Below are 72089 nucleotides of genomic sequence, written 5' to 3' on the forward strand. Positions count from 1 at the left end.
AAAGTCCACTGCTTGCATCATGCTTGTCAAGGTTGAAGATTTACGCAAATATTGGCTTTCCATGATTTTTGAAGATGAGGTTAAAATTTATAATCTTTTTGTAGAATATTGGTATTGGTAAAGTTGTGTTAGCAAGCCTGATTAAGTGTGACTTGATTTACATGCTGTACTGTTATATGTGTGAAGTAGACACTCTGGTTCAGGTATTATTTTTTGTCCTTTGAATTTGATGTAAACATTTACTGTGGCTATATTGTTGAAATATGTACTACTGAATTCCTGAAATGCAAAAAAATGTTGTGGGAAAGTATAAAGATAAGAGATCTTAAACTACATCTGTTTCATGTGTATGTCAAATTATTGAAAATTGTCTGAAGTGTCGTGACTGTTCATATTAATACAACTGACCGAGTCAGTCACAGGCTGAGATAACAATATATAATTCTCCTTTGTGAAGTGTGGTGCATTTTATGTCCATAGTGTACGAGTCAGGGTGCAGGTGTGTGTACATGTCAGGGTGCAGGTGTGTGTACATATCAGGGTGCAGGTGTGTGTACATGTCAGGGTGCAGGTGTGTGTACATGTCAGGGTGCAGGTGTGTGTACATGTCAGGGTGCAGGCGCGTGTACATGTCAGGGTGCAGGCATGTGTACATGTCAGGGTGCAGGCATTGTACATGCCAGGGTGCAGGCATGTGTACATGCCAGGGTGCAGGGCGTGTGTACATGTCAGGGTGCAGGTGTGTGTACATGTCAGGGTGCAGGTGTTTGTACATGTCAGGGTGCAGGTGTGTGTACATGTCAGGGTGCAGGAATGTGTATGTCAGAGTGCAGGTGTGTGTACAGGTCAGGGTGCAGGCATGTGTACATGTCAGGGTGCAGGTGTGTGTACATGTCAGGGTGCAGGCAAATGTACATGTCAGGGTGCAGGCATGTGTACATGTCAGGGTGCAGGTTTGTGTACATGTTAGTGTGAAATCATCTGTACGTGTCAGGTTGCAGACATGTGTACATGTAGGTGTGCCGGTATGTGTGTATGCATGCGTATATTGATGAGTGCAGGCATCAGGTATTTAGGCTGTATAGTTTGCCATGGATTCTAGGTCTATATACGTCATGTGTTTTATACTGTAAGTACGACTGACTGTTCATATGGTATAGATATGAGCTGATATCAGTGTGCACATAGGTGACTTATTAATGCCTGAGCTTGTATGTAATTTCCTTCCTGGTAGCACCTGATAATGCTGACTACAAAGCCAAGCCCAGTCTCAAATATAAAGGTGTTACTGACTCCTTACTTTTATGATACAGCCTGGCAAACCTGGGTGCCCCACCTTCACATAGATGGCTAAGTTTGATTTGTTTCAAGAATCATGATAAAAAAAAAACAAAGGTTTGTCAGCATCAATGGTGTGCAAATGTAACACTATTATAAAGAAAACACATTTGCACTTTGACAGTAAAGTTGCTACATCATTGTATTTATGTTGTGAGGTACATTGTCACATAATTGAGTAATTGTATTCTCAGTCAGGATTTGTCTGAAATGCTCAGGCGGCAGTGAACCAAACTTCTGGGCTTCCTGTACACATGTACCCTCTAGGAGCGATAAAACAGCTGTAGTATTACCCAGCAGTATTACCATGTTTTGTACAAATAACACATAAGAGACATGTACATGTAGTCACAGTAGGTCCTATAGAGACCTGTACATGTAGTCAAAGTAGGTCATGTAGAGACATGTACATGTAGTCACAGGAGGTCCTATAGAAACATGCACATGCAGTCACAGTAGGTCCTATAGAGACCTGTACATGCAGTCACAGTAGGTCTTGTAGAGACATGTACATGTAATCACAGGAGGTCCTATAGCGACCTGTATATGTAGTCACAGTAGGTCCTATAGAGACATACACATGCAGTCACAGTAGGTCCTATAGAGAGGTGTAGATGCAGTCACAGTAGGTCCTATAGAGAGGTGTAGATGCAGTCACAGTAGGTCCTATAGAGAGGTGTAGATGTAGTCACAGTAGGTCCTATAGAGACATGTACATGTAGTCACAGTAGGTCCTGTAGAGACATGTACATGTAGTCACAGTAGGTCCTATAGAGAGGTGTAGATGTAGTCACAGTAGGTCCTATAGACATGCACATGCCCTCACTGTAGGTCCTATAGAGTCCTGTACATGCAGTAACAGTAGGTCCTATAGAGAGGTGTAGATGCAGTCACAGTAGGTCCTATGGAGAGGTGTAGATGTAGTCACAGTAGGTCCTATAGAGACATGTACATGTAGTCACAGTAGGTCCTGTAGAGACATGTACATGTAGTCACAGGAGGCCCTATAGAGAGGTGTAGATGTAGTCACAGTAGGTCCTATAGAGAGGTGTAGATGCAGCCACAGTAGGTCCTATAGAGAGGTGTAGATGCAGTCACAGTAGGTCCTATAGAGAGGTGTAGATGCAGTCACAGTAGGTCCTATAGAGAGGTGTAGATGTAATCACAGTAGGTCCTATTAGAAATCCGTTACCTAGAAGTATTCAACTTCCCTATAGTCTCCACGACACAGTACACGTCATCTGTAGAAACACGCGCCACTTGGTGGAGAAACATGCCAACCTCTTCGGTGGAAATTGTGAACTGAATCATGGGAAATCTAACTGTAAACGGCTGCTACAAGAACTGGACACATCTTGAAACTGAAACTAGTATTTAAAAACTATGATTTCGATAATCATTGTTGGTATGCAGTTATAAACCCATTGAATATTTTTGTATTTCAAATCAACTTTAAAATGATTACTATCAAAGACATTGTTGTCCTTTTACAAAACTCTCCATTGTCGTAATTTTGTTAAGTCTGTTTCAACACAACCACATTTGGATCCCACCATCCATCATTCATTTCTGAAACATAACTGCACAAAAGAGAGAGAAAAAAATACATGGCTGCTCAGATAAGTCACATAAGATGGAAGTGAAGTGCCAACGAGACTAGTTATAGGGAAGTTGCATAATTCTAGGTAGTGAACTCCTGGCGCAAAAGATTCATGTAGGCTTATAAACTAGGATTATAAAAGAATAGCGCAGGCGCCTCTCACCAATGTGATCCTGTGAGTGTAAGTTCAGCTTGATCACAATGACTTCTTATCGAGCCATACATGGGGTACTGCGCTGTTTCCTGCCACCATATTGTTGGACACCATCATATATTAAAGTGAAATACACGTGAGTATGACATAAAACAACAATCAAATAAAAAATAAATAAATAACAGAACAGTGTGAATTCTTGCATCAATAGCTGCTAGTGTGAAGAGTATATGGCCAGTTTGTTGTGTAGAATGATGTGGTAAACAAATTAAAACACATACATCTAGGTCCTGGGCCAAAGTCAAAAATTGAAACACATCTGCAGTTAAAATGTTTTACTATGGAATGTTCAAAATTTGTACTCTTTACTGCAGAACAATGTATTAACCCACAATTTGAGTGCTTTCCTATTCTGAGTGTGATGGTTTTTTCAAGGGATACAGAATCTGATTGGCTGACCGTGGAGATAGGGTTTCCTGGGTTAAACGCAACTGCCTTTGTCACGCTTGGTTAAATGTATCATACCCAAAATTCTACTTAGGCTAGGCATGGCCTGGGCTTGCCTATCTCTCACACCAGCCAATCAGAATCAATTCTGTATCCCTTAAAAGAAATAAAACTTTAAAGGAAATAAAAAGTGTTACATGTATCCTTTGAACACTTGCAATTTATGACCTAAGTTTTAATAAGTTACTTGATATTCATACGGGCCCTGGCCGTTAATATTAAGGTCTGGTATTGTTGAATGATAAATGGGATGTATTTCAAATGATTTGCTGCACAGTAGATGTTGGCCTGTGAATTAACTCTGGTTGTGGAACGAAGTTGCACTTGAGTAAATGATGAAATGCTTTGTTACAGCTTTCAAGCCCCCTATAAGCAAACAAATGTGCCAGTGAAAAGCCAAAACCTAACATGTTTATACTTGACTGTGCAATCAAACTGCAATGGAATTATTTTCATGTTGGTTTGTCAGCTGAGAATTTCACATACTTGTATTAATACAAGTATTGATCATAATGGTTTTTGTACCAGGGTTAGATGTCTACCACCTCACAACATCTGTGAAACAGACAGAAGTGTAAAATAAGCTGTAAATGAGCTATGTATTTATTTTGAAATGTGAAATTCTTACTGTGTTCAAAACAGGATGAGTGTTTCACATTACATTTATATGTAGATTAAGGGGAGACAACTTTGAACTTGGAGCGCAATGTACACGCATGTAAACACCAGGTGTGATATTGTATGCAGGAGGTACAGTATACATTTACATAGTACACTGTAAAGTTTTAAAGTTTTCATGGGAACCAGATGAAGGGGTTACTTAAAATATTTGGGTCGGTAAAATATCCTTGCTTGCCTGTAACTAGTGAAGTTGTAGAAATTTTACCAGAAGAGACCAGACAGTTTACAGTGTTTTTTTTTTTTTTTTTTTAAAGAGGCCTGTAGGCCCATATGGGGGATTCTGTGGATATGCATGTCTGCTTCGGGAAGCATTGCATGAACTCTGTGGCCATGCAGCTTAAAAACAAATAGGCACTGCTGGATTTGGCAGAATCTCATTATGATGTAGATGTAATCGATCTGCTGGGATTTGGGGTTGAAGGAGGGACTTTTTCCATGTGCCTACGTACAGGTTAACTGGCTGGCTACCACAGCCATCATCTCATTAAAAGAAAAATAAGAGATCCACAATTTCCATGAGATTTTGTTTCAGTTGTTATAAGCATAAAAAAACAGGGGATTAGCCTTTTTACGTAGATTCTCAACCAGGTGCAATTTGGACGATTTCAGGAAAGCTTTCCTTGTAATCTTTTAAATAAAAACACTTGACTTATATTCCAGGATGCAGGCCTTGTTTGAGTGACACATTCTAGTGATTGCTCTAGAATGAAGCTGTGTTATTAGTTTAGTTTTGCAATTATAAATGGTACATGATTGGTCATTATTATGCTCATTATAGTCAGTACTACCTATGCTACAGTATTAAAGCCCTGTTCACATTCACATGTACATAGCTAAAGTATCAAATGGCATACATTTAAACGCATATCATACTGATTGTATGTGTATATCCTGTAAGTGTAAAATACACGCATGTTTACCATAAGATGCTGACAATTGTAATATGACCAACAGTGGGTAACATGGAATAAAACTGATTTCCTAAAATATTACAACATTTGCCTGATGATTTTTATTGATTTACATTGGGGGGGGGGGGGGAGGGCGGCACTGAATGCTGTATTCATGTATACATGACTGATATAAGAGCACTTGGAGGGAACCACAAATTTTTGGCAAGTTTATATGCTGACAAACTTTTCCACATGCGATGTACGTAAGAGGTCTCCATGGCCTAGAGGTTAGCATGGCAGACTAGCACAATGACCCAGGTGTTTCTCACCTGTGCTCGCTGGCTTCCTCTCCGGTCTTACGTGGGAACGTCTGTTGACAACCTGCGGTTGGTCATGGGTCCCCTCGGTTCCCCCGGTCATAATGATAAGTGAATTATTCTCTGATATGGCGTAAACATTAACCACCAAATATGGAACAGGGATTGAAATTTACAAGCACGGTGAGCATTGTATAAACACGGCCATCACAGTGTGATACTGTGACTTACTGGTAATGTTCTCCAAATCAGATCGTATCTGGTCCATCAGAATTGATGAAAAAAATTGCTACTAACTTCATTTGTATACGTAGAAATTGAGCTTGTATTTCCCCACTTCTGGTTTATTCAACTGAAACATACAATGCTGTCTTCTCCCTTACTTACATTTTGATTTATACATCTGTATATATTAGCATCACCGTTAAATCTATTACATTATATTTACTTATTACAAGAATGCAGTGTACCATACAATGCAAATGTCTGCCACCATCATTCTTAAAGTCTATTCTCTAATAGACTTGGGCCATTCTCAAACAGAGGTATACCTACTGCCTCCGTTGAGATTATTGGTATCGTAGGATCGCGTAGAAAGGCGAGTGATCTCGAATGTCATTACTGTAGACTTTTTTCACTTTCAATCCAGTATGAATATATATGTTGACGTAAAATGGGTAAGTTTTTTTGGTATAAAACAGTACATGACTGATGGCAAGAAAATGTAAAACCAGGGACCATTACAATGTTTAAAGCAGAATGAAGTCTTCTTAAAGCTGGCAGTACCTGAAAAAAATAACCCATATGTAAATTCATATCTTATGAAGTGGAAAATTATCTTTCACTCTTTTAGCATTTTGGGTTTTCCTCCATTCGATGAAATATATATATACATATACATATATATAGGCCTACATAAATACCTGTGCCACAGACACCTTTTAAAAACAAGAAGATCATACTACAATTATTTAAGTACATGTGAATTCCTGACAGTATTTATTTAATTGACTGGTGTTTTAAGCCGTACTCCAGACGGTATTCACGTCTATTAAAACTTTTTACAACATATGCTTTTTCACAATCACAGAATTAAAACACAGCATTACATAAGATCTACACTCAACACCCTGAGTCAATCAACAGTGATGAGTGCTCGTGTAAAAATCAATGTGAAATATACAAACGGCCACAAATCTATCTAACAACTTCACCCCACAGAAAATTGATTTCTAGAGCTTAAGTGATAAATGTAGCTTTTGTACATTGATTATGAGCACAATTTACATATCATGTAAATCCACCTACTAGTACATGTATATAAAAAAAAAGGTATTATAAAGAGGCCCCACTGTTAATTTTATAAACTAAAATTGGAAACCAAAAATTTGCAACACTGAGGTGCAATTTTAAATGTTTATTGATTTTATTGTTGTTTAATGATACTCTCAAACTTTTAATAAATACCTGGAAATTTTGATGTCGTCCATCTTATTTAACATTTGCAACAAAATTAAGCTTCAAATGGACCACAGCTGTTTCACTGTATAATTATTCCCTTTTGTGGAGAAAGACAAAAAACATACTCAAAGACCTTTTTTATCTTTGCAAATATATCATGAGAATTTAACCTTTTTACTATAAAGAAATAATATATTATAAAACACACTGTATTTTTATTCTAGACTACACCATAATAAATGTCAAAAATAAGAGTTAAGGGACTGCATGTATCACATTTCTTTTGAAAAGCTCTTTTACTGAATCTTATGTGTTGAGATATGCCTGTATTTTCAGTACCTGGGGTTGATTCCACTTTTTTTTCTTTTTTTTTTTTCGATTTTGAAAATTTATTTAAATTCTCAATTTCAGACTAAACGAGTTGAAACTGGGAACACTTAGTAATTGTTATGATAAGGCAAATTTATCACAGTTTCAAACCTCATAAACTATGCATACTATCCAAGTTCTTAAATTTTGACCTAAAGTAAACCTAAAAGTTTGCCTCCTGAAGTCTAGATGTATATACGGAGGCAAATAAATGTCGTAATGATTTTAATAAATTTTTCATGTAGGATATCATCATATCTTCCAAACTAACCTCAAAAAACCTTCTCAAATTCAATAAAGAAGTATCAGAATCAGGCAAAATGAGCAACTGATTTCATCAACCCCTGGTCCTTACTAGGCTGCCCATAGCTAACATCTCCAGTTTAACAAACACACATTCGTAGAACACTTTTATACTTTTTCATTTCAGGTACTCTAATTCTTCTAAAATTTGGGACGGATATTAGTAGTGTTGAAAGCAGAATACTACATTTCTTTACCAGCCTCTTGAAAAAGATTATGAGTATGTTGTTCATTAGATGGTCTAACTATGTGAGAAGAAAGAAACTCAATATTCTTGCTACAATTACATGTATTGGCTAAAATGAGCAGACCAGGTGTCCCAAATTTTAGAAGAAATAGGGTAATGTTCCACTAGCCTTCATTACGTGTAATTCTGAATCAGGAGTACCTATTGTCATTTGTGCATATGACCAATAGTTAATTTCCTTTACTGATCTAGTCTCAGGAAACCTCATACTGTCTCGCATTACCTAGAATCCATCACGCTGCCCTGTATAAATGTCTGACAACAACAACATGTGAACACTGTAGCACTCTGTAGATTGACATGCAGGCAGGCAATTTCCTGTGTGGTAGTTCAGACACTTGACCCAATTATCACACATGGACATGTGCATGCAGGTCTACAGGTTAATTAGTCACAGTTAATTAGCCTCTGACAGGTTAAAGGCACGCTACATCTGTCTGTCCGACTTTTAACAATGCACTCACACATGAATTGTCACTCCAAAGAATGAAGAGGACGTATGTCACATTACTTCCGTTGATTTTAGTTTACAAAACATCCGCAAATTTGTTAGCTCGTACATGTTTCAGAAAGATCTCTTCAAACAGCCACACACACACACACACACATTAATACAATATACTTTCCTACAATCACAATGCACAAACATACAGCACATCTTGTTATTGCACGTAACAACGATGTACAACAGCAGGCAGTATATTTACACACCATCTCAGCATAAAACACACACAAATCCTCTTCAATTTTTTCTCGTTCCTGGTGCCTGATGTCATAGAAAACGCCATCAAGGGAGTAACCTGAGGATCTGTCTGTCGTGTTTGAACAGTCTGTTGTGTCAGTGTACAGCCCGACAAGAGTAGCTCACATGAACCTGTCTTTTGTCTGAAATCTCATGAGGAAAAAGTCTTTTTACCTGAACAACGTCAATTATCAGCCAACCAAACTTCTGGCTGTGACACTTTGAAAAGACTTTAACATAAGAAGGCAATGAGCAATAATAATATAACCGCGGGAACATGGCCTTTTGCGTACTCCACTCTTCTTGCTTCCAGAAATCTTGTGCGAGTGCTGTGAGGTGGTCTCTTTTAATAGTTCTGCGTTAGGAACTGCACTGCAAGTGACAAACTGGTACTCTGACTATCAGTTGAGAATTAACTGTAATAACCCCTAACTCCAAACAATTAGCCCTTACCAATGTCAATGAATGCTGATAATACTGCTATCTGTCACCATTATTGAATGATGATAAGCCATCACCAGTGAATGCTGATAGAACCAATGTCAGTAAATGCTGACAACTTCTCTATGAGAAAATGACGAAAATTCCAGCATCTGTAAATGCTGACAACTTCTCTATGAGAAACTGACGAAAATTCCAGCATCTGTAAATGTTGAGAACTTCTCTATGAGAAAATGACAATTCCAGCATCTGTAAATGCTGACAACTTTTCCACGGGAAAATGACGACAAATGATAAAACGATAAATGTTGACAATTCCAGCATCAGTAAATGTTGACAATTCCAGCATCAGTAAATGCTGACAATTCCAGCATCTGTAAATGTTGACACTGTAAGTAGAGACTGACAACCTCACTACGCATCGTTCACAGCTGTCAAATGCTGACAATTTCTCTATCAGTATAAATAATGGCAATTGCACCATCCGCATATAATGACAAAATTATCACCACTACCAAAATGGTGTCATTGCCATCAACAGGTATCACTGATGGCTTCCCCTGTCAATCAGCGTTGACTTCCACACTTGTGGTGTCTTGAAGATCGTTGAAATCACCACTCTGGCATCTTGGTTACCAATCTTGGTGAAGCAATGTCAATTTTTCCTAACAAGGTGAAAGCTAAGACTATGTGGGACATTTGTCAACAGGTAAGTATTGTGTGAACCACTTACAGCCTTCCTCTTTCCAGGTCTACACACAAAGGCTGGAGAACGTCATGGGACAGTTAAATGTAATTTCGTCATTAAATAAAGAACGCCACTGTCAGAATTCCTGGTTTTGATGCACCCAGTAGTCTCTGGAATTACACTCTAGGCTGTCTTCGATGTGCTAGCTCTGAAAAACATAAAAGAAATACATGTAAACTGAGATTGTACAATAGCTGATAGAATTTTGGGGAGGGGTGGGGGGAGGGGCTTGTTTATTTATTTATTTGACTGGAGTTTTACGCCATACTCAATAATATTTTACTTATATGACAGCAGCCAACATTTTGTTGGAGGAAACCGGGCTTGGAGAAACCCACGACCATCCACAGGTTGTTGGCAGCCCTTCCCACACATAGGAAGGCATTTCAATGTCAATCCATGAATGTTTCAGATGGACGAGCCATCCACGAACAGCTGAAAAAGGAAGACAATGTCATGTCACATAAATCTTCAAATTTAATGACAGCCATACACACAGTGCAGCATTCTGGCATATTTTATATGTTCTATGAAATTCATATGTGCCTAAAATAAACATATGAACAAAAGATTTGACATGTAGTCTTCAAAATCGTACGAATTGTGTTTTCATATCGGATACATAAACTTTACTGGTCAAATTTGTTGAAGATTTAAGATAGATACTTACAAATTACAACAAATTTCACTTTAAGTTTGATGTGCAAAAAAGCAATTTCAAAAGAACAAAAAGGAATTAAAATAATGCCATGCATGCCAACACTTGGGTGTTTATGATAAAAAATTACTCAAGCTCCAAACAAAAAGAACTTCAGTGGCCCTCTTAGGTGGATGAACCAATCAGAATTAAGCAAAATGTTTGCTTGAATAATGCTAAATTTTAGTTAAAATAGTCATTAAATTGTGAAACTTTGCCATTTACTCCACCATCCTGCAAAAGAAACATCTTAGTAATCAGTGTCGTAAGTTGTTGACTTTCCATTATTCACTCATTTCACTTTCTCAGTGTGATGGTGTTTCATACTGTTCATTAAATATCTTTAATGAAAATCATTGCAAGGCGAGATGGGCCCACTTTCACGAAACTTTGTAAATCGATTTTCTCGTAAATGACATCGCCTTATGGCATTATAACGTAGACAACATCTTTCATGAAAAAAAAAAGATACGAGAAATTATGACTTACAACGTTTTGTGAATGTGGCCTCTGGATCCTACATGACGTTTACATGTAAATAGAGCATAATTTAATCATTTCTTTCAAAAATTTTTAACCCATAGTCCCCAAGAATATAGCTCATGCTCAAAATGAATAACTCGTGCAAATAAAGGTTTCTACAAACATCCGCTCTGGCAAACCAGAAAAGCACCATGAATTCATTCGTTACAATTTGTGTCACTGACTTCTACAAACTTTCGGGTTGTCTGACAAATGAGACACCCGAACTACTAAGTAAGGAGTTACATTATTCACATAGCATTCTCTTACTTTCCCTTTCAAAGACTTTTATAGCGACTGTGCTAAACATTATCACCCAAGCAATAAAAAGTCATGCCCCATTTTACCATAAGATGTGCAAATAAATATAAGGCATCAGAATGTATATTACATATTGCAAACATTCCAGACAGCATCCCCATTTTTAATGGCTTTCCAAAATAAAATGAAAAAATTTCAAAATCAAAAACGGAAAAATAAATAAAATTTGAACACTTCATTGTTATACGGTAAATCAACATTACCAACTCACAAGGAGGGATCCAGCCAGTCAAAACACAGGTTTGGTTATCTCCCCTTAAAACATGAATGTTTCTTAACTTTATCTGCTTGCATTTAGTTGAAATCATCACCCTCAGAAGTGGCCGAACAATGTATGTTCAGAAGAAAATTCCGATTATAATGTGACCATTTACATTTTTACAAAGGGCTCCATGTCCACACATATAATAGGTTATAAACTTTTTTTTATTTCACTCTATAAAATCGAAAATTAAGTTACAAAAGTTACAAAACAGCTTCTGATCTTATCCTCATTGTATACCATAGCATATTTAAAGAGGCTATAACAGAGATTTGGGGAAATAAATCCTTATTGGCCAAACAATTAAATTTTCTGTCTTCACCAAGAACAGCTTAAATTATTAAATTTCACTAAATACTAAACTAATACCTGTACTATTTGCAACATTAAAATTATTCTAAGGTTTGAAAAAGTTATGATGTGGGACATGTGTAAATTCTAGGAGCTTTATTACCATATTTTATAACAGAAACAAATGCATGAATAAGGCTAATATTCTGTGAAAAATAATTATTTCGCCTATTCTAAAATAACAGCAAAAATTTGACTGGAGTTGCACTGATTGATGTTTTGCCAAAATTCTCCAGTATACATGTAGCCTATGTAACTTGATAACAAAATAAAGAGTTTAACCACTCTGCCATCATAATACATGTATACAGTGTTACTTTTTATGTACATCTGAAAGCTTACAAAATACATGTATTTTTTTTTTTTTTTTTTTTTTTGATTGGTGTTTTACACCGTACTCAAGAATATTTCACTTATACGACGGCGGCCAGCATTATGGTGGGTGGAAACCGGGCAGAGCCCGGGGGAAACCCACGACCATCCGCAGGTTGCTGGCAAACCTTCCCACGTACGGCCGGAGAGGAAGGCAGCATGAGCTGGTCTTGAACTCACAGCGACCGCATTGGTGAGAGGCTTCTGGGTCATTACGCTGCGCTAGCGCGCTAACCGACTGAGCCAAAATACATGTAAGTGTAGAATACTACAATATTCCTCAAACCATACATTTGGGAGCCTGTTAGTCTGCATACTCACATTTAGTATCCCTATTGAAAAAAAACAGCTTTCCCTCCACTCAGGGGAAGGCAAAGAGATTAATATGTTAAGATATATATGTATGTTTAATCACATTCCAGTTATTAATAAAGTTACCCATTCCAAGCAAAACATTGAATGACCAAAATTATTACCATGGTCCTTTTCCAGTTGCTAGATTAAAATGAACAAAAGATTTACAGTTTTCATCAGAGTGTGTGTATTTTTTCAGTTTCAAACAGAGATTTTATTTTATTTACTCAAGAATTCTTGACTTCATGTATGATGAACATCAGTTTATGAGCGGAGTTCCCTGATAACCCATGACCCTTCACCCAATGTACCTGACAAACGTCCTGGCTTGAAACCACAGGCCCTCGTGCCTGTCCTACATTTCTGGTCATACTACTACAATATATGTGTACTGTATATAAAGAAGAACAAGGTTGGAAACAATGTTTTGCCGATTACAGAAATAAAGTATTTCTCCGAGTTTAACACTCATCTCTACCTTGTGGTTTGTTTTACATCGCCAACAGTTTGTCCACATTATCCACAATATGGACAAAATACATCAAAATTTAACCGCCTGGCATTCTGGGACAGAGTCGACAGAACAAAATGGCGCAGCATCCAGATAAAGCACTAATCTATTTTTGATGGATCTGATGGATTCTGTCCAGGTGGTGGATATTTCCAACAAATTACAGGCTGCTTGAGGCTCACAGGACACCATGATGTACAGATGAGTGTAAAATGCTTTATTTCTAAAATCGGTAAAACTTTGTTTCCGACCATGTCATTCTTTATATATTCAGTACACTTACAGTAGTATGACTGGGCCTATAGGATTGATACAACGGCCTGTGCTGTAAACCTAAAGCCCCAGCAAGAAACTGCATGAATGCCTGCAAGCTTAATGATCAGGATGGGATCAGTTGTGGTGGGAAAGCTTTGACCGCAAAACCAGAGAGTTATGTGATGCTGTAAACAGGATCATTTCATTTAATACTGGTGTCAAGAAATTTGTTCAGACACAAGAAACCTAACACACTCTTTAGACAACAAGGAAGTTCTCTCATCACAATTCTTTTAAAAGGACCAAGTGTTTAAGATCACATATTCCTCCCATGAAGGCTTCATGTTGTCTAAGCCAAATTGTAAAAACATTATTTTCTGATTAAAAATATTGTCAAATTGTCATAATCCTTACTTGGAATATTGACAGACACCTCAAAAACAACAAAAAAAAAAATAACCTGTTTCAGCAAAACAAACACTCGTGTGTCACACAAGGCTTGTGTCTTGATCAGACAAGTCCAGCTTGAACTGTTAATGTGTGAGTTTGATTGTTTGTAGATAGTTAACAGCACCGTCTCCCCATCTACTGATTCATGTGGTTTTGAAGCTACAATGTACCAAAGCATCGTCTTATCCATTTGTGGCACAAAATCACCACTTTAAAATTCAATATGGATGGTTATATACTAGAATGGTAGTTATCCAAAATCAGATATAGAAACCATCTGAATTATGACTCTCAAGTGGCACAGGATGTTATTAACTGCAAAAATAACAACACAGGCATTAGATTTTTCTTAAATACACAAATTCTCATTGTGTCCCGAAAGAAGGTATCTCTCCCAAGATGGGTAAAAATCAGGCAGTATCAAGTGAAATTTTGCCATCTGTGACAAACTGTATCAGTTTTGCATCTTGACATTGATTTCATTTACATTTAAATTCTACACTTTTCCGTACTTGAAATTAATCTAATGCTACTCTACAAACAGTTCCGAAGGTAGCCCTGGTATACCTGCAACGCAGGTGAGCAGCACTACTATACCCCAAAATGGCCACTTCACAGCACAGACAGAAATAACCGTGTTGTGATAACCTCAAAACATCAAAACCTGCATTTTTTTTAGCAGAAATGTAACCTGTTACACATAGAGGATGTAGATCTCTGCACAAAGAATTACCATGGTGATGTCAGGCCTAAAGTACTGCTCAGCCACCATGGTGGTTTTCTGAACATCAGGGTCTGAGCATCTCATACAACAGACAAACAGCTCTCGCAAAGGTGAAATCAATTTACTTCACTCTAGTGTTCTACACCTTGCTTTAACAGGCTATCCTTGAAAACACTTCTTGACTCTTCTTTGTTGGGTGTAAACCAACCCTACCAGAACAAATAGGTTAGGATGGATGGCAATTCTATTTTTTTTTGTCTTCTGGCTAATGAAGAAGTTTTTAAAGAAATTACCAGAGGGAGAAGAACAAACCACCAACCAAAATAAGAAAAATAACTTTTATTCAAAAAATCTTTAGAATGGGCTGTTTTTGAAGGGTCAGTCAGGTAATACCCTGTGAAAATATTTTAATGACGGCCTTACAATTATATCACGTAATGATCTTCATTCCGGAAACAGAAAGGGAAGGTGGGAACCTGGGAAGAACAGTTCTACTATACTTTTATAAAACAAAGACTCAGAGATTAACACACAGCCTAAACTACGATAGTTCAACTTGGTTGATTTTCTAAAAAGCTTGCCCTTTTCAGGTTTAGGTTTAGGTTTCAACCCTCAACTGTCATCAAAAGATCAGTTTTATGTACTAGTTTTTGTTCAGCCATCCATTAGAAACTCCTCTGAAACACATCTAACTCCAGTCCAAACTGTCCAACTGACAAACACTTAGAAATACAAAACTTAATAAGGCTTTTGAAATCACCAAAAGAGTTTTCAATGACATTTCACGGAAAATGCATGACACTTCTGCAAAGGAGTCACCTTGAACACTCTCTGTAAAAATGTCATTCGATAGGTTACCGAAAAAATAAGAATGCTCAATGCTTCTACACCTATCTTTTGTAAATGTAGCTGTTTTCACCTACCTTTTTCACTTCCTCTTCATTTATTTCCACATAGACCCAGGTGTACAAAGGCCTCAGCTCAACTTTATTCACTTTGTATTTTAAACTATTTAAACCATCAGAGGCGAAGCGCTTTCGGCCCTGATATAAAAGACCCATCCTGAAAAGACAATCCACACCGTATCATGCCACATGTAGATCTGACATGACAAGAGTGCCACTATTCAAATCATGAGATGTGGGAGAGTAGATAGAATATATATTATACAGCTGAAGGAATTTGCTCAACATCAAAATAAACAGTACAGTGTCAAACATATTGTAAAACTTCCACCTTTTCAACCACTAAAGCACTTTTTTTCAGATGAATTTATGCATACAATTATCATAAAAATGATGCTATTAAAACACGATTTGTTTGTGTCATTAAAGATGCAAGCTTCAGTCGATGTTGCGAGTTCAAATCCAGCTCACGTTGGCTTCAGTATATATCAGGAGGTTTCTCCGAAGGCACATTTTACTTCTCCGAAGGCACATTTTACTTCATAAAATTCTGCAAATTGTTCCTCTACACCCTATTGTTCTTTCCGCATGTTTCAAAATATTGGTTGCAGAAGTTGTTGAAAAAGTTGAAGAATTAGGATAAATTGTGCAATGTCAAAGCCTTCAAGAACTGGACTTGAACAGCGCATCTCACTCAACGAGATGATACACTGATGTAGAATATTTCACCAGTCTAGAATATTTCACCTGTCTAGAATATTTCACCAGTCTAGAATATTTCACCTGTCTAGAATATTTCACCAGTCTAGAATATTTCACCTGTCTAGAATATTTCACCAGTCTAGAATATTTCACCTGTCTAGAATATTTCACTTCTACAATACTTCAGGCTTCACAGGTCAAGGAACCCAGTGCCTTTACATAGCTGGTGAAAAACGGCTGCACTTTTCACCCTTCACATACCTGACAAACCTGGACACACCTACTGGCATGACTTCTGAGAAACCTCCTGATATATACTGAAGCCAATGTGAGCTGGATTTGAACTCTCAACATCGACTGTCTCGTGCTGGTTATCTGAACTCGGGCAACGTGGACTGCTCGACCACGGAGGACACGGTTATGATAATGTTAACAGGACTTAACCTGAAGGTATACTATAAACTTTTTTTTATAAATTTCCCTTTTTTTCTTTCTAGAAGTGTTTAAAAAAGTGGCAGTTGTAACATCATTCTCTAAAATGCTAACAATCAACAAAACAGTTAAAACTGTCTTTTTTCAACTGTTTTGACGTTTTTAAACAGATTAGTTTTTGGTAAAAACAAAACATGAGTGTCACATACACAAAAACTTTCAATCTTCATTGTAAATTAATCAGTGACAAGTTAATCTGCCTTTAAACATTTTCACTGTGTTTATTTATTTATTTCATTGGTGTTTTACACCATACTCAAGAATATTTCACTTATAAGAAAGCGACCAACATTATGGTGGGTGGCAAACATGCAGAACCTGGGGAAAACCCACAGCCATCCGCGATTTGCTGGTAGACCTTCCCACATACAGCTGGAGAGACTTTTAGTGAAATCACTTAGCAGTTATTATATACATGTATAAGTATATAGTACCTTAATCAGAATTTACCGTTCTTGAAAGACGTCTTACCTTTCAGGATTGGCTTTATCTTTTTTGTGTGACAGCATTTTGTATCTAGCCACTTTTATTGGATAACGTATAATTTTATAGCCCTTTGCTACAATCCTGAAAGAAAATATCAGAAAAGGGAAATAGAAGATGTGGTGAATGGTTGGAGATTTGTGGGGTTTAAACCTCAGGGTAACATTATCCAATTATCATTTTGTATTAAAAGCAATATAACAACAAATCTACACTTTATTTATGTATCGGTTAGTTGTTTAATGCCAAACTCATCAATTTATCATTAATATAATGGCTGTCAGTTTTATGGGTGGAGGAAAATGAAGTGCCTGGGATAAACCACCGACTTTTGTCAAGTAACTGACAAATTTACCAATGTGTGACATTCACATATGCACGCTGTACCGATGGAAATAAGTGAACAGTTAAGATTGTTCAAACGGCCCAAAGAGCACTGTCAACCGTTTATGGGGTCACTTAAGACCCCATCATGAATACATGTAATAAAAGCATGGGAATCAACGAATTCCCTGTCCAATTCCAGACTTGAACCCGTATCTCGTGTGTCCTTGTAATTGAAAGACTGTGGAACAAACTTCTCAGGGTGACATGTTTGGGTGTAGATCATTTTCTTAAACCAATGTATTTCAATGTATCTCATTTTCAACAGCCATCTTTGATGAAACCTAAACTGCTGAAATGCAATCCACTACAAAAGAACAATAATTCATGTACGTCTACAAGTATATGGGGAGATTTTCCGGGTGATTCAAGCAGCCTTGAAGAGACAAATCAGCATAGTGTTCCTTTGATTTTAAAACTTTATCACTGAAAAACTACAGTGTATGCAGATGTTGCATTTAACTGGTCAAGCAAGTGGATTTTAACAGTTACACACTTACCTATTGTGCATATCATCATCTTCTCCACCCCAGCCAAAAAACTTGTTTGAAAAACCATTTACGTTTTTCATTTGATCTTTGGTCAATGCACTAACCCCTCCAAATATAGCCTCATAAGGTAGCCTGCAAACAGCAATGGTAGACATAAAGACTTTCTAAATCAAAAGTAGATTCAAACTTGGATAGTCATAGGAGGCCAAGCCAATTTACATCAAAGAACTGTACATGTACGTGAAAAACGCACGGTGTTAATCCAAAGGATTAAATCATTATGTGTGGAAGGTCAGTAATTCAGCCATTGTATGCTATCAACAGGTGTATTAAACAGATAGCAGATAACACATACCTATGTGACACTTTCTTCTGGGAAAATAGCCATGTGAGTGTTGAAGTATAAAAAAAAAAAAAAAAATCCTAAAAAGTGTTTGCATGTGAACGTTGGCAGAATCAAAGAAACATCTCTGGTGTTAAGCTTTCTTGACTTTACCAGGTTCACCGTGTTATTACGAATTCAAAAATACACAAAACATTGTTGATATGGTTTTTACCGTTCGTTTATGACATGACCTTCTGATGTCAATAATAACAGGGTGGAATGATTTCATTCCTTGAATTACTGTAATTCTTCAACCTTTTAGCATGTTTGCAAGGTGATTATTTGAGGATACTCGATGGCATTATTCTGATGTAATCTGATAAAATTTTACTTTTCTTTCCAACCAATCCGAAGTTTTTGTCTCCAAAATAAAAACAAACATGTGCATAAATAGCACTGAAAGTTGCTCTTTCATGTGTAAAAAGGTTGAGCAACAAAAGTAACACTATTTTGTGTTTTTTTTTTGTGAATGTTCATAGCGGAACACCCTGACTAGGAACAGCAGTTTATTACCTGTAGCCCATGGTGTCTACGGCAGCAGACATGTGCCTGGGCTGTTCAGGGCATGAATATATATTCCTCTCATCTTCTGGTATCAAATCCACATCGTGGAAAACAAAGCACTGGTAGTCATACAGCTTCAACGCTTCAACAAACCCAATGTTCATCAACATTGCTCTATTGAACTTGGTTGGCATAGCCTGAAACAGAGCAAAGGATCGTTTAAAAGAAACCCAAATTCCACATGTTACACTTGTATGTACTGAACTTGGTTCTGTTGGCATTGCCTGAAACAGCAGAAACGATAATTTAATCGAAACCCAAATTCCATTACACATGTATGTAGTGAACTTGATTCTGTTGGCATTAACTGTTGACATTGCCTGTTGATATTGCCTGTTGACATTGCCTGAAACAGCACGAAAGATCAATCTAACTTAAAAACTACTGCCATTACTAAACTTTATATTTTATTTGTAAGTGAACTTTTAAATATTGGTATTACCTTACACATCACCAAAACATTATTCCTCATTATTAAACACAACTGAATTCAACTTTGCCTGAAACTGCAGAAAATAATTAGTCTATTTGACACAATTCTTAACTTCATTATCAAACTTAGTTCAGTAAAGTTTTGTTGGTGCTTCCTGAAAGAGTACAAGGAAAAACTGGCTCATGCACATCGGCATTGCCTCAAGTCCTACCTTAAAAGAAAAAACATGTGCATGTACATGTCTCGTAACTACGCTTATTGATTTATAACGTTTCACTTATACGACCGTGACCAGCATTATGGTGGGAGGAAACCGGGCAGAGCCCAGGGAAAACAAGTCCTGCTTTAAGAAACATACATGTGCATGTCTTGTGACTTGGATGATTGATTTATAACATGGATATTACAACCATGGTTAAGATGAAAGCTAAGTGTATAACCATGACAACCACGATGTAAGTACAGCCATGTTACCTTTAATAACCCCAAAGTGCTGCTTTGTTAGTTCTATGCCCTAGCTCACTTACGACTTATTGGCCCCTTTTATCCCTTCTATGCTCTTCATTATCTGTTCTATGCACTTCCTTGTCAGTTCTATGCACTTCAATATCAGTTCTAAGCACTTCAATATCTGTTCTATGCACTTCATTATCAGTTCTAAACACTTCATTATCAGTTCTAAGCACTTCATTATCAGTTCTAAGCACTTCCATGCCAATTCTATGCACTTCCTTGTCAGTTCTATACCCCACTTTACCATCCTTGGCGTTCCTCAAGAGTTCTATGCCCCATTACCAATCTTATGCCCACCCTTATCAGTTTTACATCCACCCTTACCATTTTTACACCCACCCTTACAGGCTTTGTGCTCACCCTTACCAGTTTTGTGCCTTCCCTTACCAGTTCTATGACATATATGCCATAATCCAGCTGTTGGTCTTGTAAAAACTTGTGCATGTGCTGCAGAAAGACTTTGAGATGAGCTTCTCGGTCTCTATATGGGATGATAATGGCAACACGATGACGAGACACACAGTCCTTGGGTTTCCATCGGCCACCAGGCAATAGATCGGGATAGTTAGCCTTTATTTCATCGTAGCTTTTTATGGATTTGTCCACAGACACTGCCCCACCTGATGTGAGAAAACAAGAAATATGCTGAATTCACTCTGATGACAGTCATAAATATGGCACACATTAAATATACAGCACTTTAAATCTTCTACAAACTCAATCACTTTTTTTAAGTTAGTTGAATTTATGCAAACAATTACCATGGAAACAACACTAAAATTATTTTTTTTCTCAATTAATACACATGCTTCATTAAACTGTGCAAATTATATCTGTACAACCCATTGTTCTCTCAGAATGTGTCAAAATGTTGGTTGCATACGCGATTGAAAAGGCTGATTAATTAGGGTATGTAGCATTTACCTGTAATACAAATATGTAACAGCATATGTACATGTAACTGGTCTTCAATCACCAAAGTCCTGGATCTAAATGTATGTCTACAATCACTTGCATGCCGTGTTTGCATGGCAAACCATGTCAACACATCAGCTTTCATGAATGTGCTATTTATATAGACATGCATGTAGACTCTGCTACTGAACAAAACCGTACAAACAGATGATGAAATTTATATATATGATCAGTGTACATGATATAAGCTCTGCCAAGCCTTCAGTATGATCAATTCAGAAAATGACCTTTCAGGCATGGTATGCACACATTTTCTCCTTCAGAACAGGTAATATTGGAAAGCTTGCTGAAGGACAAATATTTGAATGCTTGATGTACATAACTTTAACTGTTGACTGCCAGGCTTCCTGCGACTGAAGGCCTCAGCATGAAGAGACAGCGAAGGAAACCTGGCAGAACCCTGGGGAAACCCATAACAATCTGCAGATTGCTGACAGGCCTTCCCATATAGGACGATAGGAAGGCAGCTTGACTTGAACTCATCGTGACCACATTGGAGGTTCTAGGATAATACATAAAGTATCCCCTACACGCAGAGTAAAATTTAAACCAGCATTTCTACTACATGTAGTATAGATACAAAATGCAGGTAGGACCTATAGTACCAGTATAATCAAGATATATGTAAGTTTGACTTACGTAAATTTGGTGGTATAAAAGGACAAGCCTCGTCTTTCCTTGGTAAGCTGGCATTGGCATTTAGTGAGGGACTAGCTATGCCCAAACGGTCCTTGTGTCGCAACTGTCCGCTGACAATGAAGTCTCTAATGTCTACAAATTCTCCTGAAGAGTTCTGTTTACCAACAGGGGCAATTTTCGATGACACTAACACAGCCAAAGGATGGTAATACTGGTAAAAAATCGAACTGACACCAAACTGCAGGATGATCAGAATCACCGTGGTGACAGCAGCAACCTTGAACACATTTTCTTTTGTGCACTTGGAGGTTTTCCCTGTCATTTTGACACGTACTGAAGAGTGAGCTCCCCTATCTGAGCTCTTCACACAGAATTAAATTTTATTGCACCATTGGCATATCCCAAAACAGACATACACACATAAAAGTTTGCACTCCAACCGATACACACTTCCTTGAACAGTTTAACATGAAGGCCGTACAAAAGTACGGCAATAGCTGTGCCAGCACACTTTATATATATAAACCATACAGATCATGTAGATGATATCTTGTAGAATAATAAAAACACACCAAAAATATTTTTAAATTTGCAGTGCGCAAAAAGAGCTACTGCCAGCGTGATATCAAACTTCACAACTATTTTTCACCATGACAAAAAAAGTTTTCTTTTCAACTGTAAAACAAAGTCCGATCAAGACCCTCTCGTTCTGAGCACGACAGAAACATACCATGGATATGCAAGTGTATGAATCAGAACCTCAAAAACTTCCTCAAGTTTCCCAGGTCAAGATTACCTAAGAGAGAAGCCACACATAATTTCACAGAAATCCTGGCTTCCTATGCCTCAGTATTATGCGCAGAGATCCTTCCAAGACATGTGAAACTTTCCTGTTCTTGCGTTTTACTTCGCTCTATTCCTTGCACACAGACTTAGTTTTAGCACTGGCTCTAAGGATTCAAGTCATTCTGGTTTCACTGTATGTACTTGTATCTTTCACCTAGTTTCTACTTAGCAGCATTCTGGTGGAGAATACAATGCAGTATTCACATGCTTTTTCTTAATACAGTGCAAGATTCATTTGGTTGCAGTATTCACATTGCTTTTCAGAGTGCCAGTCACTCAATCCTGGTTCCAGCACTGGTGTCAATTTTCTTGTCAGTCACTCGGTTTTGGTTCCAGCACTGATCTCACTTTTGTTGCTTGTCACTCAGTTTTGGTTCAAGCACTGATCTCACTTTTGTTGCCTGTTACTCAGTTTTGGTCCAAGCACTGATCTCACTTTTGTTGCCTGTCACTCGGTTTTGGTCCAAGCACTGATCTCACATTTGTTGCTTTGTCACTCGGTGTTGGTTCAAGCACTGACGTTACTTTGGTTTCCAGATTTATGAGCATCCAATACATTAATCTATGATTCGCACTGTCGGCCTTCAGGATTCCAGCGAGTACGTTTTGCCATGCTACAGTTCCGCGGTCGAGGTCATTTTCTACAGTTACAGGTAGTCCATGTCTTCTTGGGGCTATTAATGCTGCTAAAGTTCACAGTTCTTAGCTTAGGTTGGCTGTGCATGGGGCCGTACAGCTTGCCACAGTGTCTTTATAGGCAGTCACATGGGTGCACAGATGTACAAGGGCCTAAGAAAAGAAGACCATTCCCAGGAGAACCCTACAAAAGAAAAAAAAGAAAATAACAGTATAATAATAAGGCTGCTTATGATAGAATAAGCAAGCACATTTATGTAATTCACAGCATATACATTTAAAAAAAAAAAAAAAAATTACCAAACATTATGAAACTGTGCTAACCAAAATGTGATTAGCTCAGATTAGCTGCACGTAGGTGTCATGTGGTGAAAATTAGTACAATTACACTGACTGATTGACTACATGAGTGACAAACAATGTACACGTAAGTTTCTGATGAAGATAATTACTGCAGAGTTTAACTATATGTATTTATGCAGGTGAAAAAACAAGCTCATGCAGTCAGCCCACCTAACAAATAAAGTTAACAAAATGTTCAGACTTGCAAATGAACAGATTTATTAAAACAGAAAACATAAAATATATGCACAGTACTAGAAGTCCGCTTCTGTACTATACAAGCTTTCAAATAAGTACCCTAACAAGAACATTTTCGGGTATCAAATCCGTTCTTAACAAAATTCCCACATAAATATAAACACCGGGAATCTTCAACACATTAGTTTGATTTAATAAATAAGATTTAAGATTTGTCAGTCATGCCTTGAAGAGTTAGGCCGGCTATGTATGTATGTATGTATGTATGTATATATATGCACATACTGTATGTGTATCACTATACTCAGCTCTCATCGAATGGTTCACCTCATCAAACAGCTGCAAACTCTGGACATTTTTCATGCTTGTCTCAAAATTTGTAACCTTAGGTACCAGTACTGTAATTCTTCAACCTTTTCACATGGTTGCAAGGTGTTTATTCAAGCATATTCTGAAGGCATTATTCTGTGTTGACTGATAACATTATACTTCTTGTGAAGCCCTAAAACTGGCCAATCCAACCAATACAGTTTTGTCACCAAAATCACATTAAAATGATGCATAAATCTCACTGAAATTGCTCTTCCACAAGCGTATGTTTTACACATCTGCCTCATTTCCGAGGGACAAATCTACCAACCAGACATGTATTAATTTATCTATTTATTTGATTGGTGTTTTATGCCGTACTCAGGAATATTTCACTTATACGACGTCAACCAGCATTACGGTGGAAAGAAACCGGGCAGAGCACAGGGAAAACCCATGACCATCCACAAGTTGCTGACAGGCCTTCCTACATATCAACCATACATGTCCTAACTGGTGCGTTTTGTATAACGTTGGATTATCCATGACTCATACATGTGATACTACATGTAGGTGTACACGTGGCTGTATATAGGAAATGACACAGCTAGTGTGACACACCTGGATTTAGTAAGCCAAATCAACACATCATCATGTCTTTCAATTAAATATTTTAATACAGGATCAACCAAGCCTAAAATCGCAAGGGAAGGTAAAACAATCAATCACTTATACGACGGTCAAAAATTCTCCTGTGAAATTCTCAATGAGTCAGACATCACTATAATTCAATGTCATTTATGCGTCAGAAAAGTTAAATGACCAGGAGCCATGACGGTCAACCCAAGATATAAACAGTTGAACATCATTTACATCTGGAGTCTTGTATGTTGATTCCAGATTAATTCACAAATAGATGTTGACAGTTATAACGACTTTCACTCTGAATAATTCTTTCATCTAATATTGTTACTTGTTCAAATATTTCTATGGCCTCACTGCAAAACTATGAATATTGCTCAGCCAGCAGTTTTGAGTCAGGTTGATATGCAATGCCTATGTCACAGCTGCGTTAAACCAGTTAACAAGGAAACTAAGGAAGGAGATCAGTGCTGATACACATGTGTTGATGTATAATTATTTATTTGTATACATACGCACAGACGATATTGAATAAAAGATGGACTACAATTTACAGCTGTTGTCTTGGTTAACATATGCACATGTCGATGACTGATATGAGGACATCCATACACTTCCAAAAATAACAGAAAGGAAACTAAGAAAACCTTTAAACATAGAACATATATGTAAAGATTAAAGGTTTGTAAAATGATACATGCCTGATACCAAGCTGTGGTATTTGCCGCACCTCAAAAACCTGAGTGACTATCAATATTTGAATGAAATATTCACAAGTGTGAAATATACTGAAATAAGTGAAAATTGCAACTCAATACATTTTATTATCTTTATTTCTAAAGATTTCTCCATAATGGATACACTACTCACAGCCACTGCTTGTACATATACTTACAGGACATCTTCAACAGAACCAGTTGCATCCTATCTGTATACATGTACAACTGAGTGTACTGTAAAACTTCTGTTGGGCAATATATACATAAATGCATATAGTATACATTACTCAGATGTCTGCAGTTTCCCTACTCCTGACAAACAAATAGCCCAGCCCTTGATCACTTATCTCAACAATTGTATGCCCACAAGCCACTTAATGGCTGTGGGCCATGTTTTAGTTACTACTTACTTATTTAATGTAGGCTTTGTTACGCACAGGCTGAATCCTATGACTTTGTGGTGCAGTGTATGATAAGCCTTTGTCTTATGTACACATTATAACCTGATATGTGTTCTCACTGCGCAACTGAGCATAAATACACATGTACATCTATACATACCTATACAAACATCTATATGTACATGTACAAAGAATGTAGGCCGTGTGGCTATTAAAGCATCACCTAAAACTCATCATATAGCTTCATAGCAGCTACTTATATCAAAAATGCGGCAGTTTTTTTGTTTTTCATCTATTATCTTTATTCAAAGCATAGAGAATATTCCCCTTAAGACGTTGTTTCGTAGTGGCTTTAAGGTATCTAGAGCTACATTGTATGCTGACATTTTAATATGAGCTACAATGTACATGCAAAACAGGAGACTTCGTGATGGAACATCTGTAGAGTCAGGGATAATTACAGAAATTAAGCTCTCATACCGTGTCGGAATAGTTATTTTAGTCCTAGAAACAGGTATATCTTCACATGAATGAAGCCAAACATGACAGATGCCAGGTTTTTACCTGATACATGTAGCAAATGATGCGTTTGTAATGAAGACACAAATTCATCATAAAAGCAAAACCAGTGGTGAATTATTATAAAGTATATTAAAGAGGGAGTGATTGCTTGGGGTTTAATGTCATACTCAACAATTTTTCATATGACAAGTGCATGTAATGTGCCTCCTTGTTGCAGGATGGATTTCCTTTATCTAGTGCTGCTTCACTGAGACGCCTTACCAAAGGCAAGTAAGCCGCAACGCCCAAGCCATTATACTGATACGGGTCAACCAGTTGATGTACTATCCCCTTCATGCTAAACGCCAATGCTATGTGTGCGTTAAGGTCTTAGGTGTGACTCGACCCAAGATTGACCCTGGATGTACCTCTCCTGAAGCGGACGCTCTACCAACTGTGCAATTAGGGCTAAAGTATATTAAGGCCAGTGAGTACATGTATGTGTTTACTGTACATGTATTACGAAGTGCTAAAACAGATGTGTGAGAATTTGGACACAGAGAATATGATAAAACTTTGGGACATTTACTATATTGCAACATCTTCTTACTGTCAGCAACCTGGCATTAATTTACATTTGATTTATTTATTTGATTGCTGATTTATGCAGTACTCAAGAATATTTCACTTATGCGACGGCAGCCAGCTTTATGGTGGGAGGAAACTCAGAAGAGCCTTGGGTAAACCCACGACCAACTGCAGGTTGCTGAAAGATCTTCCCCCTTGCATGATCGGAGAGGATGCCAGCATGAGCTCAGAGCGACCGCATTGGTGAGAGCCTCCGCGCTGGATTTATAAACATAAAACCATAATGTGTATCACTGTGCAGCAATGAAGCTTCACAACAACACTGGTTTGCTGCTCTGCGGCCAGCGGAATTTGGTCAGGAGATACATGTATTACAACAAGCACTGGTTCGACTGGAATGTAAATTTACACCAATGTTTACTTCAGTTCCCAGTAACCGTACACATACAGTAATACTTCAACTTCTTCGCATGTTTGCAAGGTGTTTATTCAAGCATATTCTGAAGGGTTGGAATTATTCTGTGTTGGCTGATAAAATTATACTCTTTGTGAAGCCCTGTAACTGCCCAGTCTGTCCAATGTAGTTTTGTCTCCAAAGTCAAATGAAAAATGTGGATAAATTGCACTGAAAGTTGCTCTTTTTTATGCAAAAAGTTTGAAGATTAAAGGTACCCATGCCAATCATCTCAAAGCATGGCTTTTACTAAATGCGTAGTATACACCACTTTTGTTCATGTAGATAAACATCATTGTGCAACAGTTTAATGATCATGTTTTCCTTTATTTAAAAAGTAGACCTCTATTAAAGGACACAGAATGGCCGTACTGGTCAGTGATATTTTGTAACTAAATTTTGAACCCTTTTGTAGGTTATATGTAGATAATCTTCAAATAATAAACCTTTCATAAGCTACATTTACATGTATTAATCTCAGCTACTTAACACCTCCTTATGTCATGTATTAAAAATTAACATACAACTGCTTTGGGGGCCTAATAGAGTATCTGCCTGGAAGTCGGGAGACCTGGGATCAAACCCAGATTGGGTCAAACCAAAGACTTTAAAAACTGTACTTGTTGTTGTCAGAGACACTGAGAGATTAGAGCAAGGAAACAGGACTCCTTGGCCCAGTGTCAGTATAATGTCACTCAGACTGGGTGGGGTGTCAGGTCTGGTGTCTTCGGCATGATAGTGATGGTGTCTTCAGTGGCGGCAGCACTTTGGGGGCTTGGACTCGGCCTGCCACAAGAAGACACAGCACAAGAACCTAACGACTCCTCATCATGACTGAAAAATCGTTAAGTATGACATAAAAACCCAAAGCATACAAACATATATCCATACATGTACATATAAATCTTTCAGGTTTTTGATCCAAATTACTCAATACCATTACTTTTACAATATAAATTCTACCCTAATTCTTCAACCTTTCTGCATATGAAAAAGAACAGCTTTCAGTCCAATTTATGCACATTTATAATTTGATTTGGGAGACAAAACCAGATTGGTTGGATTGACCATTTTCAGGGCTTCACAAAACGAGTAATTTTATCAGTCTACACAGAATAATGCCTTAAGAATATACTCAAGCAAACACCTTGCAAATGTGCAAGAAGTTTGAAGAATTACAGTTATAAATGATGCACATATTGAACTCCATGTTATCCAGGGACTGACCAGCGCAATGGCCAAAAGTAACACCAATGCCCTTTTCAATCAGATTACCTTGTTCCACTTAATACAAACAGCAAGTTGAAAAGAAGCCCAAATACAAATACATGTACCTAACAGAATCTTTTCACATTTTGTGAATGTATGGTGTGTAATAATTTGTAATTGCCTCAGAGTTGACGTGGCAATGCGTTATATTGAGGAGTTTATATTGAGGTTCACTATACGATGATCAGCTCAATACATGAAGTACTGAAAGATTTACATTCTAGTATATAACCAAGGAAAAAGACACAGTAAAGTCACGAATTCTGAAATTTAATTATGATCATTAATATATCACCATATTCAGTGGATTGCAGTTAATAGAGAGGAATGAAATTAAAGTAAAATGAAAAATACAAATACCACAGTGTCAATTTCCTTAAGCTGTCAATAGGGGAGTTTCAAGTTAGAGCCCTTTTCTTTTTGAAGCTAAAGACACGTCTCACTGCATCATGTGACTTTTGTGTTATGCAACTTTTGTTGACATTAAGTTACCACTCACCTGCTCTTGAGGCACATATAAAAACCCTTTCCTGCAGGAATTTCTAAAGTTCACAGCTCTTCAGATCTTCAGTTCTTTCCATTGTCCATGATCTATTCTAAATAACTATTGTAACTTTTTCAGACGACTATGTTCTGGTAAACAATGGTTTTTTTTAACCTTTATGATATCATCAAACATTTCACGACATGTATATCATCAAGCGACTTGCAGATACGTGCGAGTAATTAAGGCCATTGTCGCATCATTTACAGATATCTGCAAACCATTTAATGATACAGCTGAAAATGATTCAATACTGAATGCTCCATTTTGTCCTGACTTTGATGATATCACTAAATATGTAGTACATTTGATGGAATTAATAATGATGGCCACTCAAGGCCTTGAACAGCTCCCAGAGTAGGGAGCAGATTATGGACTGGCCCTTCAATTTATACCACGCTTACCAAAATATGCTTTTCTTTGCAAGGTGATAAAAAAACCCAACAATCTTTCTCCTGCACAATTAACATTTCTGCCATATCAGCAGACAATCTCAAGATATTGTGCAATGTTGTTCTTACTGAAAAAAACATGCTTTAGGCTGAACTGTACTCAAGCGCAGAATCAACACTGCACCATCTTGCATCAAGGATAAAACTAGCCACAGGGAGCAGTCATTTACAGGTACGCTTCATATCAAAATCTGTAATCTTACACGATGTTATCAAATTCACTTGAAAATATCATAAAACAGTGATTTCATCACATCACCAAGCCATTTACAGATGTAGAACTGTATTAAAATGATCTGATGACACTATTAAAATCATTTGGTGACATGTATTAAAATCATATGATGACAGACTCGGCGTACACTTGACTGTTGTGAATAAATAACAAAACGGCTTGCCATACTGACAACCTTCCCTGCTTTTGTTTTTCTGACGAGGTCTGGTACCCTCAAACACAAAGTTTTTAAGCATGACCTGGTATTAAAGGCTGGGGGTTCCTCCTGGTTTCTGCTCAGTTTCCACACCAGACTGCCTAATACAAATGTAGATAATATTTTCCCAAAGTAGATATTATACAATCCTTCACAAGTATGCACCTTGCCTTGCATTTCGCTCACAATATTGTCATGTATTGATATTCAGCCTAGACACAACGGCTGTATGAAAACATGCAAGTTTTTGTCTCCTAAGGCAGCAAGTAATCCTGAACAATGCACCACCCTTGTTCATCAGGCGATGTAAAACTGCTGTTTGAGGGCCTGTTTTGGAAGAAGTAGCTAATAGCGCATAACAACATGTAACTTCATACAATTTCTACTATCAAGCATAGTATAGCATCTTTTTATATGTCCAAATTAAGGCATTTAAATTTTAACCAAATTCATATCTCCATTCCAGTAAATAATCACTATTGCATACACATTTGGAGTTCACAGTCCTGCTGACATAACAATGATGACTTAATATCCTACATACCCCATAGCACATTCCGTCTTTTTTCCCATCACGATCATCCTGTTAATCGACAGTGCACGTGGTTTCCTATTATACAGTAGTAACCATGGTTCTATTGTCTGAGGTACCGCTTGTTGAGTTGTTGCTTGAAAATCATGACGGGAATGTGCAAAAAGAGATTATCTATGACTGACTTGGACTATACAATCTTGTCTAATCCTTGTCCATCATGGTCAAACCTCTACATACTTGTACATTTGAAAACCATGATCAAAACAGCGCATTCACCTCCAATATCCACAACTCATCAAGATACATGTGGCTGGGTACATTTAGCTGTATATCACGTGAGCCTATTAATAAATTCCCATAAGTTGAACTACGGGAAACCATATAAATATTTGCATACAAATGTACATACATATTATAATGTATAAAGATAAGACTGATAAATATTCAATGTGTCCAGCTCATACATGCATGTGACATTATTATTTTCATCTCAAGTTACGGTCTGTATATTCACTGTAAAACAGTTGTGACACACAAGATAGATCTATACCTACATACGTAATGACTCAGGAGCCTCTCACCAATGTGTTTGCTGTGAGTTCAAGTCCAGCTCATGCTGGCTTCCTCTCCGCCTGTACGTGGGAAGGTCTGCCAGCAACCTGCAGATGGTTGTGGGTTTCCCCCGGGCTCTGCCCGGTTTCCACTTACCATAATGCTGGCCGCCGTGGTATAAGTGAAATATTCTTGAGTATGGCGTACAACACCAATCAAATAAATAAATAAATATACCTACATGTAGTAAGGGGCACACTGTCTTAAAGTTTGAACGGGTGAGCGTACCTCTTCACTGCCCCGTTGTTCATGTGTGCCTGCTTGTGCACTCAAGAGAAGCAGTGATCAACAGCATTAGTACCTGTCAACTATCACACATCCCTCTTTCATACATGTCTATGTATATTAGAGCTCTGTAGACTAGCATTCTACATTTTAATAACTTACAATTACAACACACCTTGGATAATGCACCAGATTACCATCAGCTGTTAGCTAAATGTGTCCTGAACAATAGATGTTATTAATTCCCTTCATATTCATGTGAACAGCAAACATGCACATTGTATATACATGGCCTTTTAGGTAACTTCTAGCTTATCCGTGTTACTAATTATTTTTCAAATAGCTAGGACCATAGAGTTAGCCTGCGTGGACGGGGGAAATAGAAAACTGACGCTAATGTGGACACCACGTTTTCAGCACTTTCAACATGGGAGAGATAGGAGAACATGAAATCTGGACACCCTGCTAAGACAAAATGGCCTTAAAAAGGGATATATGGACGCCCTATTTCACATTTCTAGCTAACCTGCTGGCTCTGACACATGCAAACTGATAGCTTGCCTTCTGTTCCTCTTGCTGAAATAGGCCTAATAAGCAAAAAGGAACTTAAACAGAATTGGAACAAGCTCAAATTTGTGAAATTCCACAAAAAGCTGACATTATCTTGCACTCAGCCCCCTTATTAAATGAATGGCGGTTATCTTGAAGGATACTGATCTTGACAGAGAGCAAGAAGCTACTATACATGTACCTGTAGTTAGGTGTAACTTCAGGTATATTACATCCACATGTATATATCCAGGTACAATCATAGATTTAGCTAGAATTTCCAATTTTCTCCTATTTTCCCTACATTTCCCCCATATTAATTTTGTCAGAATAGGGCTTATCAAAGACACTGAGGCACCCCTCTGGCTAAATCTATGCGTAAAATATACTATACAGTATTGTCCAGTATGTCCAAGGAAACCCCAAGGAAAGTTTAAATATATAGGTAAATACAGCGATATTGCTCATTTAATACTCACGGTTATACACTGAGCTATCCTCCTTAAAGACAAGATCCTCATTCAAAATGGGTCAGATGATATTTAGATGATACCGGTATGTCAAGTTTCTTGGAAAAAGTAGTTCATACATGTAAATAAAGCGTTCTCATTTAAATTTAGTTGTCTGTTCACTGAAATAAAAACTGACTTCTTAAATGTACATACTGCCGAAAAAAAATTCTGAATTTTTTTAACTGGTTCAGCTAAATACAAAATGAGTTGCATTAGACTCCTATAAGACCTCTTGTGCCTATATTTTCCTAAAAATGTCAATTAGGAGAATTAAAAGGAGAAATCCATCACTGGTCTAAACTGTACGCCAGCCAAAGTAACACCCAAATGATTTCCACAATGCAATTATAAGTCTAGTAAACCAAATACCATCTTCATATCTATCGACAATGTTTTATAAAGTATTCATAATGCCCAACAATCTGTGCAGCAGATATGAAGTTACACGGTAGACTGAACAATTACAACACAATACCGTGTCTAAAGAAACAGCTTACAATTTTTTTGCCCCCCGTCAGCAATAGTTGTATGTTCCTTTAAATAGGCTGCCCAACCGGCTGGTTTTTGACAACAATTTAGACAAAATAGCTCCCTTTTATAGCATATTATTAACAAATGTACATGAACGAGGCATGTGGCATAAACAAGTCTATATAATAAGCATTACATTTTTTAACGTACTGTAGTTTCAAATGTAACGTTTCAACACGTGCATGCCCATGTATACACCAGAAGCAAAGAGTGGTGCACACAAGAGGATTCTTCTTAAAGGAAAAAAAGTTATTTGAGTTACTTGGCAGCTCAACCGGATTCCCACCATTAATGTCAACGCAAAAGAAGAGTGGATACAATAGGCCTTTTGCAGCCTCACGTGATTCAAGTTTTGTGTACTGTTCAGGGTTCAATTATCACGCTACCCACAAAATTGGCAAAGATTTACTGCTACATACAGTTTAACTTCTCTGAAATCTACCCAACAGTTTGATCCCTGAATTAAATCTTTATTTTCTGAACAACTTAGAGGCAAAGGAATTGAGAGAGTTAATGCTTTGGGTTTAACGTTGTGATTAACAATTTTTCAGTCATAGGACGATGAAGGATTCCTATTAAAGAGTGCATGTATGTGTAATGTGCCTCCTTGTTGCAGGACGGATTTCCACCACTCTTTTATCTAGTGCTGCTTCACCGAGACAAATTACCGAGGGCAAGTAAGCGGCCCCATCCGAGCCAATATACTGGTACAGGTCAACCAGTCGTTGCATTATCCCCTTAATGCTGAACGCCAAGCAAGGAAGCTACAACTTCCTCTTTAAAGGTCTTAGATGTTATCGACCCAGGGTTGACCCTGGATCTACCACCCATGAAGCAGACGCTCTGCCAACTGAGCCATCAAGGCTGGTTAAGAGACAAAGGAAATCCTGTCATAATCTAACCTATTTGTCCTAGTGTATCACAAGTAATGAGTTATAGGTGTTGTCAATGCCCCAGCAATAGTGTTGTGTCAGTCATGGAACTGTACAGTGATATTTGATTGGATACAAACTTTTTCCAGTTGAGCACTTGCCTTAGGACCACTGCAAATGGTATGGGCAAGATTCAAGAAATATCATGCGATAAATGTATTTTTCTCACAGCCTTTCATGGCTAAAATGTCAGTAAAAAAAGGCGGTGAAACAAGGGATGGCACTGTGCTGAAAGGCACACGTTAGCCATCTGCTTGTCGCATGCCTCCAGATTCAGATTTAAATCTTACAGGATACATGAAAAGAAATTCCAGAGCAATGTATATTTCTGGGAAATGAAGAATGTTTTACCAAACAATCATTTTTGAGGCACATTTCATATCTTTTAATATTAAACCCCACTATTTTATGCATAGTTTCTGTCTGTGGTGGAAAATTTTTGGAAATGACATGCATGAGCTTACCGAAAATGCGAGGCCAGCTTAGCTCCCTTACTCAGACTCTGTCATGTCTGTCCCACAAACATTTGTTTGTGACCAATGCAGGCCACTTTGCAGGCTGACCACTGTCAGAGGACTCTATAAAAGATATGCGTAGTTTAAATCCATTTTACATCCCACAAATAATCCTGAAAGCTTTGATGTACTTTAACATGCTAAAAGGCATATTAAGAAATAAAATTCAACAGCCATAAGCTACATGTACCTGTAGCTATAAGCCTTACCCATTCAATCGCTATAGAAACAGGTTTTTACCTGGCACACCCACAACTAAAATGGAGAAGTTGCAAAGTGGGATCCAAAGACTACACGTAGAGGGAATTCTTTTGGGGCACTCAGCCATCAAGCAATTCATATACATGTACATGTATGAAACCTTACTCTAGTTTCATGCACAATGCTGTTGCTGTGAGTTCAGCTCATGCTTGCTTCCTCTTGTAAGTGGGAAGGTCTGCAGGTGGTTGTATGTTTCCCCTGACTCTGCCCGGTTTTCTCCCACCATAATGCTGGCAGCCGTCATATGAGTAAAATATTCTTTAGTAAAGCGTAAAAAAAAACATCAATCAAATAAATAAACAGTTTCAGGCACTACATACATGTACAGATTTATACACTTCATTTCTTCCTCAGTTTGTGGATCTGTGGGTGATCTTGGGGGATCGTGCGAGCAATCTTTGATAAAGTTTTGGGTGGGATATGTAGAACTTGTTTTCAGAATTTCAAAAGACCTGTCCATGCAATTCTGTACATGTATAAGTACATCAGAATGTACCTGTATTTTTGTTTTCATTTCCACTAGGTACTATCAGGTATATGTTCAGGAGTGCTGTCCAAGTATACAAGAACAGACATGTACATTCAGTACATTTATCTAAAATTTATGAGAATAAGTTGAAGAAATAGGGTGTCCCTGAACTTTCATTCCGAGTGAGTCAACAGGTGTACAACTGAAAATATTAAATCATTCATTTAACAATATTGAAAAATTTTTGAGAATAAGTTGAAGAAATAAGGTGTCTTTGAACTTTCATTCCGAGTGAATCAATAGGTGTACAACTGAAAATATTAAATCATTCATCTAACAATAATGAAAAATTTTTGAGAATAAGTTGAAGAAATAGGTTGTCTCTGAACTTTCATTCCGAGTGAATCAATAGGTGTACAACTGAAAATATTAAATCATTCATCTAACAATATTAAAAAATTTTTGAGAATAAGTTGAAGAAATAGGTTGTCTCTGAACTTTCATTCCACATGAATCAACAGGTGTACAACTGAAAATATTAAATCATTCATCTAACAATGACAAATTTATGAGAATAAGTTGAAGAAAAAGGGTGTCTCTGAACTTTCATGCCGAGTCAATCAATAGGTGTACAACTGAAAATATTAAATCATTCATCTAACAATATCGACAAATTTTTGGGAATAAGTTGAAGAAATAGGGTGTCTCTGAAGTTTCATGCCGAGTCAATCAATAGGTGTACAACTGAAAATATTAAATCATTCATCTAACAATATCGACAAATTTTTGAGAATAAGTTGAAGAAATAGGGTGTCTTTGAACTTTCATGCTGAGTGAATCAATAGGTGTACAACTGAAAATATTAAATCATTCATCTAACAATATTGACAAATTTTTGAGAATAAGTTGAAGAAATAGGTTGTCTCTGAACTTTCATTCCGAGTCAATCAACAGGTGTACAACTGAAAATATTAAATCATTCATCTAACAATATTGACAAATTTTTGAGAATAAGTTGAAGAAATAGGGTGTCTCTGAACTTTCATTCCGAGTCAATCAACAGGTGTACAACTGAAAATATTAAATCCTTCATCTAACAATATTGACAAATTTTTGAGAATAAGTTGAAGAAATAGGGTGTCTCTGAACTTTCATTCCGAGTGAATCAACAGGTGTACAACTGAAAATATTAAATCCTTCATCTAACAATATTGACAAATTTTTGAGAATAAGTTGAAGAAATAGGGTGTCTCTGAACTTTCATTCCGAGTGAATCAACAGGTGTACAACTGAAAATATTAAATCCTTCATCTAACAATATTGACAAATTTTTGAGAATAAGTTGAAGAAATAGGGTGTCTCTGAACTTTCATTCCACGTGAATCAATAGGTGTACAACTGAAAATATTAAATCATTCATCTAACAATATTGACATGCACATTAGCTTTGAGATATGATGGCCTGCTTGACTATGTTCCCAGCTTAACTTCCATATTAACCGCTCTTAAATGTTAGATTCACAAACCTGAAACACGGTCCTGCCACCAGTACTGTCCTGGAAAGTGTCAAAGCTGTATGACAAAAAAAACCCCAGATATCTCATGATCTTTACGTAATTCTGAACTCGCATCACCTCGTTATGCAGGAATAATAAAGACAAGAACATTGCAATGAATATAAATCTAACCAACACGTCTGCTTAGACAGCATCCTACCTTTGCAAACCCAAATTTTCAAATCATGTGCCTATCCTTATCTTCTTGCAAAAATTATGATCTACTTTTTCCACAATTGTTGCTTACTGTATAGTTACTGTTCATTATTAAAACAAATATTAATGCTGAGACTCCCAAAGTAGTTGTCAGTCGAGATTTTAATGTACACATGGAAAATGGCAGTTAGCGAAGTTTCCCTTCCCTTGTGCTTGATGCGGTACATTTGTGTGAATTGTGACTTTACTCTGCAAGAATAAATTGATACGAAGCCAGAATTACCATAGGGTTAAAGGGAACATGCTCTCACTGCACACAACATGACATGATGATGAGAGCATACTTTAACAGGCCGAGTTTGAGTTTAGTGACCTCTGAAAGCTGGCAACGTTAAAACACATCTCAGATCTAGCATGTATTTCAGAAGGCTACATAACAACTTGATACATGTAAGTAAGGAAGGGGAAGAGAGGAGGACTTGTAGCAGTGTAGCCTGCAAATGGAAACTGAGAATGACATACCATCCCATTCCAAATTCATGATTCCAGACTTACTATTTTCAGTCAGCTGCTTTAGATGCCAAAACTTGGAATAACTCAGGTTTCCATGCATGTAGTTTAAATACAAAGTAACTGACCTAAAATTTTGTTTGTGAGTGAGTGAGATGTGCTTGGGGTTTAAAACATTTAACTATTTTTCAGTTATTTGCAGTCATATGACGACGAAAGAATCCTTAGAGTGCATTCAACGTGCTGTTTTTTCTTTTACTCTGTGTCTAAAGTGTTAATTTTGCGTCATTATAAAGTTCCATTGACCTTAATGGAAAGCTGTTTTCGGGTTTTTGCAACGTGTAAGGAAAAATGTAATTTTCAGCCCCAAAAGTACTATTTCGTGACATTTATTTGCCACAAAAAATTCCCTTTTTTTGGCAAATTTTTACAAAATGTGCCTTCTGCTGTGAGCAAATGTATGATTTAAATTCATTGGAACTGGCCATTTCTGGTCTGTTCCCACCAAAACCAAAAATTTTGTTGAATCTGCCCCAGTTAAATAAGAAATTGCACATAACTCACTGCACTACGAGCCTGCATATGCAACATCATATATGAAATCCTTACCAGACGTGCTTTGACCTACACTCTGATACAATAATTGAAATTTTCCCAAGCTGCTGATATTGATGTACATCTGTAGAAACCAGAAAATTGATTGTAAGAGTCCTGTTTAAACAACCATTCTGGAAGTATTGTGAAGGCAATATGACATGCGAGTCCCCTATTGGTTTGAGTCATAGGTGACTAGAATAGAGCTCTTATATGTACATTAAATGACCTCAAATTTCACTCACAAAAGTGAATATTTAGAGGCAAATAAATGTCACAAAGTATTACTTTTGCCGCTAACACCTGAATCACTTAAAATAATTTCTACTGCTTTCACATTGTTTAATCTCGCTTTTGACAATTTCTTGGTTTAGAAACTAAACTAAAAATTGTATTTCAACAATGTCTCAGGTGAAATAAGAAAACTTGTACCACTTTACATATGGCCAAACGGATGGACAGATAGACAGGCGTTATAACGATATGATCTTTTCAGCCTAGTGTTCTGATGGGATAAAAGTGGAACCTTGAATAGAATTAGGGGATCTACTTCTAAAGTACATATAGTAATAATTCAACCAATAAAACTTCTGACAAGTGTCATTTATGCCAGATTCCAAATTGAAGACATCACTTTTTGTGCACAAAACTGTTGACTGAGCTGCGCATTAAAAGTAACACCAAACCACCATGCATAACAGCTGCCTAAATACAGCAGATGTTCATCTGCGAAATTCCACAGCAACAGAATCAATACAGTGGAAAATTTTATGTATGTAAATGCTATTATGTCAACAGTACAACTAGAATATTTGCTTACGGCAAATCTAGAATTCTATAACTCTTGACTGTTTTCAAATTACATACATGTATAAGGAAGACAATCAGAGACTACAAATCTCATGTTTTACTCCCTTTGGTGCACGTGCAAAATGTTCGTCAAATAACGTAAACAGAACGAATGAGCCTGTTATAAAACAGAATGTTGTCTTCAATGACAAAAATGAATGGACAGATATCACAGGTCAGGTGTAAACAGAACAATGTCTCGCGATATAGTTAATTTCATTCTATCCTCAGTGAAAGCTATTTTGATGTCATGACATCATAGAAAGGTTAAAGTAAAAGAAAGCTAAAATATGAAGTAAGGTTTATCATACACAAAACTGAAAACTGTGTACAAATACTTTTGTAGATTTTTTTACATTTTCTAAAGAGTGTTTAAATGCATTCAAATATTTGAGTTCTATGGTGGGCTTTATGGGCCATACTGACAATATTTAGGAACTCACCTGTTTTTCCTGATCTTCACCAGAAGGAAGGCACTTTAGAGAACATTATTTCAGTAATCTTTTATTCAAGGGTTAAAAGAGTTATTACAACATTCAGGGTCGTGATTAAAGTTGGAAAAACTTCTTGCACTCTGATAGTATGGTACATAAAGCCCACCTTAGAATTCAAAGATTTAAACTGCTTAAACTATCTTCACAAAAATCTAAAAAAATAAATGAAACTACATTTATGTATAGTTTTAAGGTGTTTTGTACAATGAGCCTTACTTCATATTTTAGCTTTCTCTTACTTTAAACATACACTGTATGTAATCAGCATATGGCGGACGCTTTGCAATTTTGTATTTCAAAACAATTACATCACAGAAAGATTGAACATGTTCACGTACTAACCAGTGTGCTGCAGACGATATGTGAACAACACTTTGCAGCAGTGTTCATTTCATGGTGAGAAATGTGCCATTGTCAAACACTGCAAGCAGATCTGTCCTGGTCAACGAATGCTTCACCATTCAAAACACTTCACAGAATAACAGCCGCATTTGCCGTCAGTTTGATACTCGTTTGAACTGAAATTATGAATGACGTTATAGACTGGTTAGGTACCCCTTTCATCCAGAAATAATGGTTTTGCCTGGTGTGCAAGACGTTACAGGTCATGCGCTATTTCGAACAACTGCGGGGATCTTCCAACGTTACACCGGATGGGTGTATGAGTGTTTACATGACCAGAGTTTTTCATGTTGAGTCATAAGATTACCTGCATTAAACGTTTTGGGGATGGTTATAGAATTGAAAAAACATTCCTCCTATGGGTGTCTAGCCGCAGTTTTACAGTCAATAAAATGGAAGTAGTTAAAAAATTTTAGGTCTCAGACTATGCCTTTGACCTATAATAACCTACTCTGCCATAAACTGCCACTAGACACCCATAGCAGGAACTTTATTTCTTAATTGGAAACAGTTCGAATAAGTCAAGTGTCATTCCAGGGACGTTGGCAGTTCACAAAGTTGATTTAGGCAAAGACAGGGTGGAGGCTCTCAGAGACTACCGCGTTATTTTAAGGTGTGTACAACATGCACCATTGTCGACAAACAGGTGCAAATTCAATCTAGCAACTTTCAAAAAAATCACAGCTTTAACCTTTTACTTTTGCAGGAGATCCCACCTTGTCTGGCCTATATCTGCATGAACTTGCAAGATTGCAGATTCCTACCATTCTTTTATGGTAGGCTCCTTTCCTCACGTGACAATGAAGACAGGATCCGTCAAAACAATTGTTGGATTAAATCGGTTTAAGAAATTTGTGGGACTTGTTTCAAAAACTTGTTTGGATAGCTGCATTGCGGTACACTGCATGTAATCCAGAACATCCACTCACAAAATAAAGCCATTTAGCTGGTCTACAACTTAATGCATGGCTTACCACATACAGAACTCTTGGGCACCGTCCTAAAGCACGCACCCCAATAACAGAGAGAATGCACTGGATACACCCAAGCTAAGAACACAGATCAACTTAAACAGGTAAGCAGCAGTCAGAGTCTAATATTGTTTATTAGATAAGACTTTAAGGAAACCTTACCTGTGACACGAGTTTCCTCACACATTACCAGATCCTGCTACATAAACATATACACAGTACTATTGACTTGTACGTACATGAACTTAATTGTGCATACCAGCAAGTATGTCGCAGCGACTATTATGGTTCTGAAAACTGTGTTTAGCCCTGATTGGGCTATTATATTTGTTTGGTGAAGCGTGTCACACCGGTTCTACATTCTCTAGTCACTCAAAAGCTACAGCTGGAGATCACCTACCCTAAGTCTTCTAATTTTTGGGGCACCTAGTCTGCTCTTTGTAGCAGGAATATGTAGTTTCTTTTTTTTCACATGGTTAGTTCATCTAAAGAACAACAAATGTATATCTTTAATTTTCCAAAAAACTGGGAGAGAAGTGTAATTCTTTGCTTTCTGCACTACTAATATCTGTCCTATATATTAGAAGAATTAGGGTACTGAAGAATAGGGTACCGTATGGGGTAACGTAGAATGCCATACATGATGTGATAGCCCAGTAGTCAGAGTACCCTGACTGTGGGTTGAGGAGTTCTATATATGTTAATCTTGACTATCCTATCTTTTAATAATTCATTAATTAATGTCCCAGGCCTGGGTGCATGATCCGAAGACAACTATCCAACATGTATTTCAACAGTTTTATGATTACACATGTACGTTCATGTTACCACTGAATTTCTGTCTGCACCAGTCCAACATTTGTACGATAATATGCACGACACTTATTTTAGAGGAAGAAAATTACACTTACATTGTTTCAACACGGATGCTTGCTGCAGCAGCCTGTGGAACGAAACTTTTGCAAGTGTCGCAATACTGTTTATTCATCAAAGACAAAGACGAAGAAAAGCCGGTTGTATGGCAGCCATATTGTGGCGAAATCCAGTGTGTGCAAATCTAGATTAGAGTTTATTATGCAATGAAACACCATCATCAAGATGTAATTACTTTGGTAACTACCACTTTATGATCAAAAACGTTCACTCGAAGTGTCCACTGTTCTTGTCCAAAACCATTCACGGTAACATTACAAGCATGTAAAATAGGGTGTGTGCACTTGAAAATAGTGACACATCAGGGTTTCTGCCAGACACATCAAGGTTTCTGCAAAAACACATCAAGGTTTCTGCCAGACACATCAAGGTTTCTGACAGACACATTTTGCCAGATACATCAGGATTTCTGCCAGAAAATAAATTTTGAGTCCACCTGAGGCTGAGGGATGGTTTGAGGGGGGTGGGGAGAGTGTGAGAAGGTGGTATTCCCTCTTCAGTTCTGCATATTTTGATAAGGTGTAAATCGCGATGTCTACAGTAACATTCCTGTGTTGTATCAGAGCTGCTCGTCAGAACGAAAATATGTACCAAAACTTACGTGTCGTCAACAAAAGTCAAATAAATTACATTCGCCGATGGCTTAGCAGTCTTGGGACAATTTTCATCTTACTCCATAGAGTATATGAGGGGCAATTCAGTGATATCTCTCTTCAACATTTTACATGTGAAGCAATTGTTTTTGCGAGCGACAAATGTACACCTGTGACTAACCTTTCTGACCTGTCAGGGCACATCATCTCGCACATCAAACGTTGATCTCTTGTCACTATTAAAAGCATATTCTCAAAATTATTGATGTACCAGGAGGTCAATCAATTAGACCATCCTCAGAGTTTCTGGCTACTATTAGCCTATGCACTGTAGCCATTATGCTGGAGCATGTTGGGCCAATAGCGCTGCATGTAATATCCCTTGCAATTAGGTCATCAGTCTAAGAAACATATACTGACTAAAACACTACACTACACTAAAACAGAAATTTTGATGAGATGCAGGAACAGGTCTCATCGATGGTGTAGTGGATACACAAGAGTTTGGCGAGTGTGCAGATTAGTTTGTTTGGAGCTTTAACTATTTATTACTGTCCATTTATCTGTAAAAGGATTCAAAAGTTAAACTGTCGACTGAAAAGACTTTTCTTTATTTAGCATTTTTTTTTAAGTTTGAGGTGTAATTTTTGGTAGCTTTTCTGGGGTAATGGGTCTGTTGACCAGATGCAAAATGGGCCCAACTGAAAGCCTGCCATAATGCTGAACAAAGTGTCCACAGTGGTGAAACCATGTACAATAAGTTTGCACACAAATTCAATATTATCCCCCCTGTTTATCCCTTATTTACACACTACCACTGGACAAGCAGGACAACTTAGAGTACCGTAAATGTTCTAAAATTTCATCTCTTTTTTAATATCTTTTCAAGATTCTGGTTCTATACTGAGTTCTACTGATTTTAGAAAGGTGCTTTGAAAAGTTAGGATGATATCCTACTGGGAAAATGTACATGTCAGCACCAGAAGTAATATCTCATGACACTGATTTGCCTCCAAAAAAGCTCCTTTGTTGTGGAATTTTTAGGTCATTTACGGTACACTTACTACTTCCGTGACTATACCGCACTACATTATCCTGTCATGGGTCAATAAAAATCACATTTTTTAACAGATGTTAACACTTCAACAGATAAACGAGCGCAAGTAGACGAGCTTTAATATTTAAATGTATGATGTATAGATTCAAGATGCTTAAATTGACATTTAATTAACGCCACTGATTTATCCAGATAACTGCACGTCAAATGTACTGCCTTCAACCTTGTACATCTCCATTTACCAATCAGTTGTCTGACACTTTCGTAATTCCAAAACAATCTCAGGTGTTTCAATTACACTTTTTCTGGTTATCATATACAGACTCAGGGTTAGATCTAGGGCATTTCTGTGTGTTTTTAAACGTACACTTTTCAAAATCAAAGGAATGATTTTATTTTAAGATTCAAAGCACCCTTTATCAAACATCAAAGTAAACTTTTTAAAAAAAAAACAAAAAAAAAAACATTTTTCCAAACAATCAAAGCACTTTTTTTCAAACAGTCAAAGAAAATTATTAAAACTTGACGTCTCCATGCAGAGATTAAACTTAGAATATTGTGTAAAAATTGCCGAAAGCTACTAACCATGAGAGATTACTGCTTCGAACGAATGGGGCAATTATGGGGGAGGGGGGACAGAAAGGTGGGCTTAGGCCGGGTAGGTGCCCAAAACGTGGCAAGGTTGCAACCTGCTGATATGTAAAAAAAAAAAGCTGAAAGAAGACAAAAATCAAATGTTTGATTCCAGTCCAGAAGTAATAGCACCCTAGAGAAGGCCAGTGGAGATCAAGAGCAGTCACTGTCATATTTTTGACAGACCTTCTGATCAAGGTAACGGGTCAGATGAAACCAGTAGTTTAGTCGAAAGTGCTTTCAGCCAGTTACAGCTCTCCAAAGCTTACTTGAGAAGTAGGTTATCACAATGTTCCACAGATCACCTACGTCAAATTTCATTAGAATGGATACAGATGACGAAAGAGAACATCGGCTGACAGTTGATGAGTTATTACAGAGCAACCCCAATATACATCTATGAACTCCTATAATACATTATGTTTTTACTTCTGTCTTTGTCCTAGTTTTTGTCACATGACCCAAAACCATTCAAATTCTTCCCAAAATTAAATACAACCCAAACCTCAATATTGTGATGATGTCTGTCAATTTTTTTACTTGAACATTTAGTACTCAGCAAATTACATAATGTTAATGACCTGCTCAAAAGATAAAAAGTCACCTTATCTTATTACAGGTTCTAGTTCCCAGGGTCAAGGCAGATTCTTATTGCTTAAGGTTATAAAAGTGGCTTCACAAATAAGGTCAATAGAGCAATCTTGGTACTTCCTGGCACTAGGCCTGAAGCATGACAACGGAAGACTAGAGGACAAGCTACACAGAAACTCCTGACACTCCTGTGACATTAAAGTGCGTGTGTATTTCATACGTGTAATTTTCTTTGAAATATCATGTTAATAAAAATAAATACCATTATAAACAAAAACATGATAGTGGTTGCTCAACAGTAATGACTGCACATGCATGGTTTGTATGCCTTTTAAAGACAACAATGACAACAGGCCGGTGCCCTGTTCAGGTGAGCATGTCTGAGGTATTTCGTTCCTAATGAGGTACAACGGCAGTGTGGGAAAAAATGATTAGCTGGCAGGCTTTCCTAGTGTTTCTACTTCACACGCCATGCAATTGTAGCGACGTCTGGATCTCCCCGCTTTCAGTTCAGTAGCCATCGGAGCAGATAAGGCGACGTGTTCAAGTATCGTACAACAGTAGGCGAGATACGACTCCGTCTGTGTCAAGTCCGAAGTTGAACCATAAAATAGAGTCATCAGTATTACAGGTAACAAATACTGACGTCAATTCGTACAACAAAGGTGTCGCATGCTGGCTTTATTCAGTTGCATGTTTGCTACTTGCAAACCTTGTTGCTTCTCATGCGTGTTGTTGTTGTTGTTCGCCTGTTCGATCGCCCGTATGACTATGAGCTGTGGGTAGATACATGAAGACATGATCACGAACTTAAGAGGCGGATCAAGCTTACATTTGTCAGACAACATCATTCATCTTTTTGTCGTTATCAACTGATAAAACTTAAATCGCTGGCAGATATGGTTAGAACAGTGACTTGCCAGACCATGAAAGAATTTGTGAAAATAATAGACAATCCACATAGCTTACCTCGGCCGCCGACTTCGGTGCGATGGTATCGTTTTCCTGGATCCAACTTCACAGGGTCGTTAGGGGGCGCCACCGCGCACCTGCGCCAAACATTTTATTCTCTGTTAACCATGGAGATGTAAACCTGGAGGCATAGTTTAACTCGTAGTTCTAGAAAAGGGTATATACATGTCATCAGCTAAAGTATCAGGTTGATTTTACAGTTTATTTAAAAGAAGCCTTTTCAAAGCTTTTCAAAAGTTGACGAGTTTTCAGCCACCAGTATCGATAATTTTGACGGTAGTGGTAGCTTGGCAACAGGCCTACATGTATAGGCCTTTGACAATAGTTGCGGAGTGGGGGGGGGGGGGGGGGTAACTCTTATCGAACAAAACAGTTCTGAGAGTTTCGGAAGGAAAGAGCCCCAGATGCGTCGGGTTGACGGTAAGGAAGATGTACCGCTGTTCACATGTGCATGAAATCTTCCCTAGCATAAATCGACGTCAAGTGTGAGGCCTCGGTAATTAACCCATGACAGATGTTTATCCCATGACTGATATAACAGATGATGTTTATCCCATGACTGATATAACAGATTATGTTTAACCTATGACTGATACAACAGATTATGTTAGTCCCTGAATTAACTAACCTGTCCCAAAGGGCCCAGGACAGTCACGTCTGTTCCTGAAAATAATACCATTTTCTGAGCCTGTAATATAGCACCTCGTGAGTTGTCGAGATGGTGGCCGCTGTACAGTAGACCGTCCTTTTCTTGTCAGTTTGCTTTGTGGTATTGACATTGAATATATTTGGTTAAGTTAACCTACGGACAGGTTAGTTAACTGGTAGGAATTAACATGCGGCTCATATCGATTTATGCTAGCGAAAATTTAGTGCGCTTGTGAACAGCGGTAAATATTCCTCATATATACGGTCAATTCGACACATTTGCGACTGTTTCTCTCCCTAACTCTGACAATGGCATTCCTCCACTCTGCAGATAGCCTTTGACAGACTCGATGTACATGATATTCATGGGATGTATCACATGGGCCTTTACATTTGCGTGTGCGTGAGCCAAATTAAATGGGCGAACAGCAACTGTCCACACTTGCAGCGCATCTTACGACACATGTACTCGATACTGTGTTATTTACACGTCTCCAAATTTTTTGATGATGTGAATAATTTGATGATAACAGTTCTTTAATTTGGAGATTTCTTTAAATGATTTGAAAATATAATTAAATCACCTTTTTGAAAATAAGTGTATGTTATTTAAAGATGCTGGCAGTTAACAAAAATTATTGTAGAAAGCAGGGAAAAAATGCATAGGCCCTTTGATTTCTGCCGTTTTCAGCAGAATGTCATAGGCCTATATTTAGGCTTTTTTGTGAAAGAAAAGACCTAAAAGTGTATGCCAACAATAAAAATCTGTCAGTTTGACATTTCCTTCTTCGAGACATGCAGATACATTGAAGCACACCTAGGAAGGGCTGCGAAGAATTTGAGCTCTGTCTCGATCTGAACATGGCAAATTTAGCCATAGTTCAGTTTTTTTTTTCAGTTTACAGAATTAAAACAGTGTTGTTATAATATATTAATTCACAGTTATAGTCATGGGGAGAATGGGGGTTTGGTTTGGGTTGGCTTTGTTGATTCTCTGCAAGGTCATTTGAGCGTCCTGAGCTAACAAGCTATATGTGTTAGTGTGGTATTTATTTATTTATTTGATTAATGTATCTCAATTGTGCTTTGATTGTGACTGTTCATTATCGGACATAGCATTCTATTTTTCCCTAAATGGCTGTATTTCTTGTAGTGCTTTTGTTAAGAGAGAAGATACAAGTTTGATGGTACATCTAATGTACTAAAGGCAGTCAGTCATAAATGAAAAGAAATCATACTTTAAAGTATATGTCAGCCAAAAGCCATATGTCAATTAAACACTGTCCAAGCAAATTGTTTGATATATCTTTTTGTAGAATTTTCCTGACCTGAGAAAATCCCTCCAGAAAATCGGATTCATCCGTGGTCTGTTGGAAAGTACATGGGTATCAATTATCATCATTTTTGTTTAAGGTTTAACATACAGGCATTTTACCCCCATGCTTGAAAAAGACCTTTAGCATAAAGTTACCTTCCGACGTAATCCAATATTCCTCATACACAAGAACCAGCATGCCTGGAAATGGTGTTCAAGGATAATCTTGCTAGTTTCAGAAAGTTCCATGTAAAGCGCTTAGTTCACTTCCATGGCAGTTCTTTTCACATTGTCAGTACATATGTATACATGCCTGTCTAATCACTTGTTTTTTATGTATACAGTTAAGGGATACAGAGATTGAATTTGTAAGTCCATATTGGGACCATTTCTGCCTACCTGTTACTCGTATATAAATTTGCAACTGTAAACCCGATGGTCTGTTGGATCCCTGTAGGTATCGATGACGCAACATCAATATGCTTTTCTTGAAATACACTGAGAAAAATATCTGACTCACAGCCGAGTCAAACCGACTAATATGAACGAGTCTTAAGGAAAAGACTCATTGGAATTAGTCACTTGACTAGTTTACTGTGGAATATTAGTCAAAACCGAGTCATCATGCTCTTTGAAAAGTCGAGTGACTAATTGTCGACAAGTTTACAAATAATCTGAGTCACTGCATGGTCAACTGCATGGTATTTTGATTGATTGAATCCATTTGCCCAGTGCTGGACTATGATCATGTTGAGCTTATTCAACTCACCATTTAATAAGCCAGAAAACCTGATAGTGTCATTCACAGATTATTATTAGGCCCATATAGGCCTGTTTGTTATGTTCTGTTAAACACCTCAAAAACTACAGGCCTAGGGGTAAGCCTGTTATAAACAGATTGTATGTTTTAATTTATCTCTTGGGTATAAATATAAGATAAATATTCTGTTCTATTCTGTCATAAATAGTTTGATGTTAGTATTCAAATTGTCAATTTATTTATTTATTTATTTGATGGGTGTTTTACACCATACTCAAGAATATTTCACATATATGACGGCGGCCAGCATTATGGTGGGTGGAAACTGGGCAATGCCCAGGGGAAACCCACGACCATCCGCAGGTTGCCAACAGACCTTCCCACGTACGTCCGTCAAGATTGCCCATGCTGAGGTATACCCGCTCATATTATGAGCGTAACCTTTAGCCTAACATAAAGAGATCCCAAGCGCTCACTCACTCACTAAACATAAAGATTATCTACCATGTAATGAAGCACAAGGTTGTTCAGGAATCGTCCGGTTTCAACGTGGCATGAACTAAGGCATTATAAAGGCTGAAATTTAATTTGGAGGGGATAGTCCATAGCAGTTTCACAGTGTACGGTAGTTATTTATTGGGGAAAGTTCGCAGTAGGGGCGGTAACTCTAGCTTGTCCAGACGCTTGGACTATAACTCTAGCGCGACATCTGTAGGAAAGGGGAGAAAACCAGCCGGATAGCACACATGCACATAACCACCATTTCACGCGGGCACATTGTGTAGCAAAAGTAAGGTGCGCTTTTAATTAAGTCTTTTATTCCAAACGTTCAAAGAGCATTGCTTTTGTATGTAACATTGGGTGGTATTGTTTACAATAACATGCAGCGGTAAAATTTTCAACTTTATCACGTGATACTGTTAGATAATAACCAAATTAAGGTAGACTTAGACACGTTTGGTAACAACAACAACTTGGCGAATAGTCCTTTTTCTGGCTGTTAATATTACGGTGCTAGGCTATAAATTGCAACCGAATATATGCTTAAGTTGGCTTTTTGGTGTTGTGAATTTCTCATATCTGTCGATAAATATTCAGAACTGATTATTATGGCGTACAGTTTACAACAAGTCATGATAGGCACAGATGTAATGTAGGAGGCATAATCTGCATATATATGATAGTATATATTAAATTCGTTTTAGATAGCAAATTGTTCATTTTATTGGTACATTAATCCACATTAGTGCCACATTAATCTTCCAAGTTTTTGTTGAACTTGAAATTGTAGGTAGGCCTAGTGCACCTTATACTTTGGTTTAGTGTAAACAGTCTAAACAGTTCAAAATTAATCTGTGTTAATAAAATTAAACATGCAATGTTGTGTATTTCTTTGATACTTATGTTAACAATAACCTGCAATATGTGAAAGTTTCCATGCAAAAGCTGTAATTTTAGTTCTTGGCATTTTACTCTTTTGCTTCAGCATTATCCTGTTACACATTCACTTCAACATGGTTTTTGGTTTTCTTGAGGAATTGATCAATGCCAGAAAACGTTGTCAATAATTATTAAAACATATTAAAAACAAGCACTCATTTTTATGAACTGCACATGTCTACTCGATATGCAGTATGTAGACACACCATAAAGGAGAACAAATCAGTAGACAAAGACAATGATTTAAACATGGCTTTGGGCTCGCCAGAGGTAAACTCTGACCATATGAATGAAGAATTAGGGTTTTCATTATTTCAAAGCCATGAAATCAAAAGAGAAATTGCCCTATATATTCTTATTCCCAGAGAAATCAGGAAACTACCTGTCAGTACATGTCTTAGACATTGTAAAGGAAATTCAAGAACTATTTCACTCCTGTAGAAATGAAACGTTCACAAGAATTCATTCTGTCCTGAATAGAAATCAGATTGATGTAGAACAAATTGATGGTCTTGGTGACATTTAAATTGGATTTGCTTCAGTAGAGTCCAGTTGTGAAGCATTGTCATCTGTTTTCAAGCAATATGTCAAAGTTTTCGTGCAACAGCTGTAATTTTAGTACTCGACATTTTGCTCTTTTGCTTCGGCATTATCATGTTACACATTCATTTCAACATGGTTTTCGGTTGTCTTGTGGAATTGATCAATGCCAGAAAACATTTCTCAATAATTGACTCCTATACAAAACATATTAAAAACAAACACTCTCATTTTTATGAACTGCACATGTCTACTTGATAGGCAGTATGTAGACACAACACAAAGGAGAACAAGTTGGTAAGTGAGGACAATGATTTAAACATGGCTTTGAACACACCAGAGGTAAACTCATTCTATGAATGAAGAATTAGGGTTTTAATCATTTCAAAGCCATGATTACAAAAGAGAAATTGACCTTTTTATTCTTATTCTCAGAGAAATCAGGAAACTACCTGTCAGTACATGTCTTAGACATTGTAAAGGAAATTCAAGAACTATTTCACTCCTGTAGAAATGAAACGTTCACAAGAATTCATTCTGTCCGGAATAGAAATCAGATTGATGTGGAACAAATTGATGGTCTTAGTGACATTTAAATTGGATTTGCTTCGGTGGAGTGCAGTTGTGAAGCATTGTCATCTGTTTTCAAGAAAATAGTTTGCTCAGAATTTTGATTTGATTAAGCCAGTTGAAATTATCCTAGGGAGGCATAACCGTAAAAAACCTGAAACCTTCATGTATGTACATTATAGCTACACTGAATGCTTTACTTAAACATGAAGAGACCGGCCCGGATAGCACAGTTGGTAGAGCGTCCGCTTCAGGACCGGTAGATCCAGGATCAATCCTTGATCGAGTCACACCTAAGACTTTAAAAGAGGAAGTTGTAACTTCCTCGTTTGGCGTTCAGCATGAAGGGGATAGTGTAACAACTGGTTGACCCGTATCAGTGTAATGGCTCGGGCGGGGCGGCTTACTTGCCTTCAGTAAGTCGTCTCGGTGAAGCAGCACTAAATAAAAGAGCGGTGGAAATCCGTCCTGCAACAAGGAGGCACATTACACGTGCATGCACCCTAAGGATTCCTTCGTCGTCATATGACAGAAAAATTGTTGAGTACGACGTTAAACCCCAAGCACTCACTCACTCACTTAAACATGAAGATGTTTTAGCTTAAGTTTTGAATGGACGTTCATATGCAGATGGTTTAATGGGAGACTTCTGTGATGGCAGAATTTTCAAAAGTCATCCATTCTTCAAAGAAGATTCTAAGCATTTACAGATTCAGTTATATGCAGATGAATTTCAAGTGGTTAACCCTTTGCGTACAAAGATTAAGAAATCTAAGATAAAGGCAGTGTATTTCACACTGGGGAATCTAAAACCCAAACAGAAGTCAAAATGCCATGCAGTTCAGCTTGCTGTACTTTGTCCAGCGCATCTTGTAATTAAAAAATGGGTGCAACGTTGTCTTGAAACCTTTTAACGCAGATGTTCTAGCATTGGAAAGTGATGGTCTTCCAGTTCAAATTGTCTCTAGTCTCTACTCTTGCGAGGCACAATTTCAATGGTTCTTTCAGATAACTTAGCTGTTCACTCATTGTCTGGTCTAAGTGAGAGCTTTTCGGCATTGCGAAGCTGTTGTTTCTGTAATGTCACTCGAGAAAACATGTAGACAGAGTTTGTAGCTTCAAAGTTAACATTGAGAACACCGCTGACATACAATGTGCAGATGGATCTTGTGGAAAGAACTCCAGACCTGGCATCAGTATATAGTATAAAGGAAAGGTTTCCCCTTAACATTGTAAAATATTTTCATGCAGTAGGGTTGAAGGGTTTGTGTCAGATTTAATGGAGGTAGTGATAGTGAAATTCGTAAAGGAAGGATTGTTCACCTTGAAAGACTTGAATGAAAAAATCTGAATTTTCCTTATCAACAAAGTGATCAGGTTAACAATTCCTTGGTCATAGCAGAAGAGTTGTCGAAGTTTAAAACAGTTTCTCAGACATGGTGCCTTTTGCGGCTTCTACCTTTGAGTGAGTGAATGCTTGGAGTTAAACGTCGTACTTAACAATTGTTCAGTCATTTGACGACGAAGGAATCCTTAGAATGCATGTAATGTGCCTCCTTGTCACAGGACAGATCTCCACTGCTCTTTTATCTAGTGTTGCTTCACTGAGATGCCTTGTCAAAGGCAAGTAAGCTGCCCCGCTCAAGTCATTATACTGATACAGGTCAACCAGTTGTTGCACTATCCCCTTCATGCTGAACGCCAAGTGAGGAAGTCACAACTTCCTCTGTTAAGGTCTTAGGTATGACTCAACCCAACAATGACCCTGGATCTACCGTTCCCGAAGCGGATGCTCTACCAACTGTGCTGTCGGGGCTGGTCTACCTTTGATGATTGGCCAATACATGTATGTTCCTGAAGAGAATGTACATTTTTCAGTTCTTACTGTTAGTTTTTGGACATCGTTGACTTGATTTGTGCTCATTTTTTAGCAGTTGGGGATGCAGCTTATCCAGGGGATCTGGTAGAGAAGTTATTGTTTCAGTTTTTTGAGAGTGTTGACGATATACATATAACTGTGAAACCAAAATACTCACTGCATCATGCATATCAGTTTTCGCAGTTTGGTCCGTTGAAACATTGCTGGACACTGCGTGTTTGAAGGCAAGCACAACTATTTCAAAGAGGTTGCTAATAAGACAAAAAATAAAGTGAACTTTTGTAAGACACTTGCCATGAGACACCAGTATATTCAGTGCATACACTATGCTAGCGAAAACTACTTGGAGTCTGTTGTAACAGATACTCGTAAGGGCAATGCAATACCAGTCTGCCTCCTTAATCACAATGTTAAAAACCTATTAAAAGAGGTTTTAGGAGATCAGGAAATAGTGTAGCAGGTCAGTTCAGCTACATTTGAAGGCACAACATATTCCTCAGGAGGGATAATTGTGCAGGGCTTCGTTGAAGACCTGTGTCAATTTGGTATGATTGACTGTATCTTTGATCTGGGGGGATCATTGCACATTTTGCAGAGATGTCTAAAAACACAGCAGTTTAGTGTCATTTCTCTTCTTGTATTTTGCAAGAAAGTGATCAGTGGGTACTTTGTCCGCCAAGGCATTTATTTGACCAATATCCTTTGAGGTTATATGCAGCTGGGGATGACAGAATGGTTGTTTTGAAATATAGATTAGTTGTACAGTGAGGTCATATTTTAAATATTAGTGTATATTAATATGCATCGATTATCATGTAATGACCCAGTTATAATGAAGTGGCAGTTTATTGTTTATTCACTGGTTAAAGTCTTTTAAACTGTCAAAGCCTAAATGTCAGGCGAGTAGCTTATGTCTGCTTAAATCAACATTCATGTACATGTTGCAGTTAATGGCCCATTAGCCTTTGTTGTCTGGAGTTAAACTCTATTTACATAATTTATAATGACCAGTTCACCACTGTGTAATTGTAAGTATGGCACTTTCTAGTTTCCACCTATAGTAATTGGTTAAACAAGTATCAAATTGCTTAGAAACTATGTAACAGCTACAATTTGAGAGATCTGTATCTATATAAGTGTAGTCTTTATTTTAAATTTAGTATGTCGAGCAAAAATTATTTACACTCATAACATATTTATATTTTAAATTATGGAGGTACTGCACCAGAATTATGGATTTCAATTCCGCATGTTGAAAACTATCATTCATTGCTTATATTTATATTTCTGATAGGAGTTAAATATGTTGTTGTCAGGGATGTTTAATTAACACTAACCTCTCCCTTGTAACCTGAAAAGGCATGTGCTCTCTGTGCTGGATATTTGGTCTTAATTGAGGGTACATATTTTATAGATGTACGAGTTCTTTGTCCTGTTTGGCCAACAACGAAAGTTGATATGCCAAGAACGAGCTACCCACAGATATAAAAGAACAATTTGGGATATCCTGCAAAGTTTCAACTCCACCTATAATGATTAGGTTGATCTGGAATCCTGTGAAGATCTTCCAGATAGTGGGAAAGTCAAAAGTTAGCTGGAGAACCAAGTACATCAGCAGATGGCAACAAGTTAGCTGGAGAACCAAGTACATCAGCAGATGGCGACAAGTTAGGTGGAGAACCAAGTACATCAGCAAATGGCGACAAGTTAGGTGGAGAACCAAGAACATCAGCAAATGGCGACAAGTTAGGTGGAGAACCAAGAACATCAGCAAATGGCAACGAGTTAGGTGGAGAACCAAGTACGTCAGCAGATGGCGACTAGTTAGCTGGAGAACCAAGTACATCAGCAGATGGCAACAAGTTAGCTGGAGAACTAAGTGCATCAGCAGATGGCGACAAGTTAGCTGGAGAACCAAGTACATTAGCAAATGGCGACACTCACAGTATCAGTGAGATGGAAAATGGCTCTATGGAAGCAAGGTCTCCCATATCAGTGTTCAGTATGCCTAAGGCATGGAGACAATTTCTGTTACCAGTGAGCAAGTTTGGGAATAGATTGTCAGCTGCTCTCCAGAAAAAGGAATCTCTTGACAAGACCCAAACCAGTGCACTGATGGATATTTTGTATGAAGAAATCATACAATACACCTTGTGAGTCCAACATTTTTTTTAATTTGTTGGAAAAAGACTTTGCTCACAGTTATAACATTAAAATGTTAGAGGTCTCTGTTTACCCGCTGGACAGATGGTAAAAGGCTTGTAAATCTGCTGATTCCATGGGTCGCCCAGGTAAGCTTCCAGATTCCAAGGACCAGCAAAGGTGCAATAATGCCATCTGAAACCACATGCCTAGCTGTCATTGTGGTCAGAAGTGTCCTGCACAAAGCTTATGTATAAATGGGTACATTATGTGGCCTGAATACTGCCAGATCAAGGTGTATATAGCAAAATGTCAGCAGAACTGGCACTTTAGATGCTCTTGGTGTTAAGGTCACTGTTACAGCTAAATTTGCGATTTTTTTCACAGCATATACAATAAGTGTATATATAAAAATCTGAGTTTTTGTTTTTATTCTTTCAGTTTTCCTTCTCCCTCCCAGTATGTGGTTGTCATTGAGGCTTTACTAATCTCCTACCCCACTTAGGAACTTTAAAGATCGGGGATTTTACTCTTGAAGGAGACCCTGCTTTGGTGAGTTAGTTTGATAAATTTTTGTTGGCATTCCAAGAGATATACAATGGTTTGACTTAGCTGGCATTCTTGAAATTGTCCTACAAGCACAGCTTGGACAGGGGATTTTTGGATTCCTAGGCTTTCTGTGCTTGTTACAAAAAGCAGCCATACTTGTATGGACATACTCGTATGCACAGTTTAATGTTAATTCCAGACCACTGGTCTTCCACCAGTAGTGTGTATCAGTATGTACATCGCAGCCAAGGCCTGATTTTTTCAAAACCTTACATGAACGAAACACGTTTGTGGGGAAATTAAGCCTATGGTTGTTCGCTATGCAAAAATCGATCTTGCATAACCTGACATCCACGTGGCCGGTTACAGCAGAGACACGTGTCACAATTGATGGTTTGTCATGTTGCTGTTGTTTGGCTTGTGTGGTCAAAGTTTTCCATGCTTTAACCATTTGCTGTTTGTTACTTCTCCTAATCACTGAACACGAACACTTGACTTGACATGCTAACATTTACTTTCATACACCCAAATACATGTACAAACATCTGAGCATTCTCATCACTTCCCACAGACTTCCTTCTGCGTAATCCCGCGTTGCTACATGTACTTTGTAACTGTGAGGTGGGTAAACAAACAGAAAGTGTAAGACTGTTACAGTTATCACTGTTCTCCCCAAACACGGTCAGTTTTAGATCGTATGACGCTATCAGCTAAATAAAGTCTTCATTTAATAACTTGAAGGAGGACATGGACTGTAATTAGCTGAAATATCACAGATTTTCAGCCAAAAAAGTACAAATTGCGTAACCACCACGTAACCTAACAATCATTATCGTCAAATTGTCAGGCCTGACATGGCACAAAGTTTATCAGTATCATGCTAAAGGTCAGTGGTTTACCCTATACGCTCTAGTTTCATTACCCATGGAGCTATCCTCTATATTATGAGTGGAAAATTCTTGAGTATGACATTAAACAACATTAAATAAGTACGTGCATTGCCAGGGGAATAAGCCAAACAGCTGTTTCAGGTGCACAACTTGACACAACAGGGTCTTTGGGATACACAAGGACATGACATGCCCCATGTAAAAGCATGTACATGTGAACGTCAGCAGTCACACACAATTCAACACATTTTGTGTGATTTATGTGAATTTTTCAAACACTTCTACATGTACATGGGCATAGTTTCATGTCGAAAACTTAAAACAGTGCACATGAAAAACTAGGATTGCTAGATGCTGCACTTTAGCTGAAAGTCCTCATTGTTGAAGCATAGGCATAAAATCTGTGTGTTGTTATATATGCCAGCTATCTAGCCCATGATGTTATCTACTGTTAATTATATGTTAGTTTCGCTTGACTCTTTCTCAGTTATGTGCCTCTCCGACCGTACATGGAAAGGTCTGTCAGCAACCTGCAGATGGTCGTGGATTTCCACCCACCATAATTCTGGCTGCCGTCGTACAAGTGAAATATTCTTGAGTACAGTGTAAAACACCAAACAAAGAAATAAATAAATTCTCAGTCATGTGATATATTTCAGGAAAAAATTAAAGTACATGTGCGATTGGTGTTTTGAAACAAATTTTTGCACAAAATCTCATTTTGAATTAACATTTAAGAATTATCACGATGTGAAGAAAGTGTATTATTTTTCATTAATATAGGTTTGTTGTACATGGAATTTCTGACACTGAAGTAACGATTTCAAGACCAGTGAAAATACTGGCTCATGACTAACTCATGACGGTGGAGCTAGACACCACTCGAGCTAGTATTTTCATTGATCTCAAGATAGTTATTTGAGTGTTGGAAATTCAACAATGGTTTGTTGTAATGATATCATTTAGCAGAAATAAATAAGATTTACCAATAAATGGCAGAATATGACTCACTATATACACTGTGCCACATAACCCTGTCTGGATCATAGGTGTAACTTCCTTACCCGTAAGTCCGCTTCAGGAGCGATAGATCCAGGATCAATCCTGGGTCGGGGCACACCTAAGACCTTAAAAGAGGAAGTTGTAACTTCCTCGCTTGGCATTCAGCATGAAGGGGATAGTGCAACGACTGGTTGACCCGTATCAGTATAATGGCTCCAGCTGGGCGGCTTACTTGCCTTCGGTAAGTCGTCTCAGTGAAGCAGCTTTAGATAAAACAGCAGTGGAAATCCGTCCTGCAACAAGGAGGTACATTACATACACCCCAAGGATTCCTTGAGCAGGACGTTAAACCTCAAGCACTCACTCACTCACTCGTTTCCTGTAACAAAGAAGGAAACTATTTGGGTGCGTCTTAGTTATTTGTCTGATATTGTTTAATATTTTCTTCATTCTATTTGTAGAGGAAGTGTAAAAAGTTCTCTGTGACATGTTTCACAACATGCGGAAAGGAAAAGATCGAGTTGTTCCAGAGGTGGCTCTCAAGAAAAGGGTTGCAAAGATTCATGCAGACAGTGATGAGCCTACATGTAGATCTTCAAAGCCAGAACACTGGGGTGTAAAAAACTTCCTCTGAGCTGACTGAAGACAAGGAGTCAGTCACTAGAGCCAAACAATGGTTACAATGTGAAGCTATGAAGAGACGACAGGATTTGTCAGGTATTCATCTCCAGACTGAAGGAAAGCGGTCGTTACAGATCAGACCTTAGTCCATGGATAATTAAAAGTAGTGTCTTCATGTACTGAAACATGTATGTTGGCTGCACAGTTTCTGTTTTATAATTTGTATCTACATGAATTCACCAGTTCCTAACTTCACCACATCACTTGGTTATTTCTGTTGTTCTTGAAAGTGATTTTGTCATATTAAAAAGGAAAGGACATAAGGACAATAAGTGAAACTGAAAAAACGTTTTCTTTGTACTGAAAATTTAAGGGATAGTGAATGAAGAAAACTTACTTAATATTTCTTGCAGTTATTAAAAGAATTCCTGAGGCTAACAGAAATTGACCGGGATAAACAGTTCTTGGCTGGATTGAATACTTACGGCAAAAGGATATTGTATGTGACCCAGTCACAAAGTCTGAGAAAGAGAAGATCCTAAATGCTATGGCAACATCTAAAATTGAAGTTGATAAAAACTGTGAGATGTGCAATTTATTTTAATGCAATTGAAAGACACACAGTAGCTATATATTGCGTGAGAGATCTATTGTGCTTGTAGGAAAACTTCTGTTGCTTGTCAGCAACAAGATCACTAGTTCAAATAGATCTCCTGTTGGTGCTGGTCCAACCAGCATAGTAAAGAAGAGACAAAAACGTGAAAATATTTACATAAAGTCATCTTAAAAAAAAAATGCTTTGTTCGACATAACCCAGCGCTGTCAAAAAAAAAGTGGGGTAGGTCGGTATGAAAATCTTTTTTTCCTTATTCTGGCTAATAAAAAAGAGAGATTTGAAAGAATTTGACAGTTGGTTGAGTGTATTTTCACTGACTACATACATGTATCTGTTTTGCACATAGTATCTTGACTTTTTCATTTTCTGTTGTCTTGTTTTTATAACAGGTCTGTTTGGTTACTGCTCTCTGGCTTGTCTGGCCAAGTGTCTTGAAGGAGGGCCTGCCAGATACCCTGTGTGAGGAAGATCCGTAAGTTTACATTTTACAGCTATTTTTACGAGTCTGTTGGTGAGAATAGCCAGAGGCCTATTATAGAGGCATTAAAAAAAGTGGAGAAATTCCCAAATGTAGTTCACCCAAGTACTCAGTGTCAGTGCATTTACGGAAATAGACCGTGTGTTTATGGTCAAACATTAGCTTCCTTTCGTGATGTGTTATTCATTGTTTCACAGTTGACGTTACCACAGCAGGCTGTATGTACATAATTTAAACTGACTGCTGAAGCCTTACGAAAACTAGTTTAAAGCCATTCTGACACCCAAAGAAGAAAGCTGAGAAGCTTTTTGGTACTTTATTTAAGCCACATCATATACTAGATATTAAGTAATAAAAATTGAGCGTCTGGTGTATCCTTTAACTGTATCAAGTTAGATGGTGTAATAAATTCTAAATAGCTTGTGTTCAGGGAGCGCAATACAGCCAATAGAGCAATAATCCATATTTAAGATGTCACTCTAAACTTAACGTATTTTCTCCATATAAATGGATATATATTCATCTATTGATTATTCAGTGTGTACTACTTTTCTGTTATTCTTGTCTCTTTGTCACAATACCTTGTTAGCTTCATTGATTAGATGCTGTGTCTTTTAAATGTTTCAGAAGCCAGAGCATTTGAGTTCACCATTGCTGGTGTACAGTGGTGACCATCTCAGAAATGATGGTGCAGCAGAGTATACCTTATGAGTGGACAATGAAGCAAATGCTAATCCCTTGGATCTTAACCAAGGATTTGAGAGCTTGTTGGCAGTTTATCATAGTTTTAATTTGGCATAACCACCAACTGTTTGTAATAGTTTAACTTTTCTTTAGAAGATTATTGTTGGCTTAAAGGATGAAACCCCAATGCCAAGAAAAGTAATTAGCCTTATTACTAAACTTTCCAAGCATGCAAAGTTACACAAATCACTTTCAGATATGTCAGTTGCACTTTCTGACCAAGTTTAAATGGAATGAAGACACCTTGTTATACAAGGCAGATCTTTATTACTGTTCACCTGACGTATTCCAAATTCAGCACTGCTTGTCTGGTTCACTATTCCATGATGTTAAATGTTGGTATGAATTTCTGAATAATGTTTTACTCTAGTGAAATACAATAATTGTAACACCTTCATTGTTTTGAGTTAGAGTGTGGTTGTAATACAGTAGTTGATTTTAAATCCACTGTAGCATGTTGTGGGAAAAATTTGCAAATGTTTTATATTGACTCTCCTGCATTGCTGACGTCTGACAACACTAATGTGTATCATATGAATTTCCAAGAAACATATCCAAGTCTTGTTTAATGTCTTGAAATCTTTCTCTTACATTGTTCTGATATGAAGTATCATGGTCATTTTAATGACATAGTTAAGTTTAAAGCCTTTGTGTTTTAAAGTGCAGTAATGACATTTTCGGAATTTTTGTACAGACTTTTTTACAGGACTGACAACATTAATGTAAATGCAATTTCCAACTCCTGCTTTATCTAGGTATGTTTAATATTTTGACATTTTTCTCTGAATGTACTTGAGAGATCAGGTATGGTTGCATTTAAATAGTTGATTTGGAAAGCCACTTGGATTTTAAAGTATAGTGATGAAGACTACCACCTTTTCCTGCTTTTTCAAGAACTGACAGTAAACACTTAACTATCTAAGAATATTCATTGTGTGTGATCTTAAATTCCAAAGCGTGTGTTATACTGGTAATCATAAATATTTTTAAAACTTTTATTGGAAATACATGTGGTTGGCAGTTAAAGATAGTTTTTTTTTCTTGCTTTTCTTGAATATAAGATCACTGAAATGAAACCCAACAATGGAAACCATACTGTTTATTGGCAAATTAAACAAAAGTTATGAAACTGGCAACAAAAGGTTTTTCAAAATAAGGTGATTTATATTTGGTTCAGTGTATTGAATGGTGTGGATATTTCCGATGACAAAAACAGTACCTGTTTCCATTATTCTTGTTGCCTTTGGTGGCAGTAAGTGGATGAAGGTGCTGTTTCATGTAGTGTTGAATGAAATTCACAGGAGACCAAAGTTTTTCCAACAATATGTCATGTCACAAATGGAAAAGTATAGTATAACGTGCCAGTGTAACTAGGTTAATGGTTTCCCCTGGGCACCCTGGTTTCCCCCACCCATTAAATAATGTCTGCCATTGTAAGAGTAAAAAAATTCTTGAGCAGGTGTTAAACAACAGTCCGTTTTTAAAAAAGACATAAATGTGAATGTTTATTAACCACTGTGGGTTTATGACGTGTGTGTCTCGTGAATATCGCATGGTATGATTTACACTGAATTCACACAGCGTTTTTTATGCATACTCACCATGCAGTATTGTTTCGTATCTCTATGTAGAACGCCATCTCTACTTGTTATTCACATACTCATAGCTGTGTAAGTTTTAAGAAAAGTTGCATGAAATCCAGTGCAATGCCCGGTTTGCTCTGGTGACTCATTGTGCAAGTCTGGTGACTCATCAAGTGAGTCACTATAAAACTAGGTCAACAGTTGTGACCAACTGGGTTGGTCACTTGACTCAGCAGCTTAGTCAAATTAAGGATTTACCAAAGACTCAAGTGACTGATTTAGTTTTCTGAGTGTAGCTATTTTCAAAATCTATTCGACGAAAGCATCCATAGTCCTATGTATGCATTCTGCATGCTTACGTCTAACACTGTGTGTTTATGAAGTGGTAAAACCTTTTGTGACGTCACAAGTCACAATTTTGTCACGAGAAAACAGGCTGGAATCATGTATGACAGATAGCGGTCCGAGAACATAGCGGCTACAAATGTTTGGTAAATCTGACCAATGGTCCATAGAACCCACTGTAACGGCTACTAGTGCTTGGTAAATCTGGCCAGTGGTGCATAGAATCCACTGACGGCTACTAGTGCTTGGTAAATCTGGCCAGTGGTGCATAGAACCCACTGTAACGGCTACTAGTACTTGGTAAATCAGGCCAGTGGTGCATAGAATCCGCTGTGACGGCTACTAGTGCTTGTTAAATCTGGCCAGTGGTGCATAGAATCCACTGTAAGGGCTACTAGTGCTTGGTAAATCTGACCAATGCTCCATAGAATCCACTGTGACGGCTACTAGTGCTTGGTAAATCTGGCCAGTGGTGCATAGAATCCACTGTGACGGCTACTAGTGCTTGGTAAATTTGGCCAGTGGTGCATAGAATCCACTGTGATGGCTACTAGTGCTTGGTAAATCTGGCCAGTGGTGCATATAGAATCCACTGTAAGGGCTACTAGTACTTGGTAAATCTGACCAATGGTCCATAGAATCCACTGTAAAGGCTACATATGCTTGGTAAATCTGACCAATGACCCATAGAATCCACTGTAAGGGCTACAAGTGCTTGGTAAATCTGGCCAGTTGGTGCATAGAATCCACTGTTTCAAATGCAGTTTATTTGGTAGAAAAAAGATAAGTAAAACTATTTTCCTGGACAATATTTAGTGGTCATATGTATCATGTTTCTTTTCCCTCCAATCATCTTTCAGATGTCTTAAATATTAACGATCCCACCTTTAATTGTCTTCCAGATGGCTTAAACAGTAGCGATTCCACCTTTAATCTTACTTTAATCTTTAGTCTTAAATATTAACGATTATAGGCCTACATTTAATCATCTTACATTCAAAAGTCTTGCATGCAGGCGTCTTAAATATTAAGGATCCCACCTTTAATCATCTTCCACGTGTCCTAGATATTAACGATTCCACCTTTAAACGTGTTCCAGATGTCTTAAATATGAATGATCCCAATGATTTTCCATACGTTAAAGATCCCATCTGTGTACTCGAAATACATATCCATATATCCTTGGATGGTGTCCTTGATGAGATATATTGTATACAGAGATGGCCATTGAATTATGACAATTTGATGTATTGGGCAATCTGCCAATACGTTGAATACTGAATGAATCTTATCATTAATTAAACTAACGAACGTCAATCAAAAGAGAACAACTGTTTCTGTCTAAAGAAATCGTCCACATTCGCTTGGCTCAGCGGCACCTGATGAGTTGGGGTGTTTTTCTCAATGCACTGCACAGCATCCTCCGCGGTATAAATACTGAAATTTTAATGGCTTAAAAATATTGTGACCGTAATAGATAAACGATGAGTATTAAAACCCCAACCAATCAAAAACATCTGTTATATTGTAAACTGCACAACTACCGTATATGGGTTCAAGTCTTGCCCAACTCGATGTTCTACGGTTGAAGATTGTTCATTAAAGTCGGTGATCACGAACTGGCGCTAAGCTATTAAGCCTTTGTGTTTTCAGTGTAATTGCAGGTACGGGCGTGAAAAAATAATGGACTATCAACTATCTATGTAGATTTCCCTGTTACCGTTAAGTAATTAATTATAAGTGCAGTCATAAGAAGTAATCAAACAACAGAAACGAAGTAAATATACCGTGGTATGTACCTGTGTATCTAATTGATGTCTTAGGTCCTATCGATATTCATTAACAATTCACTTATAAACATAACCTGATGAGTGTAACTGTACATTATATTTATCAATATATTTAATATGTGATTTATATCGTTCTCCACAATGTTTCGCCGTTTGTATATACATGTATAATTGTTTATTTATTTACTTGATTGTAATTTTCACTAAATGGCGGTGGTCCTGTTTTTGCCAAGAAGAAACCAGAGTCTGCAGATGGATGAAACTTGTGGCCCTTTTTGACGTATTAACTTTAGAGTGATCTCCCCTTGATCGCGATTTTTTTAACCTAACAGGAATACGTGCTCACAGATTAATCCCCTGGCGGTGCTTGAACTACCATCATTCTCAAAATTTCAAACACATCTGTAAAATGTTTCAAAAGCAATGAGCTTCTAATGATGAAGGCTCCATTATATACTCTATAATTTCACAAATCTGTGAAATGTGTACAAAAGTTCCATTTTTGTCTGGCGACGTACTTACGATGGTTCCAGATAACCTGAAGTTGGAGGTCTGTTTTAAGCGTTGAGGAATCGGGGCTCGGGTGCCTAGCAAGGTCAGGTGTGGTCTTGGACTGCGGAAACGGCCACATGGGCCCCATTGGCCACCTTGTCTTATTGTCACCAAGGCCGCATGTACGAACAGTGAAAGCATATGGCTTATTTCAAATTCACTGTATATATACATGCTTGGGTTTTAAGGTCGTACTTAACAATTTTTTCATATAACGACGAAGAGTCATTAGATGTGTGTGTATAAAGGGTGTCTTCTTGTGGAAGGACGAGTCTACGCCGCCAAGGTGCTGCCGTCACTGAAGCATCATGCCTAACACAACACATGACACACCCACCTGATGACAAGAAGGTCTATGTGTGAATAGATATACTGTATCTGCGCTCAAAAGTAGTCCAGTTTATCTTTTTAGTGCTGAGCTCTAAGACAGACGGGAACAAGCACTATTTTTTAATCTTTGGTGACCCAGGAGCCTGTCAACCATGCGGTTGGTGTGAGTTCAAGTCCAGCTCATGCTGGCTTCCTCTCCATCCGTACGTGGGAAGGTTTACCAGATACCTGCTGATGGTTGTGGGTTTCCCGCTGGCTCTGCCCGGTTTCCTCACATTATAATGCTGGCTATCGTTGTAGAAGTGAAATATTCTTGAGTATGGGGTAGAACATAAATCAAATAAATAAATACATAAATAAATCTTGGGAAAATGTGTGACCCGATACGATATTGAAGAAACTCTCTGTACAAGGCCAGAACTGAACTCGCGGTTTTGAATCGTGCATTTTTTCATGGAACACTTGAAATCGCAAAAGTTCGATAGTCAAATTTCTCGCGACTTCTCTTAAATTTCCTTGCTTGGGTTAAGGGAACGTGTGTCATGACATAAATTACGAAAATGTTTGACAGAGTTTTGTAAAAGTGGGCCTATGATCTGTTTAGTGTACCCATAGAATCGAGCCTTTTGCTTGTACATGCATGAATAAAATGTCAAAAAATCTTTAGCCTCTAGTGGGATCCTGTCGGGCATACCTTTAAAAACACACATCCGGCATTTTTGAGACACCAAACCCTCACTTGTCCCATAGGCCGCCGGCAGGTATAGGCCTACATGAAAATTTCAACTCCTGTTTATGAAAAATAATATAATTCCATCGCAACAGTTTTTCTGAGCATATATTTTCAAAAAATCTGTTCAGTTCCAACAAACCATAAACAACATGACAAATAAATCCTGAATTTATTAGATCAGCAGGTTACATTTTAAAATTCATTTTAAGAAAATAAAATGGTATACATAGTAATGCCGATAACTGAATCGTTCACAATATGTATATATACATGTACAGAAGGTCACCGTCAACACAATGTTTCTACCCGTATGCTTATCATATGCAACAGGAATTTGTCAAACACTGAAACAACTTATGTTAAAGGAAAAGATCTCTGAAAACTGAAGTAGGCATCACTAAGTAGACCACTTAAAACTATGAGTTAAAAGCTCAAACATTTGACTTCTAAGGTGGGCTTTTTGGACCATACTGTTAGAGGCTAGGAACTCTGACGTTACAAGAAGATTATCCAACTCTAATCACGACACCGAATATTGGAATATCTCTTTTTTACCCATGAGTGAAAGATTACAGAAATAATGTTCCCAAAAATTCCTTCCTTCTGGTGAACACCAGGAAAAAATGTGATATGACATCAGAGTTCCTCGCTACCGTCAGTACGGCTTATAAAGCCTACCATAGCTTTCAAATATCTTAATGCTTTTCAACACGCTAAAAAAAAAATCTGAAAAAATAAAAGTATTTTTGAACATAGTTTTTTTAGCTGTCTTTATGATGAACCTTACTTTGCATTTCGGCTTTCTTTTACTTTGAATTGTAAGATACAGTTACGGTATTTGCTTGTTCAATGTTTTTTTATTATTAAAACAAGTGATCAAGATGATTGCTTAAAACACGTAAACATATTCTTAAATCCTTAAACAAGAAATGAAAAAAATGATGCACATTCATTTATGAGATTCAACTGTTGATTTATCACTTTCATTTCAAATACCAAGGTGAGTGCAAATATAATATATTGAAATGTCAATACTGTTAATAATTCATGAAAAGACAAGCCACATGTTGGGAAAAGATAGCAAAAAATCACAACATTAAATCTGACATTATTAGTACCAGTTTGTATATTACAACTGTAATGAAGAGAGCCAGAAATATTTGTATTATTTATGTATACAACATCTGTAACAATGTTCATGTTTAAGTACAATACAGGTAACAATGTTCATGTTTAAGTACAATACAGGCAACAATGTTCATGTTTACTTACAATACAGGTAACAATGTTCACGTTTAAGTACAATACAGGTAACAATGTTCATGTTTAAGTACAATACAGGTAACAATGTTCGCGTTTACGTACAATAAAGTTCACTGCTTATTTACCCACCACCTGCATTGCATTCATGAATTAAGTGTTACAGAAGCTCTCAGTACATAAAATCTAAACAAAATATATTCAAATTATGCTTGAATTAAGCAACCATTATATGCTGGGTATTATGTGCGTGCATTATTACATGTGCATACAGAATACGTACAGTTTTATTTCAAAAGTATTTATTTAAAAAGCAAGTAAACATAACATCTTCAGGTGGCTATATGCTGGGTATACTGCACCCCGGAAACAGCATCAACCAACATATGGTACATTTGACTACTTCTATTATCCCAACTGCATTAACTCTCTAACAAATTAATACCCTTGTAGAACAGAGATATAGTTTGTGTAACTATAATATATTTACATATGTAAAAAACAAATAAACGACATTTATTTTCAATAGTGGGTTGGACATACAGGGCATTATATTAAGACATGTTTTCATATAAGTAAAATATATTCTACTTGTTCAGTTTCATTTAAGTTGCCTGGAACATTACATGGTTGTAATGAATAATAACTTGCCAAATAATAATGACTTGTATACTATGGGTGGCCTCTGCAAACCTATGATTGGCCAAAAACTAAAACCAAACTGGACACTGACATCGTCACTGATAGCATCTGATCCCCCTCTCACATTACCTCTCCTTACTTGGTAAAGCCAGCTAAAAATGAAAGCTTTTCTTCACCGAGAAGCACATGGTTTAGTATATATATATATATATATATATATATATATATACACATATAATCACCATAGAGGGCTAACATCCAGTTTAAACAGGATTTTACTTCAGTTTCATCTGTGAAAAGCACATTATATAGAACTTTAACCCTAGAGAGCTAACATATATATTTCTTGCTTGGATTCCAGTAACGAAAGTGAAAGTTTTCTAGTTTCATCGGGCACCATTATTCAGAAGCTTCTGCAGAGCATCCTCCAGAATGGACAAGTCACCTGAAAAAAACAAGAAAAAACAATATTACATAAAATTACTATCCAATTTTACTGCAGTAAAACACCAATAAAAAACAAATCAAAGGTACTTCAATTATATCATCATATACAGCAGATATGTGAAATGTTTGCAAGGGTTTAAGCAAAATAAACGCCTGAAATTTGATCATAGCAATGAATTAGCAATATAAATAAAATGACAACCTATAAGGAGTAAAATGTGTCCTACTTGAAAGTATAAGAACCTACTACCTCGGCTTTGATGTTGAGGAAGAAATGAAAGGTCAAGAATAAACTAACATGGTGTGTGTGTCAGACGAAAGACCACTCAACACTCCAAGAAGGAGTGTTTGGTTAGTTTGTTAGAAAATTTTCAATAGAAAAATAGGGGCCTTTCTCACCCTGCTGTGTTTAACTTGTAACCTAAATGCATGTAGATGTATACCGATAAAATATTTATATATTCCTGATTAGAGTTTAACAGTCTTTTTATCTGGCAATCACATAAACTTGGGTTTAGCATTTCCAATGCAGTACAGTTATAGGCACCTTAACCGTGTTTAAGGCTGAAATACTGTGTGCCAAATTTGACAGTACAGTAAGAGTCTCCTACCTTTGATCATGGCTGTGAGGTTATCAGCACCTTAACTGTGTTCAAGACTAAAATAATGTGTGCCAAACTTGAGAGTACAGTAAGAGTTGCCTACCTTTGATCATGGCTGTGAGGTTATAACCACCTTAACTGTGTTCAAGACTAAAATAATGTGTACCAAACTTGAGAGTACAGTAAGAGTCCCCTACCTTTGATCATGGCTGTGAGGTTATCAGCACCTTAACTGTGTTCAAGACTAAAATAATGTGCGCCAAACTTGACAGTACAGTAAGAGTCGCCTACCTTTGATCATGGCTGTGAGGTTATAACCACCTTAACTGTGTTCAAGACTAAAATAATGTGTACCAAACTTGACAGTACAGTAAGAGTCTCCTACCTTTGATCATGGCTGTGAGGTTATCAGCACCTTAACTGTGTTCAAGACTAAAATAATGTGTGCCAAACTTGAGAGTACAGTAAGAGTCTCCTACCTTTGATCATGGCTGTGAGGTTATCAGCACCTTAACTGTGTTCAAGACTAAAATAATGTGTACCAAACTTGACAGTACAGTAAGAGTCTCCTACCTTTGATCATGGCTGTGAGGTTATCAGCACCTTAACTGTGTTCAAGACTAAAATAATGTGTGCCAAACTTGAGAGTACAGTAAGAGTCCCCTACCTTTGATCATGGCTGTGAGGTTATCAGCACCTTAACTGTGTTCAAGACTAAAATAATGTGTGCCAAACTTGATAGTACAGTAAGAGTCTCCTACCTTTGATCATGGCTGTGAGGTTATCAGCACCTTAACTGTGTTCAAGACTAAAATAATGTGTGCCAAACTTGAGAGTACAGTAAGAGTCTCCTACCTTTGATCATGGCTGTGAGGTTATCAGCACCTTAACTGTGTTCAAGACTAAAATAATGTGTGCCAAACTTGAGAGTACAGTAAGAGTCTCCTACCTTTGATCATGGCTGTGAGGTTATCAGCACCTTAACTGTGTTCAAGACTAAAATAATGTGTACCAAACTTGACAGTACAGTAAGAGTCTCCTACCTTTGATCATGGCTGTGAGGTTAAGCACCTGATGTTCATTGTCCAGCACCTCTATACTCTGGGTATACGGATTATACCGCACAGAAAACGGACGAGGCACAGTTGAGGCAAAGGACCTGTTCAATGATGATATTTAAATAATGTTTAAATGTGAAATATGTAATGAAAATGCAGCAATAGAGCAGCATGACTGGCTCTGTTAAAAAATCAAAATGAAAAGAAAAATTGTGTATGTAAATATTCGAAGACATTTCACCCACTGTTAATTTTATTTGATTTATTTATTTCACTTGATTGTTTCAATAATTTTTCACTTCAGCCGGTATGATGGGCTGGAGGAAACCAAAGTGCCAGGTGTAAACCACCAATGTCTGGCAAGTTACTGACAAACTTTTCCACATGTGACTTCATCAACTGTTAGACTTGGCAAATTACCCACGAGTGTTGATAATGGTTTGTTTTCTCAAATGACCCATGAACTTTTTGTGAGCGGCAAAAATAAACAAAATCCTAACACAAAGCTTTATTTTCACTTTAAAAGTTGCATAAATATGATAAAGAAGCCTACTTGATTTTCTCCTTGGCATCAGCAAAGCTGTCAGCCACGTAGTAGACAGGCTGGTATGAGGTAATGGGGTACTTCTGAACCGCTGTCTTCACAGGTTCAAATGGCCTAATCTCAGGTTTGTCTGTTAACGCATACTGAAATGATGTGGAAAGGGCGATTTAACCGACGTGAAGGAAGAATGCATGATGAGTATATGAGTATAAAAGTGTATCACTTGTAAAATGAAACTGAATAGAATTGCACACCAATGCTAATTTTTTAATCTGACAATTGCATCAAATAATATAGTGAGTATATTAAAGGTGAACTGCCCCGGTCGGTTTTATTTCTCACTTTACCTAACTGAATGGAAAATTATGAACACAAAAAAACGCATCTTGTGAGTTGTTTTACTTGTAGAAATTAAGAATATAATTAACACCAAAAATTCTGAGAACTCACATTGCTTGTCTGCCCTTGAATGGCATCAGTGTGCCCAATGTGAATGAAATAACAGTGATTTAAAGAAACGATGTTGGCTACATTGGATTTGATCCATGTTTTTTGATAGGAAAACTGCTTTTGTGACCAGGAAAGTTGAAAATAGCAGGTACTGCTTTTGGTTTCAACCGTCGCCAGATTTTTTACTTTCCATTCCACTTCAGAATCCAATTCCAAGCCCCATTTTTAGCCTGTAAGCTGGGTCAATACACACCTCCTCAAAATGATTGGAGCATAATTTTGAGTGATTATTTGGCACAAAAAGGTCTTGTTCCATGGCGGGGTCTGATGGGAAGGCATGAAAACAAATCCCATTGTAATTCGGTGTGCGATTAGCACAGTTCACAGGTTGGAATCACCTCACTGTGACATCATAAACTAGAGTTGGGAGGGGAAGGGGGACATCAAGGGCAGATAAGCGTGTAGAGAATACCAAGCTTCATAAAACTGGGCCTATTGGCCTTGAAAAAAAAATTGTTTTTTTTTTACGATTTTAATTCTTTACGTCACTTCGGCTCCGTGTTTCAGATACCCCTATAGGATATACTGTGTCAACTTTGCAAGAAAATTTCACCTTTAAGGCTGCGATCGAGGAAGTCGTCAAAGTATTGTAAATCTTTTGTTTACTTTTTAGGAGATTTGGTCCTCATTTTTTAGCCAATATACACGTAACTGTAACAGGAATACATCGTTTCTTAATCTCTTCTCACATGGTTAGTACGTCTAATGATCAACATGTGCATGTTTGTATGTATTTCACCTCAGCTTTAGCATTTTGCAGGTGACACATTTTGCATTATTCCAACTGATCCAATCATCTTACAGTGCCACTTGTGATCGAGTCTTTTGTAATGTTTGAATAATTTGTTATGAGCAGAACTAAAGTGTTGGCATCAAAAGTATCATTTTAAGACTTTTATGTGCGTCTGAAATGTACGTACCAATCACTGGCAAAAATACAGTACAGAGATAGCAGAACAACCAATGGCCTTTCCATCCTCCCTAAGTCTAAACTAACTACTCCCTGTAACACTCCCTGTGTTAAATATGAGCCTGAAGGATTGTATGCAGTTAAAGCTCACACAATGTGTTGTATTTAGGGATATAATGATGATTATATGGAAAAAAAATATCATGGAGTAAACATATTTCAGGTATTTCATCATTTGCCATGCAATCAAGAAACATGTTTAAATCTTAATCTTCTGATAGCATGTCAAAATCGTGTATGCATATACCAGGAAAGTGACAATAAATGAGTGAAAATGTTCTTTTCAAGACTCTAATGGCTGTATGTATACACTACGTGGACACGTACTTGTAACTCTCCGAATGAAGAGAGGAGCCCCGCCCCATAAGCCTTCAGCTTGCCGTCTTCCTTGCATACCCCATACTCCACAGTGAACCAGTACACCTGGCAACAGAACAGGTGAGAATGTTGGCAAACATTGTGATTACTAATTACTTAATGTTGGTTTTTTATTATGGTAAAATTAAAAAAATACATGAGGTCATCCTTGAAAAAGTTAGGGTAGGTCCGTAGGGATTTTTTTTCTCACTTTTTCAATAAAATTTTACCTTGTAAATTGCACTGGACTACAGAAAAACAGAATTTTCTGGAGACAGGCTCAATAAAAACATTGAGCTATTTTTGGTAGATATGTAAATGTAGGCTTATGCCAAAACATATTTTTAAAGATGACCTTATGGAAAAGCTATGTCTGCAAAAAACAACACAATATTTTATACCAGTACATTACAGTTTTGAAATATAATACAATTTCAGTTACTTTATTACTTGCAGAAGTAACAGTTTCAAGGAAGTCTCCATTAATTATGATGCCCAATGGCATTTAACCAATTTTTGTGAAGAGATTCAATATTGTAGAAATTAATTCAATCATTAAATACATGCTCATGTAATATTTAAATGATCAGGCAAAACTCATTTATGAATTATGCTAATTAAGCCTTAAATACATGTATGCATGTGTGATTAACAACATAAATAACACAGATTCTTGAGTACAGCATAAAAACTCCAATCAAATAAATGAATTAATATATAACGTAGATTTATTCAACAATTTCCACGACTCACTGTGGCTAACTTCTCAATGTACTCATCAGGTGCTCCCAAACTGGCCAAT

General features: G+C 37.4%; 2 protein-coding genes across 4 annotated transcripts in view; both read right to left on the reverse strand.

Moving 5' to 3' along the window:
• Positions 1-8143: 8143 nt before the first annotated feature.
• Positions 8144-45415, reverse strand: LOC135476702 (beta-1,4-N-acetylgalactosaminyltransferase bre-4-like). Of its 3 annotated transcripts, XM_064756825.1 has the most exons (10): positions 45368-45415; positions 45111-45174; positions 21587-23252; positions 20360-20592; positions 18976-19163; positions 18087-18209; positions 17191-17286; positions 15544-15682; positions 12803-12821; positions 8144-9949 (listed from the first exon to the last, which is right to left on the reverse strand). In XM_064756825.1, the coding sequence occupies exons 3-10, from the start codon at positions 21906-21908 to the stop codon at positions 9918-9920; spliced, it is 1152 nt and encodes a 383-aa protein (XP_064612895.1). In that variant the 5' UTR covers positions 21909-23252; positions 45111-45174; positions 45368-45415; the 3' UTR covers positions 8144-9917. The 3 variants fall into 3 exon arrangements, with proteins under 3 accessions (XP_064612895.1, XP_064612889.1, XP_064612904.1); XM_064756819.1 differs by lacking the exon at positions 45111-45174; XM_064756834.1 differs by lacking the exons at positions 12803-12821; positions 45111-45174.
• A 21636-nt stretch (positions 45416-67051) lies between these two features.
• The window catches only part of LOC135469996 (protein henna-like), a 19679-nt gene continuing 14641 nt past the window's right edge, over positions 67052-72089 (reverse strand). The window contains exons 9-13 of the mRNA XM_064748680.1: positions 72041-72089; positions 71258-71353; positions 69460-69593; positions 68892-69007; positions 67052-67244 (exon numbers count right to left, since the gene is read on the reverse strand). The exon at positions 72041-72089 is cut by the window's right edge and continues 78 nt beyond it. Of these exons, the coding sequence (XP_064604750.1) occupies positions 67186-67244; positions 68892-69007; positions 69460-69593; positions 71258-71353; positions 72041-72089 (454 nt within the window). The 3' untranslated portion in view covers positions 67052-67185. The remainder of the gene's footprint in view (positions 67245-68891; positions 69008-69459; positions 69594-71257; positions 71354-72040) is intronic.

The sequence above is a fragment of the Liolophura sinensis genome, chromosome 1 (assembly GCF_032854445.1).
Source record: "Liolophura sinensis isolate JHLJ2023 chromosome 1, CUHK_Ljap_v2, whole genome shotgun sequence".
In the NCBI taxonomy this organism is placed as follows: domain Eukaryota; kingdom Metazoa; phylum Mollusca; class Polyplacophora; order Chitonida; family Chitonidae; genus Liolophura; species Liolophura sinensis.

Bases quoted from the DNA above. Each gene is read 5' to 3' on its own strand.
- LOC135476702 (XM_064756819.1), bottom strand. From the start codon at position 21,908: ATGACAGGGAAAACCTCCAAGTGCACAAAAGAAAATGTGTTCAAGGTT. The intron at 20,593-21,586 runs GTAAGTCAAACT...TTCTCACATCAG, and splicing joins TTTTATACCACCAAATTTAC to GTGGGGCAGTGTCTGTGGAC. The intron at 19,164-20,359 runs GTAAGGGAAGGC...GCTCTGTTTCAG, and splicing joins GCATATATGTCATAGAACTG to GCTATGCCAACCAAGTTCAA.